Genomic DNA, 72,089 nt, shown 5'->3' on the forward strand with positions numbered 1-72,089 from the left:
AGAGTGTCCGGGAGGACCTCCTGCCACCGTGAAACTGGGAGGTCCCTGGACCGTAGGGCCAGTAGGACGGTCTTCCAGACCGTGCCGTTCTCCCTCTCTACTTGCCCGTTCCCCCGGGGGTTGTAGCTGGTCGTTCTGCTCGAGGCTATACCGTTGCTGAGCAGGAACTGGTGCAGCTCGTCACTCATAAAGGAGGACCCCCTGTCGCTGTGGACGTATGCGGGGCAACCGAACAGTGTGAATATGGTGTTAAGGGCTTTAATGACTGTGGCCGCTGTCATGTCAGGGCAGGGGATGGCGAAGTGGAAACGGGAGTACTCGTCCACCACGTTCAGGAAGTATATGTTGCGGTCGGTGGAGGGGAGGGGCCCTTTGTAATCCAGACTAAGGCGTTCAAAGGGACGGGAATTTGTCGCGACGGGGGTCCACGGAGCCCAAGGGGCTGCCGCGCGGTCGGGGCCGTAGGCGCGGGCGTTTCGCGCGGCCACATCTAGTGAGGCTGCAAGGGCCCGTGCCTCTGAGAGTCCTAGCGACTCTTTTTCTAAAAGTCTTTGGCGGATTTGGGAAGAGTTCATACCAGCCACAAAAGCATCAGGCATCAACATGTCCGTGTGTTCCATCGCGTTTACCGGCGGGCAGCTGCAGGCCCGTCCCAAAATTAGTAGCGCGGCGTAGAAATCATCTATCGATTCTCCGGGACTTTGCCGTCTCGTTGCGAGTTGGTAGCGTGCGTAGATCTGGTTCACTGGGTGAACATAGATGCTTTTTAGTGCTGCGAACGCCGTCTAGTAATCCTCTGTGTCTTCGATGAGAGGGAAAATTTCCGGACTTGCCCTCGAGTGTAGGACCTGTAGTTTCTGGTCTTCTGTGACCCGGCCGGGGGCCGTTCTGAGGTAGGCCTCGAAACAAGTCTGCCAGTGTTTGAAAACTGCTGCTGAGTTCACTGCTTTGGGGCTGATCCTCAGGCATTCCGGGATGATCCTGAGCTCCATAGTTCTTTTAAGCACGCTTAATAAATTGTAGCGCACAAAGACTCACGAGAGACGAATAGAGATGAAGTCGATGAGGCTTTATTAAGCGTGACTTGTTCCCCGCAGTTCAGTAGCAGACTGGCCTGCGGGGGAGAACTCCTGGTTCTTATACTCCGCCTTCAGGGCGGAGCTAGAGGTCAACAGCCAACCAGGACCCGGGATCTGTTAGCCAATGACATCACGGCTTCACAGTCCCACATGACCCCTAATGCATACTACCACACTAAGCAGCTACGCTTCCCACAGATTACTTCACCTCTTGGTTCCCTGACGTTCCCTTCCGCCCCAATCTTTAGTTTAAAGTCCTATTGACCACCCTATTTACTCTTTTCGCCAGAACAGTGGTCCCAGCTCGGTTCAGGTGGAGACCATCCCAACGGTATAGGTCTCCCCTGTCCCAAAACTGATGCCAATGTCCCATGAAAAGGAACCCCTCTTTCCCACACCACTCTTTCAGCCACGTGTTAACTTCCCCTATTCTTGCCTCCCTATGCCAATTTGCACGTGGCTCGGGCAGTAATCCAGAGATTATGACCCTTGAGGACCTGTTTTTTAATTTGAATCCTAGCTCTTTATAATCTCTAAACAGGTCCTCTTTCCTAGACTTGCCTATGTTGTTGACACCGACATGGACCACAACAACTGGATCCTCCCCCTCCCTCTCTAGTATCCTTTCAAGCTGGTCAGAGATGTCCCGCAACCTAGCACCGGGCAGGCAACATACCATGCGGGACTCTTTATCCTGCTCACAAAGGATACTATCTATCCCCCTGATAATAGAAACCCCTACAACTACAACTTGCCTATTTACTCCCTCCCCTTGAATGGCCTGCTGAACCATGGTGCCTTGGTCAGCTGACTCATCCTTCCTGCAGCCCTGTTCGCCATCCACACAGGGAGCAAGTGCCTCATACCTGTTGGACAGGGTCAAGGGCTGAGGCTCCTGAGTTCCTGACTGCTGGTTCCCTTTACCTGCCTGACTTTCAGTCACACCCTGCTGTCCCTGGCCACTGGCAGGATTTAAACTACTTACTCTGATAGGTGTGACTGCCTCCTGAAACACAGTGTCCAGGTAAGTCTCCCCCTCCCGGATGTGCCTCAGTGTTTGAAGCTCAGACTCCAGCTCATCAACTCTGAGCCGGAGCTCTTCGAGCAACCAACACTTACTGCAGATGTGGTCGCTGCAGCTCGCAATGGGATCTGCCAGCTCCCACATCAAGCAGTTCAAGCACATCACCTGACCAGCCATCACTAATTAATTAATTAGTTTAATTTAAGTTTACGAGTTTAGCTGTGTTTTTTTTTTAAATTTGGGGCAGATTTGCTATCAACCAATCAGATCACAGCTTCCCCTCAGACGTCACTTTTGGGGAAAAAAACTGGAAAACAGGAAGTTACCGTTAGGTTTTTATACTCACAGAGACTGCTCCTCCTCCTCCGAACGGCTCCCGAAATTAGGCCCGAAGAAAGAGAGAGAACAAAACAGTAGGGAAAAAGCACCTTCTCCCACTCTTCACCGAATTACCTCACTGCACCAAATTACCAAATTCTCACTCTGTGTCTCACTCACTCACTCAGGCTGTGTCTCCTTGACCTGCGCAATGCTTACTAATGTGCGCTTTCTGTCTGTCTTTTATACAGACTTTAGGATGACTCACACTAAAACTTCAAAGAGAAGAATACAATGTGTACCTTTGTGCCCCTTAACAGGCCTCAGGTGACTGCCAGATAACTGCCTCTCAGCAATTAGGGTGGGGGCAGCTTCAGCCAATCAGACACTAATCTACACTGCACTTTTAACTGAAAAACAGCAAAATTAGATTAACCACTTACCTTTCCTGGTTACCTCACTGCACCAAATTACCAAATTCTCACTCTGTCTGTGTCTCACTCACTCAGGCTGCGTCTCCTTGACCTGCGCAGAACCGCTTGATCTCCACTGAATGAGACCCGGAGGCCAGGGAGATTTTTTGGTTAACTAGGTGAACAGGGAGAGAACAGCGCCTTACCGTGTTGGGGTGTATGAAGCTCTCTGTGCTCCCAGCGTCGATCAGACAGGATGTTTCATGCCCATTGATGAGCACAGTCGTCGTTGCAGTAGAGAGTGTTCAGGGCCGAGACTGGTCCAGGGTCACCGAGGCTAGTCGTGGCAGAAGTTGGATATTCTCCTTGGGCGGTGTGTGGTCATCCGAGTCGGAGTCCTGAGTGTCCAGCCAAGATGGCGGCGCCCATTGGTCGCACATGGCTGGGGGTGCACAAGATGGCGGCGCCCATCCATCACACATGGTGTCCGAGAGACAAGATGGCGGCGCCCGGAGGCCACACGTGGCCCTGAAGGAGGAAGATGGTGGCGCCCGCTGGCCGCACGTGGCCCGTGGAGAGGGTTGTGGTGGCGGTCCCGATTCTCTCCGGAGACCGCAGCGACCATCCGGGCCTGGCATACCGCCACCAAGTGGCCCTTTTTGTTTGGCAACAAATGCGTCCCGGATCAAAAGTTCTATGTGGTCGTTGGCCGAAACTTGCGGGCAGTTACAGTTCCTCCCCAACACCAGGAGCACACGGTAGAACTCCTCCAGCGATTCCCCAGGGATTTGTCGCCTCATCGCTAGTAGATGTCGGGCGTAGACCTGGTTTACAGGGCGAATATAGTGTCCTTTCAGCAGATTCATTGCGGCCTCGAAATCGTCTGCGTCCTCGATGAGAGTGTAGATTTCTGGGCTCACCCTCGAGTGCAGAACTTGCATTTCTGGTCCTCCGTGGGTGTAATTGTGGCCGTCCTGAGATATCCCTTGAAACACGCCAGTCAGTGCTTGAAAGTTGCCGCTGAGTTTGCCGCGTGGGGGCTGAGTTGCAGACACTCCGGCTTGATTCGGAGATCCATTGTTTAAAATCTAGTGTAATAAATTGATGCTCGATCAATAACTCCAGAAGCGAGATTGGAGACAATTGAAGGCTTTATTACACTAGATGTTTCCCCCAGCAGCGCAGGTACAGAAGGCAGCTGCTGGGGAGACGCGGGCTTATACTCCGCCTTACTGGGCGGAACCAGCAGGCAGGCTGAACCAATGAAAACAATACCTCCTACACCAATGGTCTTACAGCATTACAAGGTACTGTAATACCTCTAATACCGACTACCACATTGTAACAACAACAAAATAAACAAGTTACATGAAACTATAAACATAGTGCAAAAGCTGTCTCCCTTCCTTACAGGTTCCACCTTTATTAACTCCCTACTCTAAGCTACACTAACCGCCCCCCCCCCCCCCCCCCCCCCCCCCCACTTCTGCTGACGATTAATTTTCCGCAAAGAAGCCGACAAACAGTTGCCACCTCCAGGCGAACCCTAACAGTGACCCTCTCAAGGCGAACTTGATTTTCTCCAAACAGAGAAAGCTAGCCATGCCGATAGCCAGGTGCCGACTTCGGGGGCTTTGAGTCCCTCCAAGCCAATAGTATCCGTCTCCGGGCTGCCAGGGAAGCAAAGGCCAGAACGTCTGCCTTTTTCTCCTCCTGGATTCCTGGGTCTTCCAACACCCTGAAAATCGCCACCTCTGGACTCGGTGCCACCCTTGTTTTTAACACCGTGGACATGACATCTGAAACCCCTGCCAGAATCCCCTAAGCTTCGGACATGCCCAGAACATGTGGACATGGTTCGCTGGTCCTCCTGCACATTTTCCACACCTGTCTTCCACCCCAAAGAATCTGCTCATCCGGGCCACTGTTATGTGAGCCCGGTGAACGACCTTGAATTGTATCAGGCTGAGCCTGGCACATGTTGCGGACGCGTTGACTCGACTCAACGCGTCCGCCCATAGACCATCCTCTATCTCTCCTCCCAGCTCCTCCTCCCACTTGCGCTTCAGCTCCTCGACCTGCGCGTCCTCTGACCCCATAAGTTCCTTGTAAATGCCAGGGACGCTCCCTTCTCCTACCCACCCTCTGGAAACTACCCTGTCCTGAATCGGCTGCCCAAATCACCATGGATCCCCCCCCCCCATCTGCTCCATGAACCCTTTTAGATCCTTTGGCATTGCTGGCACCCTGCCCATTTTCGAGCTTGACCGGTCCAAACCAGGGTCAATAACTGTGTTGAAGTACCCTCCCATGACCAACCTGTGCGAGTCCAGGTGCGGTATATTCCCCAGCATCCTCTTTATAAACTCCACACATCCCAATTTGGCGCATACAAATTCACTAATACCACCTGCACCCCCTCCAGTTTCCCACTGACCATAATGGACCGACCTCCCACATCCGAGGCTATTCTACCCGCCTCAAACACCACCCGCTTATTGATCAGGATCGCGATGCCTCTAGTCTTGAGTCTAGACCCGAGTGAAAGACCTGACTGACCCAGCCTTTCCTCAATCTAATCTGGTCAGCTACTCTAAGGTGCATCTCCTGCAACATTACCACGTCTGCCTTCAGTCCCCTAAGATGCGCGAACACACATGCCCTCTTGACCGGCCCATTTAACCCTCAAACATTCCAGGTGATCAGCCTAATTGGGGGGCTCATTGCCCCCCCTTGCCGATCAGCCATCCCCTTTTTTGAGCCCACCTCCAGCCCATGCTCCGTGCCTCCACCGGTCCGCCCCCAGGCAGCCTCCGCCCCCCAACCTCCTCTCTGTCCCTTAGCCCAAGTCTCTCGCTCGTCAGCAGAACATTTACCCCCCCTCTAGTAATAACACTCTGTAACCCAACTCCTGTAATAAACCGAACATATGCACACACCCCACTGCGCTTCCATGAGCTAGCCCGCCCAGCTAACTTGGTGGCCCCCATCCCTGGCGCCACATGAACATGAACGTTGCAGCAAAGTTCAAAAGTTCTCAGTCCACCACCAGTCCTTTCCTTTTCGCGAAGTGCAGCGCTTCCTCAGGCGACTTGGTGGCCCCCATCCCTGGCGCCGGATAGTCTCCCACTTATTGTTCCCTCCACAACACCCCTCCCCCCCCCCCGCTCTTACAAACATACACCAACATCAAACAATCCCCACACAATTGCCCAACAGAAAAACACCAAGATCTAAACAAGCACACCTCCATCCCCCAACAGTGCAAATGAAAACCTTAACTCATTCAGCTCTACCGCTGGTCCCAAATCAATGCAAAAGGCATTACAAACAGCTCCCACAAAATGAAAAACGAGAAACTTTTTTTAAAAGAACGGGGAAAAAAAACATGAACGTTGCAGCAAAGTTCAAAAGTTCTCAGTCCACCACCAGTCCTTTCCTTTTCGCGAAGTGCAGCGCTTCCTCAGGCGACTCAAAATAAAAGTCCTGTTCCTTGTAAGTGACCCAGAGATGGGCCCGATACAACAGTCCGAACTTCACTTTTTTCTTAAAAAGGATCGACCTAATCTGGTTGAAGCCTACTCTTCTCCTGGCCACCTCCACACTCAGGTCTTGGTAAACCCGCAGGATACTGTTGTCCCATTTACAGCTCCGTGTCTGCTTGGCCCACTGTAGAATACGCTCCTTATCCAAGTACCTGTGGAATCTCACCACCATTGCCCTCGGGGGGCCTCCCATTCGCAGCCTCCTCACGAGTGCTCTGTGAGCCCTGTACACCTCCAAGGTCTGGGAGAATGCCCCATCCCCCAGCAGCTTCTCAAACATGTCTGCGGTGTATGCCCCAGCGTTCGCTCCTTCGGACCCCTCCGGGAGCCCAACGATTCTCAAGTTCTGCCAGCGGGACCTATTCTCTAGGTCTTCCACCTTCTCCAGGAGCTTCTTCTGCTGGTCTCTCAGCATTCCCACCTCCAACTCCACAGCCATTTGATGTTCCTCCTGCTCAGCCAGCGCTTTCTCTACTTTCTGGATCGCCCGATCTTGGGCGTCCAATCTAAGCTCCAGCTGCTTAATTGACCCTTTTATCGGGTCCGAGCAGACCCGTTTCTGCTTAGCAAAGCCGTCCTGAATAACTTGCATCAGCTGCTCCGTTGACCGCTGGGTCGACAAACCAGAGGTCCAGTCCTCCGCCATTCTGTCTCCCGCTGCAGCTCCAGCCCAAGTCTTCTCTGTCTTTCTGTTTCTGCCTTTACGAGCACTTCTAGTCCTTCTCTCCATGCACCGATGTGGGAATTCAGTACATAATTGCCTCTGTCATCAGTTTTACAATTCAAGTCCGGTAAAAAATCAGGGGAAAAGGTCCAAAAGTCCGACCAGAGCGGGAGCCACCAAATGTGCGACTTACTCCTTCATAGCCGCCACCGGAAGTCTGCTTTCTGTTCTTAGTATTTGATTTTTACTCTAGTTTATTTTCTTTTGCCCAGTGCGCAAGTGATTTCTGGGAGGTAAGTTTCTCCTTTAAAAACACTTACGTTTGCAGGAGCAGGCCAGTCGATTTCAGCGGGAGCGGTGCGTTAGTGATTTCTGGGAGACCTTCACAGGAGCAGGCTAGTCAATTTCAGCGGGAGCAGTGCGCAAGTGATTTCTGGGAGGAGCAGATCTTGGAGTTTCAGCGGGAGCGGAACGCAGAGGCAGCTGGTGGGTGAGTATTTAGGTAAACACTTACCTGGTCCCGTTTTCGGTCCCTCTTTGCTGTTTTTAAAAAAGATTTTAGTGTTTAAGGCGGGAACAGGAAGTTGGACCCGCGGACTTCTGGGAAGTCCCTCACCAATAAATTCTGGTGGAGAGGAAACCCGAGACACTACACGTGTAGTGTCTCCCACCCGCCCTCCTCCTCTAACCTAATAATAAAACCCATTGGTGTGAGGTAAGTACCATATTTTATTATTATTATTTTTAAAAAAAATTTAATTTAGTTGTTAGCCAGATCTTGGTAGAAAGTTCCTCCTGCAGGATGTTTGAGGTGAGGGATGCCGTTAGTGTCCCTGCTGATTTTACCTGCAGGAAGTGCTGCCATCTCCAGCTCCTCCAAGACCGAGTTAGGGAACTGGAGTTGGAAGAACTTCGGATCATTCGGGAGGCAGAGGGGGTCATAGATAACAGCTTTAGGGAATTAGTTACACCAAAAATTGGAGATAGATGGGTAACTGTAAGAGGGACTGGGAAGAAGCAGTCAGTGCAGGGATCCCCTGCGGCCGTTCCCCTGAGAAACAAGTATACCGCTTTGGATATTTGTGGGGGGGGGGGACTTACCAGGGGTAAGCCATGGGGTACGGGCCTCTGGCACGGAGTCTGTCCCTGTTGCTCAGAAGGGAAGGGGGGAGAGGAGCAGAGCATTAGTAATTGGGGACTCGATAGTCAGGGGCAAAGATAGGAGATTTTGTGGGAGCGTGAGAGACTCACGTTTGGTATGTTGCCTCCCAGGTGCAAGGGTACGTGATGTCTCGGATCGTGTTTTCCGGGTCCTTAAGGGGGAGGGGGAGCAGCCCCAAGTCATGGTCCACATTGGCACTAACGACATAGGTAGGAAAGGGGACAAGGATGTCAGGCAGGCTTTCAGGGAGCTAGGATGGAAGTTCAGAACTAGAACAAACAGAGTGGTTATCTCTGGGTTGTTGCCCGTGCCACGTGATAGTGAGATGAGGAATAGGGAGAGAGAGCAATTAAACACGTGGCTACAGGGATGGTGCAGGCGGGAGGGATTCAGAATTCTGGATAACTGGGGCTCTTTCTGGGGAAGGTGGGACCTCTACAGACAGGATGGTCTACATCTGAACCTGAAGGGCACAAATATCCTGGGGGGGAGATTTGTTAGTGCTCTTTGGGGGGGTTTAAACTAATGCAGCAGGGGCATGGGAACCTGGATTGTAGCTTTATGGTAAGGGAGAATGAGAGTATCGAGGTCAGGAGCACAGATTTGACGTCGCAGGAGGGGGCCAGTGTTCAGGTAGGTGGTTTGAAGTGTGTCTACTTCAATGCCAGGAGTATACGAAATAAGGTAGGGGAACTGGCAGCATGGGTTGGTACCTGGGACTTCGATGTTGTGGCCATTTCGGAGACATGGATAGAGCAGGGACAGGAATGGATGTTGCAGGTTCCGGGGTTTAGGTGTTTTAGTAAGCTCAGAGAAGGAGGCAAAAGAGGGGGGGGTGTGGCGCTGCTAGTCAAGAGCAGTATTACGGTGGCGGAGAGGATGCTAGATGGGGACTCATCTTCCGAGGTAGTATGGGCTGAGGTTAGAAACAGGAAAGGAGAGGTCACCCTGTTGGGAGTTTTCTATAGGCCTCCAAATAGTTCTAGGGATGTAGAGGAAAGGATGGCGAGGATGATCCTGGATAAGAGCGAAAGTAACAGGGTAGTTATTATGGGAGACTTTAACTTTCCAAATATTGACTGGAAAAGATATAGTTCGAGTACATTAGATGGGTCGTTTTTTGTACAGTGCGTGCAGGAGGGTTTCCTGACACAATATGTTGACAGGCCAACAAGAGGCGAGGCCACGTTGGATTTGGTTTTGGGTAATGAACCAGGCCAGGTGTTGGATTTGGAGGTAGGAGAGCACTTTGGGGACAGTGACCACAATTCGGTGACCACAATTAATGATGGAAATAAGTATACACCGCAGGGCAAGAGTTATAGCTGGGGGAAGGGCAATTATGATGCCATTAGACGTGACTTGGGGGGGATAAGGTGGAGAAGTAGGCTGCAAGTGTTGGGCACACTGGATAAGTGGAGCTTGTTCAAGGATCAGCTACTGCGTGTTCTTGATAAGTATGTACCGGTCAGGCAGGGAGGAAGGTGTAGAGCGAGGGAACCGTGGTTTACCAAAGAAGTGGAATCTCTTGTTAAGAGGAAGAAGGAGGCCTATGTGAAGATGAGGTGTGAAGTTTCAGTTGGGGCGATGGATAGTTACAAGGTAGCGAGGAAGGATCTAAAGAGAGAGCTAAGACGAGCAAGGAGGGGACATGAGAAGTATTTGGCAGGTAGGATCAAGGAAAACCCAAAAGCTTTCTATAGGTATGTCAGGAATAAGCGAATGACTAGGGAAAGAGTAGGACCAGTCAAGAACAGGGATGGGAAGTTGTGTGTGGAGTCTGAAGAGATAGGCGAGATACTAAATGAATATTTTTTGTCAGTATTCACTCAGGAAAAAGATAATGTTGTGGAGGAGAATGCTGAGACCCAGGCTATTAGAATAGATGGCATTGAGGTACGTAGGGAAGAGGTGTTGGCAATTCTGGACAGGCTGAAAATAGATAAGTCCCCGGGGCCTGATGGGATTTATCCTAGGATTCTCTGGGAGGCCAGGGAAGAGATTGCTGGACCTTTGGCTTTGATTTTTTTTGTCATCATTGGCTACAGGAATAGTGCCAGAGGACTGGAGGACAGCAAATGTGGTCCCTTTGTTCAAAAAGGGGAGTAGAGACAACCCCGGCAACTATAGACCGGTGAGCCTCACGTCTGTTGTGGGTAAAGTCTTGGAGGGGATTATAAGAGACAAGATTTATAATCATCTAGATAGGAATAATATGATCAGGGATAGTCAGCATGGCTTTGTGAAGGGTAGGTCATGCCTCACAAACCTTATCGAGTTCTTTGAGAAGGTGACTGAACAGGTAGACGAGGGTAGAGCAGTTGATGTGGTGTATATGGATTTCAGCAAAGCGTTTGATAAGGTTCCCCACGGTAGGCTATTGCAGAAAATACGGAGGCTGGGGATTGAGGGTGATTTAGAGATGTGGATCAGAAATTGGCTAGCTGAAAGAAGACAGAGGGTGGTGGTTGATGGGAAATGTTCAGAATGGAGTTCAGTTACAAGTGGAGTACCACAAGGATCTGTTCTGGGGCCGTTGCTGTTTGTCATTTTTATCAATGACCTAGAGGAAGGCGCAGAAGGGTGGGTGAGTAAATTTGCAGACGATACTAAAGTCGGTGGTGTTGTCGACAGTGTGGAAGGATGTAGCAGGTTACAGAGGGATATAGATAAGCTGCAGAGCTGGGCTGAGAGGTGGCAAATGGAGTTTAATGTAGAGAAGTGTGAGGTGATTCACTTTGGAAGGAATAACAGGAATGCGGAATATTTGGCTAATGGTAAAGTTCTTGAAAGTGTGGATGAGCAGAGGGATCTAGGTGTCCATGTACATAGATCCCTGAAAGTTGCCACCCAGGTTGATAGGGTTGTGAAGAAGGCCTATGGAGTGTTGGCCTTTATTGGTAGAGGGATTGAGTTCCGGAGTCAGGAGGTCATGTTGCAGCTGTACAAAACTCTGGTACGGCCGCATTTGGATTATTGTATACAGTTCTGGTCACCGCATTATAGGAAGGACGTGGAGGCTTTGGAGCGGGTGCTGAGGAGATTTACCAGGATGTTGCCTGGTATGGAGGGAAAATCTTATGAGGAAAGGCTGATGGACTTGAGGTTGTTTTCGTTAGAGAGAAGAAGGTTAAGAGGAGACTTAATAGAGGCATACAAAATGATCAGGGGGTTCGATAGGGTGGACAGTGAGAGCCTTCTCCCGCGGATGGAAATGGCTGGCACGAGGGGACATAGCTTTAAACTGAGGGGTAATAGATATAGGACAGAGGTCAGAGGTAGGTTCTTTACGCAAAGAGTAGTGAGGCCATGGAATGCCCTACCTGCAACAGTAGTGAACTCGCCAACATTGAGGGCATTTAAAAGTTTATTGGATAAACATATGGATGATAATGGCATAGTGTAGGTTAGATGGCTTTTGTTTCGGTGCAACATCGTGGGCCGAAGGGCCTGTACTGCGCTGTATCGTTCTATGTTCTATGTTCTATGGCTTTGGTGAGGAAAAACAGTCCGATTGATTTTGGAGAAGGTGTTATTTACCCGCATAAAAAATATGCAGTCAAATATTTGTGTACATTTGTACAGATTCAGCATCACAAACATACCAGTTGTCCCTATCTAATTGACTAAGCAGTTAAAAGCTTGAGTTACAACAAGGGGATGCAGAGTTGCAGGGTAGTGCTTGTAGGCAAGATCATTCAATTTACATCCATCGATCTGAACTGAAATCCAGCCTGGACTAATGGATGGAATTCCCCTACACAGAATGCACATCACAGAAACAGGCCAAATGGTCCAACTGATCCCTGCCTTATTTAATAGTCTATTCATGCCTCATTCCACCTCACTTCATTCTAATTTAGAAATGCTTGAAACACTCAATGGCTAGGCAGTATATGTGGCGAGACAAACAGAAGCAAAACTCGATAGCCCTCAGAAACAGGCACATTACATCATTAACATGTGCCTGTTAGCACTTTGTACTGCCTGCCGATTAGGCTGAATGCAGTGTGCAACCAGCATGGACCACACTGTTGAATGACTGCATGCCTCAGCAGGCTGCCCAAAAACCATAAGAGTCTAACCACCACTTCAAGCTAGTCTGCACTATCTAAAGCCAGTCAGAGAAGGAAGATTCAGTATGAGGATATCGTCATTTTTAATGGAGCCTCCACTGGCTACAGCCTCAGGTGTTGGCAACACAGTAATGACCAGCACTGCCTCCTCTATCAGCCAGGATATGCAAATGCACTTGTCCCTATCCGGTTAGCTCTTGCTGCCTCTGCTTGTGTGAAAATATGGAATGATTTGAGTTATGAATTTCGTTTGGAAGGTTCATTTATTGTTAGATTTTATTTTTGCATTGTGGCCAAGAGGATACTCTCCTGGTACTGTGCTGTAATGTTCTATGTTCTGTGGTCAGTGACAGAGGTAAGATTAGGTGTTGAATGAGGAATTGGGGTTGTGGTTACAATATCTGTGGAGAGAGAAATGAATGCAATCCCATGAGTTTAACTTAACCAGATCAGGCAGAAAAAGCTGTCTAGGTAGTCTCTCCGCTTCATTTCCTTTTTCTTCTTCTTTCTCCTCTTCATGCACCTGATCCTGAGCTCCTCACCAGATAGCTGCTGGGACAGTGTTGGTTGCAGAACATGTCTGTTGAATAAATCTTTGCAGTCGTCAGTATGTCAACAGCAAGTCTTTATTTTTTTTAATAAATGTTTTTATTGGGTTTTTGAACAAAGTATATTTACCGTTATGTACACAGAATAAGAAATATATATATATATATATATGGAAGAGAAGGGCACACCGAAACATACCAAAAAAAAAAGTAATACGAGAAAATAAAATAAAAAATAAAATAGAATAACTGGTAGGGTATTGTGCTCAACAGCAACAACTCTGTACAACTGGCAAAATTATTTACAACACATACGTAGGCGACTGTTTGTGGGGGGGAGGGAGGGGGGGTGGAGACTGGGAGGTAAATATACATTTGGGTGCCGGAGAAACAATTACAGTCGGCAATACTCGAATGGGTCTGGTGTTAGTGTTGTCACTTGCTTCTCCCGGACGGATCTCGCTGCCGTTGACGCCTCGCGCTCACCATCGCTTCAGCCGTTCGTCCCGTCTTTCGCCTGCATTCTCCTTGTTCTCTGTTCCTGGAGATGCCAAGTTTGTTATCGTATCCCGTGCCCTCCTTCCGGCTGTCATGTCCCTGTCGCCCCCCCCCCCCCCCCCCCCCCACCTCCCTGGTACTCCTCGCTTGTTCCCTGTCCCTTCCCTCTTCCCCCTCCCACTCCTGTGGTTCACCTTTCTTTCCTCTTAGATTTAGCTGTCCCCCCCGCACCCCCCCCCCCCCCCTCCCCCATCCCGGGCTATCTCTCCCTCTCATGCTGTGGCTACTTTCCCCTGATTCCTGGCTATTCTTCTGCTTGTTCGTTGGCTACAAACAGGTCCCGGAACAATTGGGTGAATGGCTCCCACGTTCTGTGGAAGCCGTCGTCTGACCCTCGGATGGCGAATTTGATTTTCTCCATTTGGAGAGTTTCTGAGAGGTCGTACAGCCAGTCTGCAGCTTTGGGCGGTGCTGCTGACCGCCAGCCGAACAGGATTCTACAGCGGGCGATCATGGAGGCAAAGGCCCTCCTCCCAAGGAATAGATCTGGCTGGTCTGAAACCCTGAAGACCGCCACTTTCGGGCATGGCTCCACCCTCATCCCCACCACTTTGGACATTGCCTCGAAGAAGGCTGTCCAGTACCCAGCAAGTCTGGGGCAAGACCAGAACATGTGGGCGTGGTTGGCCGGTCCTCCTTGGCACCGTTCACATCTATCCTCCACCTCCGGGAAGAACCTACTCATACGGATTCTTGTTAAGTGGGCTCTATGTGCCACTTTTAGCTGCGTCAGGCTGAACCTTGCGCACGTGGAGGTGGAGTTGACCCTATGCAGTGCTTCGTTCCAGAGTCCCCATCCTATCTCAATCCCCAGGTCCTCCTCCCATTTCTTTCTTGTTGCGTCCAGTATGGTATCGGCCCTCTCTACCAGTCGGTCATACATGTCGCTACAGTTTCCTTTATCTAGTATGCTTGCGTCCAGTAACTCTTCCAGTAATGTCTGTTGTGGCGGTTGTGGGCACGTCATTGTCTCCTTTCGTAGAAAGATTTTGAGTTGCAGGTACCTTAGCTCGTTCCCCCTGGCTAGCTGGAATTTCTCTGTCAGTTCGTCCAGTGTTGCCCCCCCCCCCCCCCATACAAACATCATGATTAGTTTGTCTAGTGCTTTGAAAATGGCCTTGGGGATGTAGATCGGAATGGATCTAAGTAGGAAGAGGTACCTGGGCAGCACGTTCATTTTGATCGCCTGGACTCTCTCCGCGAAGGAAAGTGGGAGTGAGTTCCATCTGTGCAGGTCCTTTTTTACTTCCTCTGTCAGACTGGTGAGGTTCCATTTGTGGACCCTTTCCAGTCATGGGCTATTTGGAGCCCCAGGTAGCGGAATTTGTGTCGGGCTTGTTTAAACGGCAGTCCCGTTAGGGCTGCCCCACCTACTTGTGGGTGTACCAGGAAGATCTTGTTTTTGCTCATGTTAAGTTTGTAGCCCGAGAAGGCGCCAAACTCTTTCAGGAGCGCAATGATTCCGTCCTCAATGTAGAGGAGCAGGTCACTGCATCGTGTGAGACTCTGTGCTCCCTGCTGCCCCTTTGGATCCCCCTCCAGCATTTTGCTGCTCTGAGCGCAATTGCTAGTGGCTCGATCTCTAGAGCGAACAGCAGCGGGGTCAGTGGGCATCCTTGTCTGGTGCCCCTGTGCAGCTGGAAATATCGGGAGTTCGTATTGTTGGTCCGTAAGCTCACCATGGGAGCGTTGTATAGGAGCTTTATCCAGGAGGTGAATCCTGTTCCAAGCCCGAACCGCTCCAGTACCTCTATGAGGTATTTCCATTCGACTCTGTCGAAGGCCTTTTCTGCGCCTAGGGAGATGATCACCTCTGGTGTTCTCTCCCCGGAGGGAGTCATTATCATGTTCAGCAGGCGCCTGATGTTCAAGGTAAGCTGTATACCTTTGACAAAGCCGGCTGGTCCTCTACGACCACCTCAGGTACACAGTCTTCTAGCCATTTGGCTATGATTTTGGCCAGTATTTTGGCATCTGCGTTCAGCAGTGAGATGGGTCTGTGTGACCCACATTCCGTTGGGTCTTTGTCTTTCTTAACTATCAGCGAGATTGAGGCCTGTGCTAGCGTGGGCGGCAGTGTGCCCCTAGCTAGCGAGTCTGTGAACATCTCCCGCAGGTGTGGGGCCAGTGCTGTCGCAAATCTTTTGTAGAAGTCCGCCAGGAACCCGTCTGGTCCCGGTGCCTTCCCCGCCTGCATGGAGCTAATGCTGTCCATGATCTCTCCCAGTGTTAGTGGTGCTTCCAGGCCCCGTTTTCTGCCCTCCCCCACGACTGGAATTTCCAGTCCATCAAGGAACCATTTCATCCCGGACTCCCCCATTGGGGGCTCTGAGGTTACAGCCCTTGGTAGAAGGCCTTGAAGATTTTGTTAATCTTTTCTGGTTCAGTTTCTAATGTGCCTCTGGTATCCCTGATTTGTGCAATTTCTCTGGTGGCTGCCTGCTTTCACAGCTGGTGTGCCAACAGGCAGCTGGCTTTGTCTCCGTGTTCGTATAGGGTCGCACGTGCCTGGCGGAGTTGGTGCACTGCTTTCCTGATGGAGAGCAGATCAAAGTTCTTTTGTAGGTCTTTCCTCTCCGCCAGGAGCTCTACGGTCGGGGCCTCGGAGTATTTACGGTCTACCTCCAGTATGGAGTGGACTTACTGCTGCCTAGCTGCCCTTTCCTTGCTGTCTCTTCGCGCTTTGAAAGCAATGATTTCCCCTCTTAGTACGGCCTTTAGCTCTTCCCAGAACGTGGAAGGTGAGACCTCCCCGTTCTGGTTGTTCTCTGTGTACTCTGCTATGGCCCGCGATATCTTTTCATTGAAGGCCTTGTCAGCTGGTACGGCAATGTCCAATCTCCATGTGGGGCGTTGGGCCCTGCCCGTCTCCAGCCTCACGTCCATGTAATGTGGAGCGTGGTCTGATATCACAATTGCGGAGTATTCCACTTTGTCTATCCCCGGAAGCGCCGTTTTCCCACCACAAAGAAGTCAATTCTGGTGTATACGTTGTGTACTGGGGAGAAGAAGGAGAACTCCTTCTCCCCTGGGTGTGCGAACCTCCAGGGGTCCACCGCTCCCATCTGTTCCATAAAGTGACTGAGTTCCCTTGCCATGCTTGAGGTTTTCCCCGTTTTGGGGTTTGATCTGTCTGTCGTTGGATCCTGTACACAGTTGAAGTCCCCCCCCCCCCCCCCCCCTCCATGTCAGGGATTTCTGCCATGGCCTTCATGATGAAGCTCGTGTCGTCCCAGTTGGGTGCGTACACGTTAACTAGTACTACCGGTGCCCCATCCAGGGCCCCGCTGACCATGACATACCGTCCCCCTGGGTCCGTAACCGTCTTTGTTGTCATCTTGCTGATCAGTATTGCCACCCCCCTGGCCCTTGTCCCATAGCAGGAATGGTAGGTTTGTCCCACCCAGCCCTTTCTTACCCGCAATCGGTCCTGCTCTCTCAGGTGTGTCTCTTGGAGGAAGACTATGTTGGCCCTCATATTTCTTAGGTGGGTGAGGACTCTGGATCTTTTCACTGGGCCATTGAGTCCCCTTACATTCCAGGTGACTATCCTGGTGGGGGGGGCTTCTGTCCCTTCGCTTCTGTGGGACTAACCATACTTACCTGGTGGACGCGCCCCTGCTCTCTGGGGTTTCCCTTTGTTAGGGGGCCGTCCAGGATGGCCGCTGTCACTGCTCTCTCCATGCGGTCTGGTCCTTGCGCTCCGGGGTTTCCCTTTGTCCAGGGGCACCCGACATGGCCCCCACTGTGCATCCGCCACGCGGGTAGTCCCCTGCACTTTGGGGTCTCCCTTCGCCCAGAGACCGTACTGGGTGGGTGCTTGCAGCGATTCCTTGTTTCGAGCCCTTGGTTGTGGCACTTTGTAGCCCTATTGCTATTCCTTTTCTAGCCTTGTTTGTCTCTCCTTACCTGTGCCCCCGATCTCTCCCTCCCTGTGTCTCCCCCCTGGTCTCTCCGTTTCCCCCCCTTTTTCCCCCCTCTCCTGTATACCCCTCCTTTGTCCCTCTTTCCCCTGTTCCTATCCCCGTTTGCTCTCCTGCCTCTGTTAAGTCGTCCCCCCCCCCCCCTACCTGGTCCCTTCCCCCCTGTTGGGGGCGTGCTGCGGCCCTGCTTTTTTGCATATCCCCGGTGCTAGCTTTCCTGCTAGTGCAGTGGCCCCCCTCTCGGGAGTTACTGTCTTGCTTCTCCCTGCCCGGCCTCTGCGGTTTTCTGCCCGCTCTTCCCCCGCCCTACCCTGCACTCCTCTTGCTTGCTCTCCTTTTTCCGCTACTCTCGTTCCCTCGTGCTGGGGCCTGGTCTCCCACCTGAAGCGGTCCCTCGGGCAGTGCTTTGCTTTTTGTTCAGGGTGCGCTCACCGTGGCAGGGGTGGGGGCGGGCGGGCCTGTCGATGCCTCCCCCCCCCCCCAACCCCCTCGTCGGCGCGTTGTTGCCCCTTACCAGGGGCCCCTTATTTCTACCCTCTATGCTGGTTTTCCAGCCCGTGTTCCTCGACAAACTTGTTTGCTTCGGCGGGGGCTGTGGAGAAGTATTCTCTTTCTTGGTATGTGACCCAGAGTTTCGCTGGGTACAGCAGATCAAAACGCACTTCGTTCTTGTGAAGAGCTGCTTTTGCTCTATTGAATTTGGCCCGTCTCCTGGCTAGGTCTGCCCCAATGTCCTCGTAAATTCTAATGAAGTGTCCTTCCCATTTGCAGGTTCTGTTTTTCCTGGCCCAGCTCAGGATTGTTTCCCTGTCTTGGTACCGGTGCAGTTTAGCTATAACTGCTCTCGGGTGGTCCCCACTTTGGTCCGGGCCGCCTCTCATCCTGCCCAGCACTCTGGTACCGTGCGTGGGGGTGGGGAGGGTGCCGCCGGATCACTCCGCTCCCGAGCGCCCAGTTCTCCCGCTCTAATGACCTTTGGAGTCCGGGTTTTTCTTCGTCCCCACTCTCTTGTTGCGGGGTGTGTGTGTGTGTGTGTGTGTGTGTGTGTGTGTGTGTGAATTTGCGCGCTTGGCTGCAAGTTTTCGGCGAGGGGCGGGACACAACTTTGTTCCCCCCCAGGAGCTCCTCTGCCCGCGACCGCTCTCTTCCCCCACCGGAAGCTGAATCAGCAAGTCTTTATTAACCACATTGACTATACAGCAAATAGTACAGGTATGGAGCTATCTCCATCTGAGGTCTTGTCATGTCTGGCGAATACCACACTTAGCCTAAGTATAGTTCTTGTTCCTTTTTACATCACTGTGTGGGTGGTACTGTACTCAGTCTCATAATAATCCTGCATGAACCAGACCCTTAGACTACACCACCCCTCCCTAATCTTTAACCCATGGTTATAGAGTTACTTTAGTATTGCTGAAAAAGAGAAATTTCAATGCTATTTGTCTTTCAGACATCAGGATACTTCACAAGAATACCAGTATAAGGGGAAAACAACAATTTATACCGTATGAGAAGAGAGTGGAACATGGGCTCTGATTGGTACAGATTTTGCCATGGAGAATGCATTAGTTGATGGTGACTGACAGTTAACTGCCAAGCATTGTTTGACATTTAAACCAGGATGGTTGGCCCTGACTGGTCAAGACTCTGCCCTGTGGAATGAATCAGCAAATGTCTGTTACTTATTCTGTTTAGCTTAAAGAGGCACAATCTGTGTACATGTTCTTTCTGTTTGCAAAGAACAGGGCCCCGTGTATTATCTTTTACAGCAATACTCAATTTCTGTACTACCAAACGACTGAGAGTGAATGTAGTTTACTTCAAGTCTTACATGTTTTAAGTCTTATGCATTTACTTTATTGTTACAACCTTACTGTTATTCCAATATTATTGTTATTATGGTATGAACATTGACAACATTCTCGTTAGTCCATCTCTCCCCTTCAAGACCTTGAGGTTTGAGATTCAGGCAGTCTGGAGGCCTTAAAACCCTTCTACATCTCGCTCACCATTCTGTCGGGTGAGTGGTAAGTTCTCTTGGTGTGGGCACAGGTTCTTTTTGTTGGCTTGGAAGTTGGACTGGCATTTGGGTATGCTGTCATTCTTTTCTTCCATTGCTTTATGTTGACCCACACCTGTTTGGGCTAGCTTTGCATTGATCCTTGGTTGCTGTTATTCTTGATTGTTTCTTATGGGGTGGATGAAGGTTGTTTCTGTCTCCTTAGTGCTGCGTTATCTTTTCCTTTTCCATGTGGGATATCTGGAAACCGTCGAACACTGAGGAAGAGCATTTCTTTTTCTTAAATTCATTTACTGGATTTGGGCATCGCTGGTTAGGCCAGCATTTATTGCCCATCCCTAGTTGCCCTTCAGAAGGTGGTGGTGAGTTGCCTTTTTGCACCACAGCAGTCCTTGAGGTGTAGGTATACCACTGTGCTGTAAGGGAGGGAATTCCAGGATTTTGCCCGAAAGACAGTGAAGGAACGGCGATATATTTCCAAGTCAGGGTGGTGAGTGACTTGGATGAGAAACTCCAAATAGTGGGGTTCCCAGGTATCTGCTACTCTAGATGGTAGTGGTGGATTTGGAAGGTGCTGTCTAAGGAACCTTGGCGTGCTACTGCAGTGCATCTTTTAGATGATACACACGGCTGCCACTGTTCATCGGTGGTGTAGGGTTTGAATGTTTGTGGAAGGGGGAGCAATCAAGCGGGCTGCTTTGTCCTGGGTGGTGTTCAGCTTCTTTTGTTTTAAATTTAGAGTACCCAATTCATTTTTTCCAATTTAGGGGCAATTTAGCCTGGCCAATCCACCTAGCCCGCACAACTTTGGGTCGTGGGGGTGAAACCCACACAAATACGGGGAGAATGTACAAACTCCTCATGGACAGTAACCCAGTCGGGATCAAACTTGGAACCTCGGCGCTGTGAGGCAGCAGGGCTAACCCACTGCGCCACCGTGCTGCCCCCTGGTGTTGAGCTTCTTGAGTGTTGTTGGAGCTGTCACTCATCCAGGCAAGTGGAGAGTATTCCATTACACTCCTGACTTGTGCCTTTTAGGTGGTGGACAGGTTCTGGGAGTCACGAGGTGAGTTACTCGCCATCGGATTCCGAGCCTTTGACCTGCCCTGGTAGCCACAGTATTAATGTGGCTAGTCTAGTTCAGTTTCTGATTAATGGTAACCCCCAGGATGTTGATTGTGGTGGATTCAGCGATGGTACTCTTGGAATCATAGAATATACAGTGTAGAAGGAGGCCACTCGGCCCTTCGAAACGACACACTACTTAATGCCATTTAATGTCATGGGGCAATGATCAGATTCCCTCTTGTAGGAGATGGTCATTGCCTGGTAGTTCTGTGGCACGAATATGACTTGCCATTTGTCAGCCCAAGCCTGGATATTGTCCATGACTTGCTGCATTTGGACATGGACTGTTTCATTATCTGAGGAGTCGCTGATGGTGCTGATCATAGATCCTAGATCGTAGATCATAGAATTTACAGTGCTGAAGGAGGCCATTCGGCCATCAAGTCTGCACCGGCCCTTGCAAAGAGGTACCCACTCAAGCCCACGTCTCTACCCTATCCCCGTAACACAGTAACCCCCACTTAACCATTTTTTGGGAGGACATTAAGGGCAATTTAGCATGGCCAATCCACCTTACCCGCACATCTTTGGACTGTGGGAGGAAACTGGAGCACCCGGAAGAAACCAACGCAAACACGGGGAGAACGTACAGACTCCGCACAGACAGTGACCCAAGCCGGGAATCGCACCTGGGACCCTGGAGCTGTGAAGCAACTGTGCTAACCACTATCATTGTGCAGTCATCTGCAAACATCCCCACTTCTGACATTATGATGGAAGGAAGGTCATTGATGAAGCAGCTGAAGATGGTTGGGCCTAGGACACTACCCTGAGGAACTCCTGCAGTGATGTCCTGGAGCTGAGATGACTGACCTCCAACCACCACAACCATCTTCCTTTCTGCCAGGTATAACTCCAAAACAGCAGTTTTCCCCCTGATTCCCATTGATTCCAGGTTAGCTAGGGCTCCTTGATGCTTATCCGGTCAAATGCTGCCTTGATGTCAAGGGCAGTCACTCTCACCTGACCTCTGATATTCAGCTCTTTTGACAATGTTTGAACCAAGGCTGTAATAAGGTCAGGAGCTGAGTGACACTGGCGGAACCCAAACTGAGCGTCCGTGAGCGGGTTATTTCTGAGTAAGTGCCGCTTGATAGCACTGTTGATGACTCCTTCCATCATTTGGCTGATGATGGAGTGTTGACTGATAGGGCGGTAATTGGCTGGGTTGGATTTGTCCTGTTTCTTGTGTACAAGACACACTTGGGCAATTTTCTACATTGCCGGGTAGATACCAGTGTTGTAGCTGTATTGGAACAGCTTGACTAGGGATGCGGCACGTTCTGGAGCACAAGTCTTCAGTTCTATTGCTGGAATATTGTCAGGCCCATAGCCTTTGCAGTATCCAGTGCCTTCAACTGTTTCTTGGTGCCATGTCGAGTGAATCGTATTGGCTGAAGATTGACATCTGTGATGCTGGGGCTCTCCGGAGGAGACCGAGATGGATCATCCACTCTGCACTTCTGGCTGAAGATTGTTGCAAGTGCCTCAGCCTTGTCTTTTGCACATATGTGCTGGGCTCCTCCACCATTGGGATATTTGTGGAGTCTCCTCCTCCAGTGAATTGTTTAATTGTCCACCACCATTCACAGCTGGATGTGGCAGGACTGCAGAGCTTAAATCTGAAGCGTTTGTTGTGCAGTCACTTAGCTCTGTCTATTGCTTGTTGCTTCTGCTCTTTGGTACACAAGTAGTCCTGTGTTGTAGCTTGACCAGGTTGACATTTCATTATTTGGTATGCCTGGTGTTGCTCTTGGCATGCTCTCTTCATTGAACCAGGGTTGATCCCCTGATTTGGTGGTATCGGTAGAGTGGGGGATATGCCGGGCCATGAGGTTGCTGATTGTGGTGGAACCCAATTCTGCTGCTGCTGATGGCCCATAGCGCCTCATGGCTGCCCAGTCTTGAGTTTGCGGCTGGAAGACTGGTGTGCTCACATCTGCTTTTCAATGTTGATGGTGATACACTGCTACCCGGTTGCATCATCCCTTGTGGTTGGGGTGTGCTGGCCGAAGGTTGCATTGTGTGCCCAGTGGTTGATGCATCAACCAACTGTACCACCATTGTAGTTGTAGTTTAGCACAGTTGGCTAAACAGCTGGCTTGTAATGCAGAACAAGGCATCAGCGCGGGTTCAATTCCCGTACCGGCCTCCCCGAACAGGCGCCGGAATGTGGCGCCTAGGGGCTTTTCACAGTAACTTCATTGAAGCCTACTTGTGACAAGAAGCGATTATTATTATTATTATCCGTTGCCGTAGAAACACTGGGCAGTGCTTGCAGGACACTGTTGTTTCCTGTGAGGGCGCTTGACGCCACAACGGTCACAATGTTCCTCTGCTGGGCAGTTGGGGAGTTGCTTTCCGTGACTTGGATTACCCCTGCATCTTCGTGACCTGAGGTTTGGCTTCCATCCCATGTTTTATTCCCTCCCCTTAAGATTTTCCTGTGCTGCTCACATAGGTCTAACAGTTTAAGTAGCTGGATTGCCTTGACTGGCGTAAGACCATATTTAGCTTGTAGGAGGTCAGACAGGTAATCTGCAACACCCACCACAATTCTATTGCGGGTGAGCTCAGACTTTACATCTCCATCTTTTCATCCCTCTGCGATCCTGTCGAGATCAGTTATGAGGGAATTGACAGATTTCTCAGGCAGACTCTCTTCTGGAATTTAGCTCTTTCCAATATTTTTTTGGGATGTTCAGTTGAAATAAACATCAAAGGATTTTAAAACCTCCTCAAATTTGGTGGATGACTCGTCAATATTTTGTCATGCAATAATGTAATCTGAAATTGGCCCAATTGAATAAAAAAGCGTATTTATTTGTTCTGCTTCTATTTTCTTTACTTAGACCTGAAGCAATGCTGCATCTTAAACATCTTTCCATCCAAAGACTCCAATTTTATGATTGATCTGGGCCTTGGGTGAGTCCCCAGTGAAGTAAGTTGGAAGTGTGGAATCGTGATCTACAATTGAAGTGTCGGTCCAGCTTTAAGAGTTTGCAGTTTTCCAAGATGGTGTTGCCGTTCACTGCAGAACAATGGATTTCCCGCACTTGCTGGTTTTGGTGGCCTTCGCCAAATGGCAGCAGTGCACTTCAGGAAGAAGAATTTTCAGCAAAGGCTGGGTGGGTGGGCTGAATGCTGACTTTGTTTAATCAGCGATGTAGCGTTGTGAATAATAAAATGTTGAAAAGAACCACAGGCTTGCCGTTTATGAATCAGACAGTTGCAAATTTCCCAAGAGTTGAGTAAATTAATTGTTAATTAGATTTTTTCTGTTTAAATCTGAGGCCATGCGCTGAGGCTAAGAGTCAGGGAATTGGGCTTCGCTACAGGTTTTGTTCAAACAGCACTTCTGACTGCATTAGTAAAAGGGGCTCCTCAGGACTGGCTGCAGCCGTTGTGCAGTTCACCCTTGCGGGCTATGAACTCTGCTTGTTGAAGCTGGACTTCCAAGGAAGATTGTATATAATCTTCTGCTGCAGTAAACATCTGCCTTTTAACTTCCAGGCTCTTCTCTCTGCAATTTTTCTGATCAATTTTCTCAGCATGTATATCTTCAGGTGGGAGCTTCTTTCAGTTCAGAATCCATTGAAGATGTCCTTTTTCACAGCCTTTCAGCATTTCTGTGAGGGCTTTTGATTCTGGAGGTTCCACCATGTTGGGATGGTGTTGGTTGCAGAATGTGTCAGTTAAATAAGTCTTTATAGTTTTCAGTATGTTAACAGCAAGTCTTTCATATCTACATATAACGATATACAACCATCTTGTAAAGGGTACAGGGATGGTGCTATCTCTGTCCTAGGTCTTATCACGTCTCTAGGCATCATCGCTCTCACCCTAGGTCTGGATCATGTGCCTTCCGACATGACTGTGTGGGTGGTACTATACTAAATCCCACATTAACCCTACATGTACGAGAGTAGGGCCCATTAAGGACCACAGTGGTAATTGTGTGTGGAGCTAGAGGGCATAGTTAGGGTTCTAAATGAATACTTTGTGTCAGTGTTCACTCGTGAGAGGGACAGTGTGGGTATAGAAATCAGGGAGATAAAATTCTCATAAAATTAAAGAGATTAACATCCACAGAAAGGAGGTCATAGGTGGTCTGACAGGCTTAAAAGTAGACAAGTCTCCAGGGCCAGAAAGATAGGGTCCATATGATACAAGAAAGAAGGAGGAGATTCTTCACAGAAGTAGAAGATAAATGTGAGAGGTGTAAAGGAGGACCAGCCAACCACGTCCAAATGTGGCAGGGGGATGGGAACCAATGTAGGAAGTCGGAAGGTAGTAAAACAGGGACAGAAACAAAAGGTAGTAAGGGGGAAGGTGTAAGGCAGAGGAGCCATAGTCAAAAATCAAAAAGGGCGACAGTACAAGGTACAGTGACTGAGGGGAGCTCAGTGAATAGGCCCAGTAATACTAAAAGGAATAAAATGGGAAGTAAAACATAAATGGTAAGCGACGCGGCAGGTTGTTACATGAAGATATGGAAAATTCGGAGAAAAGTTAAGAGGAAATATAACTTAGGAGAGGTTACTGATCGAGGTGTTAAGATTCAAAACAGAGGTATAAAAGCCAACATAAGTGTACTTTCGTAGTATTCAGAATAAGGTAAATGAGTTGATGGCGCAAATCATCGTGAATGACTATGATTTAGTGGCCATGACTGAAATATGGTTAAAGGATGGTCACGACTGGGAGTTAAATATCCAAGGGTATCAAAGTATTCGGAAGGACAGAGTGGATGGTCAGGGAGGTGGTGTAGCTCTGTTATTTAAGGATGATATCCGGGCAAAGGTAAGGGGTGACATCGGTGCTATGGAGGATAAGGTTGAATCCATTTGGGTGGAAATCAGGAATAGTAAGGTGAAAAAGTCACTGATAGGAGTAGTCTATAGGCCACCAAATAGTAACATTATGGTGGGGCATGCAATAAACAAAGAAATAACTGATGCATGTAGAAATGGTACAGCAGTTATCATGGGGTATTTTAATCTACATGTTGATTGGTTTAACCAGGTCGGTCAAGGCAGCCTTGAGGAGGAGTTTATAGAATGTATCCGCGATAGTTTCCTAGAACAGTATGTAATGGAACCTACGAGGGAACAAGCGGTCCTAGATCTGGTCCTGTGTAATGAGACAGGATTGATTCATGATCTCATAGTTAGGGATCCTCTCGGAAGGAGCGATCACAATATGGTGGAATTTAAAATACAGATGGAGGGTGAGAAGCTAAAATCAAACACTAGTGTTTTGTGCTTAAACAAAGGAGATTACAATGGGATGAGAGAAGAGCTAGCTAAGGTAGACTGGGAGCAAAGACTTTATGGTGAAACAGTTGAGGACCAGTGGAGAACCTTCCAAGCGATTTTTCACAGTGCTCAGCAAAGGTTTATACCAACAAAAAGGAAGGACGGTAGAAAGAGGGAAAATCGACCGTGGATATCTAAGGAAATAAGGGAGAGTATCACTTTGAAAGAAAAAGCATACAAAGTGGCAAAGATTAGAGGGAGACTAGAGGACTGGGAAATCTTTAGGGGGCAACAGAAAGCTACTAAAAAAGCTATAAAGAAGAGTAAGATAGATTATGAGAGTAAACTTGCTCAGAATATCAAAACAGATAGTAAAAGTTTCTACAAATATATAAAACAAAAAAGAGTGGCTAAGGTAAATATTGGTCCTTTAGAGGATGAGAAGGGAGATTTAATAATGGGAGATGAGAAAATGGCTGAGGAACTGAACAGATTTTTTGAGTCGGTCTTCACAGTGGAAGACACAAATAACATGCCAATGACTGATAGAAATGAGGCTGTGACAGGTGAGGACCTTGAGAGGATTGTTATCACTAAGGAGGTAGTGATGGGAAAGCTAATGGGACTAAAGGTAGACAAGTCTCCTGGCCTTGATGGAATGCATCCCAGAGTGCTAAAAGAGATGGCTAGGGAAATTGCAAATGCACTAGTGATAATTTACCAAAATTCACTAGACTCTGGGGTGGTCCCGGCGGACTGGAAATTAGCAAACGTGACACCACTGTTTAAAAAAGGAAGTAGGCAGAAAGTGGGTAATTATAGGCCAGTGAGCATAACTTCGGTAGGGAAGATGCTGGAATCTATCATCAAGGAAGAAATAGCGAGGCATCTGGATGGAAATTGTCCCATTGGACAGATGCAGCATGGGTTCATAAAGGGCAGGTCGTGCCTAACTAATTTAGTGGAATTTTTTGAGGACATTACCAGAGCGGTAGATAATGGGGAGCCAATGGATGTGGTATATCTGGTTTTCCAGAAAGCCTTTGACAAGGTGCCACACAAAAGGTTGCTGCATAAGATAAAGATGCATGGCATTAAGGGTAAAGTAGTAGCATGGATAGAGAATTGGTTAATTAATATAAAGCAAAGAGTGGGGATTAATGGGTGTTTCTCTGGTTGGCAATTAGTAGTTAGTGGTGTCCCTCAGGGATCAGTGTTGAGCCCACAATTGTTCACAATTTACATAGATGATTTGGAGTTGGGGACCAAGGGCAATGGTTCCAAGTTTGCAGACGACACTAAGATGAGTGGTAAAGCAAAAAGTGCAGAGGATACCGGAAGTCTGTAGAGGGATTTGGAAAGGTTAAGTGAATGGGCTAGGGTCTGGCAGATGGAATACAATGTTGACAAATGTGAGGTTATCCATTTTGGTAGGAATAACAGCAAAAGGGATTATTATTTAAATGATAAAATGTTAAAACATGCTGCTGTGCTGAGAGACCTGGGTGTGCTCGTGCATGAGTCGCAAAACGTTGATTTACAGGTGCAACAGGATAATTAAGAAGGCAAATGGAATTATGTCCTTCATTGCTCGAGGGATGGAGTTTAAGACTAGGGAGGTTATGCTGCAATTGTATAAGGTGTTAGTGAGGCCACACCTGGAGTATTGTGTTCAGTTTTGGTCCCCTTACCTGAGAAAGGACGTACTGGCGCTGGAGGGTGTGCAGAGGAGATCCACTAGGTTAATCCCAGAGTTGAGGGAGTTGGATTACGAGGAGAGGTTGAGTAGACTGGGACTGTACTCGTTGGAATTTAGAAGGATGAGGGGGGATCTTATAGAAACATATAAAATTATGAAGGGAATAGATAGGATAGATGCGGGCAGGTTATTTCCACTGGCGGGTAAAAGCAGAACTAGGGGGCATAGCCTCAAAATAAGGGGAAGTAGATTTAGGACTGAGCTTTGGAGGAACTTCTTCACCCAAAGAGTTGTGAATCTATGGAATTCCTTGCCCAGTGAAGCAGTTGAGGCTCCTTCATTAAATGTTTTTAAGATAAAGATAGATAGTTTTTTGAAGAATAAAAGGATTAAGGGTTATGGTGTCCGGGCCGGAAAGTAGAGCTGAGTTCACAAAAGGTCAGCCATGATCTCATTGAATGGTGGAGCAGGCTCGAGGCGCCAGATGGCCTACTCCTGCTCCTAGTTCTTATGTTCTTATGTTCTGGTCATGTCTGCGATTAGCAGGGTTTTTCTCCTTGGTGTTTAAAACATTATCAAAAATTGTGGAGGTTATTACCTGGACCTCGTGAGGTAATGTTTGGAGTGACAAAAAGACCAGGCCTAATAGAAGGGAAAAGAGCTGATTTGGCAGCTCTTCTGGACGAGATGGAAACTATTCTTGTCTCTATTTACAGATCTGTTTATTGCCAGCGGGTTAAGTCAGGGGATAGGGGAGATGGGATAAGGGGGGGGAGGAAAAAAGGGAATGTTTTAATAGAAATAAGACAAAAATATCTCAAATTAGGAGGATTGTATTTTGTTTATTTTCTTATTGACTGATTGTTTATATGTCGTTATGTATATTCCTTATTTGAATAAAAATATTTTTTAAAAGAAGGCATATGGTACACTTGCCTTTATTAGCTGAGGCATGGAGTTTAAGAGCAGGGAGGTTGTGCTGGAACTGTATAAAACGTTGGTTAGGCCCCAGCTAGAGTATTGTGTGCAGTTCTGAAATCCACATTACAGGAGGGATGTGATTAAAAAGGTGCAGAGCAGATTTATCAGGATGTTGCCGGGGCTGGAGAGTTTTAGCTATGGAGAGAGATCCGATAGACTGGGGCTGTTTTCCTTGGAGTAGAGGAGACTGAGAGGGGCCATGACTGAGATGTACAAAATTATGAGGGGCATAGGTAAAGTGGACAGGAAGAAACTTTTCCCCTTGGTGGAGGTATCAATGACAAGGGGGGATAAATTTAAGGTAAGGGGCAGGAGGTTTAGAGGGGATGTGAGGAAAAACTTTTCACTCAGAGGGTGGTGGAAGTCTGTAATTCAGTGCCCAAAACGGAGATGGAGGCAGAGACCCTCATAACATTTAAGAAGTATTTAGATGTGCACTTGTGATGCCAAGGCATACAAGGCTATGGGCCACGTGATGTAAAATGGGATTAGAACATCAGGTGGTTAGATAGAGGTGAACTGTTCTTGCAAAGAGACATGACAGGCTGTTTCTGTGCTGAAACTACTCCATGAATTTAGGATTCGAGGATGTTTTTCCCCAGCTGCACTAATGTATGTTATTCCCATTGAGATTTGTTTAGTTTCACTGCCTTACCACAGCTGACAAGTTCAATTTTAAAAGACTGAAAAACAAGTATTTCTTACATCAACATTGTTTCCAGCTTCTGAAGGCAGGTTGGTTGATTGCCAGACCTCTCAGCAACAGCTAATTCATTGCATAACAGTTGGTTCTGCTGCAGGGAGGAGGAGTAAATAGTGTCAGAATGCATTAGTTATAGGGGATTCAATTGTAAGGGGAATGGATAGACTTTTATGTGGCCACAAATGAGACTCCAGGATGGTACATTGTCTCTGGTGCTCGGGTCAAGGATGTCTCGGAGCTGCTACAGGGCCCTCCCAGAGGGAGGGTGAACAGCCAATGGTCGTGTTCCACATTGGTACAAATGACATAGGTAAAAAAATGGATGAGGTCCTAAAAGCAGAATATAGGTAGTTAGGAAGAAAGTTGAGAAGTCGGACCTCAAAGGTAGTGATACCAGTGCCACGTGCTAGTCAGAGTAGAAATAGCAGGATATATCAGATAAATATGTGGCTGAAGAGAGGGTGAGGGGAAGGTTTCAGATTTCTGGGGCATTGGGACCAGTTCTGGAGGACGTGGCACCAATACAAACCTCATGGGTTGCATCTGGGCAGGAACGGGGCTGATGTCCTAAGGGGGTACTTGCTATAGGGGGTGGGGAGGGTTTAAACTAGAAAGGCAGGGGATGTGAACCGATGCAGAGTCAGAGGAGGGGGAAATCAAGGACAAAAACAAAAGACAGAAAGGAGAATAAGAAATGTAATAGGCAGAGGAACCAAGGAGCAGGTTCAAACACCTCCAGGGTCCCAGTTTTGATTCCTGATTTGGGTCACTGTCTGTGCAGAGTTTGCATGTTCTCCCGTGTGTGTGTGGGTTTCCTCCGGGTGCTCCGGTTTCCTCCCACAGTCCAAAGATGTGCAGGTTAGGTGGATTGGCCATGCTAAATTGCCCTTAGGTTAGATGGGGTTGCTGGATTACGGGGATAGGATGGAGGTGTGGGCTTAAGTAGGGTGCTCTTTCCAAGAGCTGGTGCAGATTCGATGGGCCGAATGGCCTCCTGCTGCACTGTAAATTCTATGATTCTATGATTCAAACAGGACCACATTGAAAAACGTTGGGAGCGGGCCAAGTAATGTTAAAAATACAAGCATAAAGGCTTTGTGCCTTAATGCGTGGAACATTTGCAATAAAGCGGATGAACTAGTCGCGTAAATAGATGTAAACAGCTATGATATAGTCAGGATCATGGAGTCATGGCTGCAGGGCGACCGGGGAACTGAACACCCAGCGGTGCTCAACATTTAGGAAGGACAGACAAAAAGCAAAAGGTGGTGGAGTTGCGTTGCTGGTTAAAGAGGAGATTAACCCAATAGTGAGGAAGGATATTAGCTCCGACAATGTGGAATCTGTATGGTTCAATCTGAGAAACACCAAGGGGCAAAAAACATTAGTGGGCATTGTATGCAAATCCACAAACTGTAGTGGTGATGTTGGAAATGTCATTAAACAGGAACTTAGAGACGCATGCGATGAAGGAACATCTATAATTATGGCTGATTTAAATCTGCATATAGATGGGCAAATCAAATTAGTCACGATGCCATAGAGGAGGCATTTCTGGAGTATGTACGTTATGGTTTTCTGGACCAATATGTTGAGGAACCAACTCAATAAGAGGCCATCCTAGATTGGGTATTGTGTAATGAGAACAGAATCATTTGCAATCTAGTTGTGAGAGACCCCTTGAGGATGAGCACCCATAATATGATAACATTTTTCATCGAAGTGAAGGGTGATGTAGTTGATTCTGAGATTAGGGTCCTGAATCTTAATAAAGGAAACTATGATGATATGAGGCACGATTTGGCTATGATCGATTGAGGACCATCACTTAAAAAGATGAAACCAAAGAGAAAATGCTGGAAAATCTCAGCAGAACTGGCAGCATCTGTTGGGAGAGAAAAGAGCTAATGTTTTGAATCCAGATGACCCTTTGTCAAAGCTAAAGACAGAGAAAGTGGGAAATATTTATACTGTGGAATGAGAATAGAAGATGAGTCATAGCCATGGAAACCCAGGTAAACGGGGTGCCAATAGCCACTGAAAGCAAGGGGAAAGAATGCTAATGGCAGTCTCCTAAGAGAACAAAAGATATGAAAGGCCAAACTGCAGAGAAACTAACATCAGATGGTAAACTGTGGCAGATGTGGATGTGGAGGGAGGGGAAGGGAGAAACAAAGGGGAGAAAGGGTAAGGAAAGGTGGATAAGATTGGGGGGGGGTAAATATATATAAAGAAAGACAAGAGAGAAAGAAATGGCAAAAGACAGTTAAAATGAAATGGGATGAAAATAAATGGGTCGAGGTGGGATAGGTGTAATCATCTGAAGTTGTTGAATTCGATGTTGAGACCGGAAGGCTGTAGCGTGCCTAACCGGAAGACGAGATGTTGGTCCTCCAGTTTGCGTTGAACTTTGCTGGAACATTGCAGCAGGCCAAGGACAGACATGTGGGCATGGGAGCAGGGTCTTGTGTTAAAATGGCAAGCAACGGGAAAGTCAGGGTCCTGACTTTCCTGACAGGGTCCTGACTTTTGGGCAGCATGGTAGCACAAGTGGATAGCACTGTTACTTCACAGTGCCAGGGTCCCAGGTTCGATTCCCCGCTGGATCATTGTCTGTGTGGAGTCTGCACGTTCTACCCGTGTCTGCGTGGGTTTCCTCCGGGTGCTCCAGTTTCCTCCCACAGTCCAAAGACGTGCAGGTTAGGTGGATTGGCCATAATAAATTGCCCTTAGTGACCAAAAAAGGTGAGGAAGGGTTATTGGGTTACGGGGATAGGGTGGAAGTGAGGGCTTAATTGGATCGGTGCAGACTCGATGGGCAGAATGGCCTCCTTCTGAACTGTATGTTCTATGTTCTATGAATGCGCACAGACTGAAGGTGCTCAGCAAAGCGATCACCCAGTCTGCGTTTGATTTCTCCGATATAGAGGAGACCACATTGGGAGCAGCGAATGCAACAGACCAAATTGGAAGAGGTGCAAGTGAAACGCTGCTTAACCTGGAATGAGTGTTTTGGGCCTGGGATGTTAAGCATGGAAGAGGTAAAGGGGCAGGTGTTACACCTTCTGCGATTGCATGGGAATGTGCCATGGGTGATGGGAGAGGTACTGGGTATGGTGGAGGAGTGGACTAGAGTATCTCGGAGGGAACAATCTCTGTGGAATGCTGACATAGGGAGTGAAGAGAAGATGTGGTTGGTGGTGGCATCATGCTGGAGTTGGCGAAAATGGCGGAGGATTCTGCTTTGCATACGGAGGCTGGTGGGATGAAATGTGAGAACGAGGGGTACTCTATCCTTGTTCTGGGAGGGAGAGGAGGAGGCCAGGGTAGTGGCGCAGGAGCTGGACCGCACACTGTTGAGGGCCCTGTCAACAACTGTAGGTGGGAAATCACAGTTGTGGAAGAAGGAACACATTTTCAAAGCACCATTTTGGAAAGTGGCATCATCGGAACAAACACGACGGAGGCGAAGGAGCTGAGAGAAAGCGATGGAGTCCTTACAGGGTGTAGGGTGCGAAGAGCTGTAGTCCAGTTGCTGTGGGAGTCAGTGGGCTTGTAGTGGATATTAGTAAAGCTGTGGGAGTCAAAAAGTGCCCTCAACAGTGTGCAGTCCACCTCCCGCACCACTACCCTCACCCCTCCCCTCCCTCCCAGAACAATTTCACCCACAAAGCAGAATCCTCCGCCATTTTCCCAACTCCAGCCTGATGCCACCAACAGCGCATTTAGGACCCTGACCTTCGCATTGCTTGCCATTTTAACACAAGACCCTGCTCCCATGCCCACATGTCTGTCCTTGGCCTGCTGCAATGTTCCAGTGAAGCTCAATGCAAACTGGAGGACCAACATCTCATCTTCTGGTTAGGCACGCTAGAGCCTTCCGGTCTCAACATCGAATTCAACATCTTCAGATGATTACCCCTACTCCACCTCTACCCCTTTGTTTTCATCCCAATTCATTTTAACTGTTTTTGCCATTTCCTTCTCTCTAGTCTTTCTTTATATATATTTACACCCCCCCCCCCCCCCCGAATCGTATCCACCTTTCCTTACCCTTTCTCCCCTTTGTTTCCCCCTTCCCTTCCCTCCACATCTACATCTGCCACAGTTTACCCTCTGATGTTAGTTTCTCTGCAGTTTGGCCTTTCACACCTTTTGTTCTCTCTGGGGACTGCCATTCTTTCCCCTTGCTTTCAGTGGCTATTAGCACCCCATTTCCCTGGGTATCTGTGGCTATGACTCAACTTCCATTCTCACTCCACGGTATAAATATTTCCCACTTTCTTTGTCTTTAGCTTTGACAGTCAGAAACAGGGGAATTTATACTGGGGAACGAAGAAATGACTGAGCAATTAAATGCATATTTTGGTTCTGTCTTCACAAAGGAGGACACAAATAAGATACCAGAAATGTTGGGGATCACAGGGTTTAGTGAGAGGGAGGAACTGAAAGATTAATAGAGAAATTATATTGGGGAAATTGATGGGATTGGAGGCTGATAAATCCCCAGGAACTGATAATCTACATCTCCGAATACTTCAGGAAGTGACTCTAGAAATACTTGGTGATTATTTTCCAAGATTCTACAGATTCTGGAACAGTTCCTACAGATTGGAGGGTAGCTAATTTAACCCCACTATTTAAAAAGGGGGTAAAGAAAAAACAGGCAACTATGGACCAGTAAGCCTGACGTTAGCTCTTTCCTCTCCCTACAGATGCTACCAGACCTGGTGAGATTTTCCAGCATTTTCTCTTTGGTTTCAGATTCCAGCATCCGGAGTAATTTTCTTTTACTTAAAAAGATGACTGTGGCTAGGCAATGGCAAACATTCAAGAAGCGTGTGAGGAACTGCAACAATTGATTTTCCTGTCTGGCACAAAAGTAAAATGGGAAAGGTGGCCAACCCACAGCTTACAAGGGAAATTAGAGATAGTATTCAAGCTAAGGAAGAAACATACAAATCAGCCACAAAAAACAACAACAGGTCTGAGGATTGGGAGCAGTTTAGAATTCAACAAAGGAGGACCAAGGGATTGATTAAGCAGGAAAACATTGAGTAAGGTTGCAGAGACCACACAAACCGACTGTATAGGTTTCTATAGGTATGTGAAGAGAAAAGGTTTGGTGAAGACAAATGTCGGTCCTTAACAGTCAGAAACAGGGGAATTTATAATGGGGAACGAAGAAATGACTGAGCAATTAAATGCATATTTTGGTTCTGTCTTCACAAAGGAGGACACAAATAAGATACCAGAAATGTTGGGGATCACAGGGTTTAGTGAGAGGGAGGAACTGAAAGATTAATAGAGAAATTATATTGGGGAAATTGATGGGATTGGAGGCTGATAAATCCCCAGGAACTGATAATCTACATCTCCGAATACTTCAGGAAGTGACTCTAGAAATACTTGGTGATTATCTTCCAAGATTCTACAGATTCTGGAACAGTTCCTACAGATTGGAGGGTAGCTAATTTAACTCCACTATTTAAAAAGGGGGTAAAGAAAAAACAGGCAACTATGGACCAGTAAGCCTGACGTCGGTAGTGGGAAAATTTTAGAATCCATTATCAACGATTTTATAGCAGTGCACTTAGAAAACAGTGGTAGGATTAGACAGAGTCAGCATGGTTTTATGAAGGGGGAATCGTGCTTGACAAATCTACAGGAATTCTTTGAGTATGTAACAAGTAAAGTTGATGAGGGAGAGCCAGAGGATGTGGTTTATTTGGAGTTTCAGAAGGCTTTCGGCACATAAGAGATTGGCATGCAAAATTAAAGCAAATGGGAATGGGCTAGTGTACTGAGATGGATGGAAAACTGATTGGCTGACAGGAAACCAAGACTAGGAATTAACGGGTCTTTTTCCAAATGGCAGGCAGTGACTAGTGGGTCACCATGAGGATCAGTGCCAAGACCCCAGCTATTCACAATATATATTGATGTAGGTGAGCGAACCAAACTTAAAACCTCCAAATTTGCCGGTGTGATTGGGACAAGTTGAATGAGTGGGCAAATGAATGGCAGATGCAGTATAATTTGGATAAATGGTAGGTTATCCATTTTGGTAGCAAGCATGAGTAGGCAGACTATTGTCTGAATGGCTATAAATTAGGAAAGGAGAATGTGTGACGAGACCTTGGTGTCCTCAGCCACAGTCGCTGAAGGTAAGCATGCAGGTGCAGCAGGTGGTAAAGAAGGCAAATGGTATCTTGCCCTTCATAGAATCATAGAATTTACAGTGTGGAAGGGGGCCATTCAGCCCAACGAGTCCACACCGGCCCATACAAAGAGCACCCTATACTGAAGCCCACGTATCCACTCTATCCCCGCAACACCCACTTAACATTTTTTGGACACTAAGGGCAATTTAGCATAGCCAATCCACCTAACCTCACATCTTTGGACTGTGGGAGGAAACCGGAGCACCCGGAAGAAATCCACGCAGACACGGGGAGAACGTGCAGACTCTGCACAGACAGTGACCCAGCCGGGAATCGAACCTGGGACCCTGGAGCTGTGAAGCAACTTTGCTAACCACTATGCTACCGTGCTGCCCTTCATAGTGAAAGGATTAGAGTACAGGAGCAGGGATGTCTTGCTGCAATTATACAGGGATTGGTGAGGCCACACCTGGAATACTGTGTGCAGTTTTTGTCTCCTTATCTGAGGAAGGATGTTCTTGCTCTGGAGGGAGTGCAGCGAAGCTTTACCAGACCGATTCCTGGGATGGCAGAACAGGCATATGAGGAGAGATTGAGTCGGTTAGGATTGTGTTTGTGGAGTTCTGAAGAATGATGGGGGATCTCATAGAAACCTATAAAGGACTATACAGGGCAGATGCAAGAAGGATGTTCCTGATAGTAGGGTTATCCAGAACCAGGGGTCACAGTTTGAGGATTAAGGATAGGCCACTTAGGACAGAGAGGAGGAGAAATTTCTTCACTCAGAGAGTGGTGAGCCTGTGGAATTCGTTATTGCAAGAAGTAGTTGAGGCCAAAACATTTTGGGCGGGATTCTCAATTCTGCCACACCCGTTTTCTGGTGCGTCGTGCCCCTGCTGGCAGCGGGATTCTCCGTCCCGGCAGCAGGCCAATGCGGCTTCCCATTCTGGGCACCTCCATGCAGTCAGGAAATCTGCAGGCGTGAGTGCGTTGCTGACGAAACGGAGGATCTTGCCGATGGAGAATCCATCCCTTCATGTTTTCAAGAAGCAGTTAGATACAGCACTTGGGGCGAAAGAGATCAAATGATATCATAATAATAATTGCTTATTGTCACAAGTACGCTTCAGTGAAGTTACTGAGAAACGCCGCAAGTCGTCACATTCCAGCACCTGTTCGGGGAGGCCGGTACGGGAATGATATGGGGGGAAGGCTATTGCTATGGGGGGAAGGATTAGACTATTGAGTTAGATTACCAGCCATGATCACCGAACGGGCCTTCTCCTGCTCCTATTTTCTATGTTTTTGCTACTGGAACAAACATCCACGACACTGCCCCACCACCCCACCAAGCAACACCAACTTTTGATGTTTGTGGACTGTGCTGTGTGTAATTTTGTTCCTGTGTTTATCTACATAAAAACCCCACTTCAAAAGTAATCCATTTAAAAGATATATTCTTTCATGGGGTGTGGGTGTAGTTGGCTAGGCCAGCATTTGTTGCCCATCCAAAATTGCCCTTGAGAATTTGTTGCAATGTTCTTCGTGAGGTCCTGAGGTGTGAGAATCACATTTATTCTTTCTTTACGTGGCCCTGCTGCCTGTTAGATATTGTAATCAATGAGGAGCCCCAGAAAGGTGAGTCAAAAGTTATTTATTTCCTACTCACAACTAGGAAATACAGCAACTAAGCAACAGTCTAAGTCCCAGCCGGGACCATCCTGAGTTCACGGCTCCTTCCTGGACTGGCTTTTATCTCGAGGAATTAACAAGCCAGCTGTTGGGACTCCGCCCCTCAGCAGGAGAGTTCGTACTCCATGGGCCCCATGGGGAAATCAATCGGGTCATCCCCGCATGTCTCGTGGGGGTTATAACATTAAATAAAATGCATTGAGCTATCAGAGCATCTGTTCCATTCTTGTACTATACTTAACAGAAATACCAGCCCTGAAGTATTTAAAAAGATGTGCTGTAAGAGAACACCTCTTTAGCCTCATGAAGTTAAGTTTTCATATTTTCCGATAGGATCTCTTTGTTTTCCCTTCCTACCTATTATTTGACTATGACTAATGAGTAATCTATTACAAAATATGAATTTTTTTAACACTCCTATTATCTAAACATCTTACTGAATTTTAAAAACTTATGGCAGCCTGTGCAGGGTGCATTGCTGTTGAAGCTGTATTTAGACTTAAAATGTTAGCTGGAAGTACGCTAATTTATCACCAAAGATAATGAATAATTTTATTAGCAGGAAAACTATTGAACACTAATCTTGTTCGTGAAGATAAAATAGTTCTTTCTTATAGCACATTATTAATTTGTTCACTATTTTACATTTTGCGGAGAAACTCATTTTGCAGTAAATAATAATCATTGTAATTAATAGAGTAGCTATTTTATCTCTCTAAATCTGGTAAGGACAATTAATCAGAACTATGTTAATAGATGCTTTGGCAAGCAGTTCATGACTGCTTTGTTTTAAAGTGCTGAGCATGCTTAGAGTCAGAATGCACTAAGCTTTTTGTTCAGCAATTAAGACCACGCTTAATAAATAAAACCCAGACATTCATCTACTCGAATTTGGGTCCTGCGAAAGGTTTTACTAATGTTGCCTGAAACTCTCTGTGCAAAAGAGCACTTTTAGTCATATAATGGACTGTTCTGGGAATTGCTGTCTGTAATGGGTTGCAGTGGGGAATAATTAATAGATGCTGTGAATTAAGTTTTACAGGTGACCCGATAGGAATATTTCATCGTTTTTACTCCCTTCATCTTATTTTTAAACATTTAATTAAAAGTTGTTCTCTACTGTCTCCTTTCCTGCCTCTGAAATATTTTTAAATGGAAGCTTAGAAAGTAACACACCGTGCGTAACTGAGTTAATTAAATGTGTTAGATTCAGATCCTCTAATGGAGAATAGGCTCCGAATGTAAAATTCTTCCATTCAGTCTCTGCACAATTCAATAATAAATTTTGGATGATTTCCAGAGAGCCCAAATAGAAAAGCGAGGAGAATGGGAGCATGTATTTTAATCTGAAGCTAAGTAGAGCCCAAGGAGCTGGCAATTATGTTTATTTTTTTAGTTCTCTTTTTCAGACTATTTCTTTTAGCTTTGTCCTGATGTCAAAACATCACCATGGTTAATGGCAACATGAATCAATCAATGTCTATGGTCAGCAGGCAGAGTTTCTAAAAACATATAAGCAAAAACCTAAAATAAAATTTGATTTGGTTAGGAACAGATATATATATATATATATATATATATATAAATTGGCAAATCAATTGGTTGCATCTTAATTCATAAATGTAGTTACATTTTTCTCCGTTGATATCCAAATAAGCAAAAATTCTGGTTTCAGTAGATATATGAGCATTTTCATGAGTAGGCTGATTCCATTAATCTTTCTTAGCTGCTAGATAAAAAGATAGATATGCCCAGATAATTTTGGACAATACTTGGGTCACAGAATTGATTCAGCCTCAACGTTATAATCTGACAGGATGCTTTCTCCCCTTTCCTAATCTATGAATTCTGCGGTCAGTTTTGGTTCCTCAATTACTACACTCAGCTCAGTAAAGATAGCAGAGGCAGGCCTGGATAACTCAGTAACATGCCGCATTTGACATCTTCCCACCAAATCATCTGCGGAACTCTGTGAATGTTTGTGTTGTTCAGTGTAATGGATTAATCTCTTTGTGTTCTCCTGACCCTTGGAGGAGCTCATTGCTCTTCTGTATTACAACGCCTTGTTTGCCTCCCAAATTGTTTTCAATTTCTTTGAACCCTTGGATTAAGATGTTGATTCGAATGATTCTTCCCTGCGCCTCTGGCCCTCTGGTCACACCTTGACCACTATTCTGCACTGGCTCTTGGAGAACTTCCAGTGTGGATAAGAATAGCAGTGGGCCATTTAGCCCCCTTAAACCCATTCTTCCAGTCAATGATTTGCAACCTAACTTTGCCCTTTGCCCCATATTACTTAATACTTTGGATTAATTAAAATCTAGCAATCTCAGATGTAAAAATGGATCCGCAATCAATTGACATTTGCAGAAGAGGTCCAAACGTCTACCCATGTGGCAGTCGTGTGTACCAGCTACATTCATGTGTAGAACGACTGAGAGGCCTGGCTCTAATTTTTAGACTATGTCCCCGAGTCCTAGATTTCCCAGCGTGTGAAATAGTTTCACCCTATTTACTCCATCTGTTCCCCATAATATGCTGAAAACTTCAATCAAATCCTCTTTTAACCTTGCAAATTCCAAGGAATATAAATCCCATGTTTATGTAATCACTCCATATAATTTAACCCTTGGATTCCAGATATCCTTCTGGTAAACCTTTGCTGCCCTCCTGGCAAGGCCAATATATCCGTCTGAAAGCGTGATGTCCAAAACTGCTCCAAAAGCGCCACAGGTGTGGTCTCAGCAGCGTCGAAGCAATAACTTCAACCCTCTTGTATTCTGGATCTCTCAATATAAAGGCCAGCATACCATTAATCATTTGATTACTTTACACATTGCCAGTACCCAAAAAGAATTGCATATTTCCATGGATGGCCAGAGACTAAATGATTCCAAACCAACAAACTTGGAAGTGACCCTTGTTAGGACTCTGTCTTTCCAGGGACATTTGAATAAATCAGCTGCAAAGTTTGAAACCAGAAACAAACTACTAATCAAACCAACTAACCAACTAACTAACCTCATTTATAAATGTTGGTGGATTACCATGTTAGCCCGTGATGCCGAAGCAAAGGTTAATGAAATCTTCTGCATAAAAATATTTAGCCTAGGTGATCTTGTCATAGCGATACTCCATACCAACTTCGGCACGGTGGCACACTCGTTAGCACTAATGCTTCACAGCTCCAAGGTCCCAGGTTCAATTCCACCCTTCAGTTACTGTCTGGAGTGTGGAGTTTGCACTTTCTCCCCGTGTCTGCGTTGGTTTCCTCCGGGTGCTCCGGTTTGCTCCCACTGTCCAAAGAAGTGCAGGTTAGGTGGATTGGCCATGCTAAATTGCCCTTAATGACCAAATGGATAGGTGGGGTTACTGGGTTATGGGGATAGGGTGGTGGAAAAGACTTAAGTAGGGAGCTCTTTTCAAGGGCTGGTGCAGACTCAATGGGCCGAATGGCCTCCTTCTGCACTGTAAATTCTATGATTCCTCTTGCTCCAATTATTTCCTTCTATATCCACTTTCTTTCTGAGAATTTCTTGACAACAGATAGTTAATATAATTCCCTGGTTTTAGATTTCTTTCAAATTCATTTACGGGATGTGGGCATCGCTGGTTTGGCCACCATTTATTGCCCATCCCTAGTTGCCCTTCAGAAGGTAGTGGTGAGTTGCCTTCTTTAATCTCTGTAGTCCCTGACGCCTAAGTACAACCACAGTACTATTAGAGAGGGTGTTCCAGGATTTTGACCCAACCACAGTGATATATTTCCAAGTCGGGGTGGTTAGTGACTTGGAGGGGAACCTCAGGGGGTGGGGTTTCCAGGTTTCTGCTGCTCTTGTCCTTCTAGAGGTCGTGGGTTTGGAAGGTGCTGCCTATGGGACCTTGGTGAGTTCCTGCAGTACCATCTTGTAGATGGTACACACGGCTGCAACTGTTCATCAGTGGCGGAGGGCTAGAATGTTTATGGAAGGGGGTGCAATTGAGTGGACTGCTTTGTCCAGGATGGTGTCGAGCTTCTTGAATGTTGTTGGAGCTGCACTCATCCAGGCAAGTGGAAAGTATCCATTACACATTTGACATGTGCCTTGTCGATGGTGGACAGGTTTTCGCGGATCAGGAGGTGAGTTACTTGCCGTAGGATTCCTAGCCTTTGACCTGCTCTGGTAGCCAAAGTATAATATGGCTAGTCCAGTTCAATTTTTGATCAATAGTAACCCCACAGGGTGTTGATTATGGCGGATGACCTCCCTGCTTTTGTAATCTATGCCTCGATTGTAAAGGCAAGTATCCCATATGCAATTTTAACTATCCTATTAACCTGCCCTTCTGCCTTCAGAGACCTATAGACAAACACTCCAAGGTCCCTTTGTTCCTCGGAACTTCCCAGTGTCAGGCCATTTATTGAATACTTCCTTGTCAAATTATTCCTTTCAAAGTGTATCACCTCACACTGTTCAGGGTAAAATTCCATCTGCCACTTTTCTGCCTATTTCACCATCCCGTCTATATCTTCCTGTAACCCATTTTTGTCTTCTTTATAAGTCTCCCATGTGGGACCTTGTCAAAGACTTTGCGGAAATCCATGTAAACTACATCAACTGCACAGTCACAGTTTAAAAATAAGGGATCACCGTTTAACATGGAGATGTGGAAATATTTTTTCTCTCAGAGGGTCATGAGTCTTCAGCATTCTCCTCTTCAAAAGGCGATGAAAGCAGAGTCATTGAATATTTTTAACCATAGAAATATTCGAGTGAAGAAAGAGGCAATTCAGCCCATCATGTCTGCATCAGCCATAAAAGAGAAAAAAGAAACTCTCTGCTCATTTCCAGCATCCAGCAGCTGGTCCGTAGCCCTGCAGGTCCCAACAGATCCAGGTGCTTTTTAAATGAGTTAAGACTTTCAGCCTCAATCAACAATTTGGGCAGTGAATTCCAGATGCCCACCACCCTCTGGGTGAAAACATTTTTCCTCATGTCCCCTCTAATTTTTCTACCAATCACCTTAAATCTATGCTCTCTGGTAATTGACTCTGCCACAAAAGGAAACAAGCCTTTCCTGTCTAGGCCCCCCATTTTATATATCTCAATTAGGTCACCCCTTAGAATCACAGAATCACACAGTGCAGAACAGGCCCTCCAGCCCATCGAATCTGCACCGACACATCTAAAACACTTGACCTAGCTACCTAATCCCATTTACCAGCAGTTTGCCCATAACTTTGAATGTTATGATGTGCCAAGTGCTCATCTATGTACTTTTTAAGGAATATGAGGTAATCCACCTCTACCACACTCTCAGGCAGTTCATTCCAGATCGTCACTACCTTCTGGGTAAAAATGTTTTTCCTCAAATACCCCCCGAAACCTCCTGTTCCTCACCTTGAACCTGTGTCCCCTCGTGACTGACCCTTCAACTAAGGGGATCAGCTGTTCCCTACCCACCCTGTCCATGCCCCCATGATCTTGTACACCTCAATCAGGTCACCCCTCAGTCTTCTCTGCTCCAGCAAAAACAATCCAAGCCTATCCAACCTTTCTTCATAACTTAAATGTTCCATCCTAGGCAACATCCTGGTGCATCCCCTATGCACCCCCTCCAGTGCAATCACATCTTTCCTATAATATGGTGACCAGAATTGCACAGAGTACTCCAGCTGTGGCTTCACCAATGTTCTATACAACTCCAACATGACCTTCCTGCTTTTGTAATATATGCCTCAATTGATAATGACAAGTGTCCCAATGTCTTTTTTACCACCCTATTAATCTGCCCTTCTGCCTTTACAGACCTATGGACAAACATGCCAAGGTCTCATTGTTCCTCAGAACTTCCTAGTGTTCAAAGATGTGCAGGTTAGGTGGATCGGCCATGCTAAGTTTCCCCATAGTATCCAATGATGTGCACGTTAGGTGGGGCTATGGGGTTACAGGGATAGGGGGGGAGTAGGCCTAGAAAGGATGCTTGTTCAGAGGGTTAGTACAGAATTAATGGGCCAAATGGCCTCATTCTGCACTGTAAGAATTCTATGGTTCTATGGTCATGCCGTTCCATGAATACTTCCTTGTCAAATTATTTCATCCAAAGTGTATCACCTCACACTTTTTAGGGTTAAATTCCATCTGCCACTAATCTGCCCAATTGACCAGTGTAGCCACCTGAGTTGGTGGCCACTTCCCGACTTAAAATGGAGAACCGCAAAGGCTGAAGGGAAATTCAGCCAACACAGGCAAAAACTAGCAGGTGCAAGTTTACTGTGTATTAGACTCTGCAGAAACCCAGACAGCATTGATACAAGCAGCCATCTGCATAGTAATGTAGCAGCCATCTACATAGTAATAAGCGATCCCCAGGAACAATCAAAATATTTTAAGGTAAACAAAGCCAAGCCAGACTCCTCGGCGCCAGCAGGAGCCAACACAAAAGAGGTTAATGGACACTTAAAGACCGCCCAACGATCAGGGAACCGCTCCAGCATTGGAGAAATCGAACCAAGCGATTGGAACGAAGTCCAATCACTTGGAATCAGGTACGGGGTCCGCCCCGAAAGGCGGGAAGCCCCTGGGGACTATAAAGTGAAGCCCCCAAGTTCAAATCGTCCTTCTTGACAGGGTCACTCAGCAGCGCAAAGCAACCCCTGAGAGTGAACTGTCCGGCGGCCTCCAAGAAAGTAAGTCTAAAGTCAACGCTCGCTACGAGATAGGCGCTCCTAGCTACCAGTTCATACCAGCTTTTGAATCCTGAGACTCAGAACCTGAACGAAAGGCCATTTGTTCCCCTGACCTGGTGGGCCAGTCCGAAGCTAAGTATAGGCCTGTTAGTTATAGAAATAGCTTAGAAAGTAGAGTTTATGCATGAGTAGCGATTTACTGTGTATAATAAACGTGCTTTGATTTGAATCTTACTAATTGGTGTGTTGAGTTATTGATCATTACTTGAACTTGAACCTCGTGGCGGTATCATAAAGATACCTGGCGACTCCAGAGCAAAGGTTATAAAACAGAGCCAATTGAACCAACCAAAAGTTAGCAACATATTACTGGCGACATCCTGATCGGACCCAATCTAGAAGTGGCTAAACCACTCCGGGAGAACCCAAAATTTGAATTAGAAATCCAATTGGGAACAGAAAAAACCACAAGTGTTCAAGCAGTTCTGATCAATCCTCATAATTCGGAAGTGTGTTAATGCATGCGTAACTAACAGGGCGATAAGGTAAACTGATAGATTTTTTGTTGCGACAAAACTGTCAGGAGTTTGTATTCCGGAAAATAGCGAAAGCCGTACCCGTAATTACAGCACCGCCTTAGTCCCCCTGTTCCAAATTTTAAGAGAAGTATTCAGAGAGGAAAGATGGCAATGCAACACCTCATGAACGCCGAAGAATTCGTGGTCGCAGCGAGCAGCAGTAGAGCAGGGCAGTGTCGCGTTTGGGAAGAGGAAATCAGAAAGTACCTCAAAGGGAAAGGATGGCCCCTTTGGAACGAATTCTGTGAAAATGAGGAAACAGGTTCCGGGAGTATAGGACATACTTGGTGGGAGAACCTGAGCGAGATTCACAAAAAGAGGTTAGGAAAAGCTCGCAAGTCGATGGCAATCGTATCCTGTTTGGCACAATTGCGAGGCACAGAGGAGGTCGTTGGGACGCTCCGAAAAGAGATAGAGGAGGCACATCGAATGAGTAAGGTCGATGTGAGCGAGATAGAGAAAGAGAACCTAGAATTAAGAAGGAAGTTAGCTGCAAAGGACGGAGAGGTGGATGATGCCAAGTGGGCACACCAGTCTTGTCTGGCGCACTTAATCAGCTTCCAATCCCAGTACGAAAAGGCCTATCAGGACACGCAACGTGCAGTCCTGGTACGAGAGGAAGCTGAGAAGCAGGTAGAGGCATTGCAGAGGCAGTGTAGTGACCTGAAGGCAGCGTTAAGAGCACTCCATACTGCCACCACGGAGCAAAGACAAAGCTCATTAGACCACGCAAAGTGCCGGAAGCAGATTGCAGAACTGCAATCTCTGCTTTCAGTTCAAAAAGGATTCCAGGAAACCTTTGGATCACAGCTAGATGAGGAAGACGGCCCTGATTGGGAAGAATTGAGTGAGACAGCACAGAGATATGTTCAGGGAACATGTGCTCAGGGAAAGCCCCAGAAGAGAAAAGCACCCCAACCCCCCCACAGAGCAGATAGTGCAGGCTCCAATGAACCCAGTCACCACCCACCACACAGCCACATCGGACGGCACGGAATTTCTGTACACCACCCCCTTAACAGTGACCCAATTACGGGATGCATGCGATAAAATCAAACCGTTCCTCCCCACCTCAGACCCCCACCACTTCTTTGCCAGAGTAAAACAGCAGGCTACCATGTACGACCTGGATGAGCAAGAGCAAATAAAGCTCACAGTTTTGAGTTTAGACCCTTCGGTCGTAGCAGCCCTTCCCGACCCACAGAATGTAGGAGGAGGCACCCTTGCAGAAATGCGATCTTAGACGCGATCGGGTATAACAGGGGTGACCCCATAGATGGCCTCAATAAGTGCAGGCAAAAGAAAACCGAGCACCCCACAGCGTTTGCTGGACGCTTGTGGATCCATTTCGCAGCAGTTTCCGGAGACTTAGACCGCGCCCATTTGTCCCCAGACAACATGGCCAAATGGACCCGCACCCTTATCTCCCACGCCACAGAAACAGGACAAAAAGCTTGTGCCAATTGTGATCCCTCAGAGGAGGCTCATAATGAGAAATGGGTTGTAAAAAGATTGTCCCGCACCTGGGAGCAGTCTGTTCAAAGCAAACCCACAAACAAAAATCCCAAAGAACAGCAGGCAGAAGCTGACATACACACAGTTAAGGCACACCAGAACCCCGCATGGGTAAATGAAGGCATGAACAGCCCCCCACAAAAGTCACAGGAGTGTTACAACTGTGGACAGCTGGGACACTTTGCAAGAGAATGCAATGCCCCACAAAAGCAGCAGAGAGCCCAGCAGACAGGCATTCTAAATAAAACCAGGACAAAGCCAATACATAGCGTTAGCACTCATTCAGATCAGGCGGACCTGACCGGAACGGACTGACGGTGTTCGGGCTCCCCCAGTTGGGTCTGCGACACCCTTTGGGATAGGTCCGGCTGACCAGTAGTTGCAGCAAAGATACGGGGGCAGCCCATCAAATTTCCCAGGGACACAGGAGGGTCCCGCACCACAGTCAGTTCCTCCACCATATTCCACAAAGACACGTGGCCCACTACAGCTACCATCACCCTCAGCGGCTTTACAGGCAACTCACAGCAGGGACACATCACAGCCCCTGCACCCATTCAAATCGGCAACATCACCACCAAGTACCCCATAGTTTTATTCGATCGACCCCACACAGCAGAACACATTTTAGGCATAGATTTTATGAATTCCCACAACCTATCCTTTGATCCGGTCAACCAATGTGTTTGGAAAATGGCAAAACCCGCAAGAGCCCCCGCAACGCTCACCATAGGAGAATATGCATCAAGATTAGCGCAGTCGGCGAATTTTGGTTTGACCCGACCACGATTAGCACAGACAAGCAGGTTAGGGCAGTTCTGCAGAAGCACAGGACAGCATTCGCGACCCACAAACACGACTGTGGCCGGATGACTGGTTCCGTCCAAATCACAGGACCTGACCCTAGACACCAAAAGCAATACGGATTTCCCCAAGAGGTAGAGGGAGAAATCGCAAAAGTTATCGACAGCTTATTAGAGCAGGGCGTACTCAGATCAGTAGCCTCCACTAATAATGCCCCGATTTGGCCAGTGAGAAAGCCCGATGGATCATGGCGACTGACCATCGATTACCGGGAACTCAACAAAGTCATCCCTGCAGCAGCCCCCACGGTAGCCACAAGTCCTGAGACCATGCTCAAATAGGGACTCAACTCACGATACTTTACGGTTTTGGATGTCAGTAATGGATTCTGGTCCATTCCATTGGCAAAAGCGTGCCAATACAAATTTGCCTTCACTTTTAAAAATCAGCAGTACAAGTGGACATGCCTTCCACAAGGATTCCACAACTCCCCCTCCATTTTCCACCGACAGTTGGCAAATGGTTTGTCAAAATTTTCTCGCCCTGAATGTCTGGTCCAGTATGTGGACGACCTATTACTGCAGACAGACACCAAGGAAGAGCACATCGAGCATCTGGCCAAACTCCTGGAACTCCTACAGAAAATTGGTTGTAAAGTAAACCCCAAAAAGGCCCATATTTTGGAAAACAAAGTGATATATTTGGGTACAATTATCCCGCACGGTAAACGCGAGATCGAGCACAAAAGTATTGACTTGATTGCCAAATTGCCCCTTCCCCAGAATGTTTCAGCCCTCCGGTCATTTGTAGGACTGGTTGGCTACTGCCGAAACCACATTGACGGTTTCGCCAGCAAGGCAGCACCCCTCTCAGACCTCCTAAAGAAAGGAGCCCCCTGGGAATGGCTTCCGCAGCGTACGGATACTGTGGACTCGTTGAATAAAGCACTCATTGCAGCCCCGCACTACAAGTTCCAGACCCGCTTTCCCCCTATGCGATAGAGGTAGCAAGCACAGACTGCATCCTTTCGGCCGTGCTCCTCCAGGAACGGCACGAACAGTTAAGGCCCGTGGCTTACGCCTCCAGAGTTTTAGATGTGGTGGAGCAGGGATTTTCAGCCTGTGAAAGGCACCTGCTCGCAGTATTTTGGGCAGTACAATATTTTTCATACATAACCGGACTAAACCCCATCACAATCCTGACGGAACACACCACACCCAACTTTTACTGGACGGACGACTTAAGGACGGTACAGTTAGTCAAATAAGAGCAGCCAGATGGACCCTTCTTTTGCAGGGACGGGACATCACTGTTAAAAGGACCAAGACCCACACTTTATCAGCAGATAACCTACAGTACCCAGGCACCCCCCACGAATGTGAAATAATCTCACCACACCACAACACAGGCCCCTTTATTGCAAAAACACCCCCCAGAAAGATAGGTAGTCCAACCCAGAGCCCAAGCACACAGACACGTGCAACCCCATAAGAATACATGTGGATGGATCTTCCACAATATTAGAAGGGAAGCGCATAACAGGATGCGGCATTTATGTCGAGGACGTGCAGGGACACGCCGTAGAAGAAATCGCAATAAAACTTCCAGGACACTTAGGCGCGCAGGTGGCAGAACTAGCAGCCGTGGCGTACATTGTAGATCACCCAGATTCCTTACCCAGCCCAGTAGCCATATACTCGGACAGCCTCTATGTCTGCAACAGCCTTACAGAGTTCCTAACCCTGTGGAAAGCAAGAGGATTTGTTTCCGCAGACAGAAAACCCCTCCCCTCAGCCCCATTGCTCCGCCACATTTTAGAAAAAGCCCAGGGCAGGACTTTTGGAATAGTTAAAGTTCGTAGTCACCATCGTTGCTCCCCCCCTGGAAATGTGAAAGCCGACGCATTGGCAAAAACAGGTTCCAGGCACGGATATTTTTGGACCCCCCCCCCCCCCCCCCCCGAGAGCGCAACAGTGAATGCAGTTCAGGTCTCGCAGACTAATATCGAGGATTTAGTGCAGGCCCAGAAGCAAGACAGCAATCTCAGGGAGATTTTGAAAGGAAAATTTACGGCACCTTACGATAGGTTTAAAAATGCTCTAACCACACATGATGGTGTGGTGTTAAAAGACACCCTTTATGTGGTTCCTGAACAGGACAGGAATCAACTTATTTGTTTATTCCATGACGGTCATGGACATCAGGGAATCGATCCCACTACAGCCCACCTCAGGCAGCTCTGTTGGTGGCCCAGTTTAAAAGAAGACGTAACGCACTACATTGAGAATTGCCTTGTCTGTGCCCAGAACAATCCGGACAGATACGCCAAGAAAGCTCAACTTAGTCACACCCGCCCCGTTAATGGCCCCTGGACTAACCTCCAGATCGATTTTATAGGACCATTGCCCCCTTGCAGGAGTTGTTATAAGTATGTACTCGTTGTGATAGACACGTTTACAAAATGGGTAGAGGCATTCCCATCCAGAACGAACACGGCAAAGACCACCGCAAAGATCTTAACCCACCACATCTTTGCGAGATGGGGACTCCCCCGCAGCATTGAATCCGACCAAGGTTCCCATTTTACGGGACGTGTCATGAAGAACGTCCTCACGATATTTGGCATTACCCAAAAATTCCACATCGCATACCACCCCCAGTCAAGTGGTATCGTGGAGTGCATGAATTGGGCCCTAAAAGCTACCCTCCGAAAAATGGTCCAGCAAAACAACACCACTTGGGATTCAGTCCTCCCTTTTGTGCTGATGTTTTTGCGAAATACGGTTTCAACATCTACAGGTTGCACCCCACACACTCTCATGACCGGACGCCCCATGAAAGGCACAGAATTTTTATTGGGATTAGATTTGACCAGCCCCGAAGTGATGGCCCTCACACACGAGAAAGCAGTAGAACAACTGGTAGACAATGTTAAAACAGCTCAGCTAGCAGCTGCGGTACGATTAGACAGTTTCGATAAGACAGTACATGCGACTGAGTTCAGTGTAGGACAGCAAGTCATGCTCTCCATATACAACCCCAGCACATTCCTGTCACCTAAAGATTCGGGTCCATACTCCATCGCGGACAAAGTAAGCCCCTCCGTGTACAAAATTAAGTACCCCAACGGAAAGACTGCGTGGTTCCATATTAACCAGCTTAAGGCATATGGACCAGTCGAACCACACACACCACGTCATGCTCGACACAGTAGACCACGTCCCACCCACAGCCAACGTAACCCTACCCTCCCCCAACACGTCCAGCCCAGCCATGGACTCAACCCCGACTCCACCTCCGAGCTCTACACTCTGCCCCGGAACACCCACAGACTGCAGCAGCAGTGACAGCGACTGTGACACAGACAATAGCCACAGCACGCCACCCTACTATCCCCATACATCAGACCCCACACCCAGCGAATCTGAGCACGATTTGAGTGATCCCTTCATGATCGCTTTCCTAAACAAACCCTGCCACCGACCACCGACCTACAATGACGACCCCGACTCCAACAGAATTGGACACATCCTTTTGGCACCGGGACAATTCATTCAGACTCGTCCAGAATGACGAGATGGATCCCAAATCACACCATGCAGCCCTATTTGCCCTTATATATTCGAGAGTTTGGCACCTGGGAGAAGATGACGACTTTGAGTCTGACTCCCAAAACGAGAACCCCTTTGCGACCCTGTTCGCAACCGATAACAGGTGTCCAGATGATGTTTTAAAAAGGAACCGCTTGGGAGAAAACGGTGTCCTTTCTGATGGAACCTGCAGTATGTTTAATGTTGTTTGTAATGGTATTGTTAAATGTTGTACGTAAGATCGGAAATGTTTTTCCACGGCCACACACCTTATTTTTCGGCCGAAACCTCTGAGAACTTGTCAGCACGCTCATCAGCAGAAACCTCTGAGAGCTTGCCATACCCCCGTCATAACTGCTCTTCTGGTTCGAAGGTAAAACCAATACGGCAACACCCCACGATGACTACATTTTTGCCCGTTCTTGTTGGTTGCTCAGGCAGTGGAGACAAGGCATTGGGACCCGCCCAACCTGAGGACCCCCCTCTGGTCAACTACACTCGGGTAGAGAACACACGGCATTGGTCGCCGTCCGACCCGGGGATTCCATCCAAATCTTACCCGGCGCGGCCCATACGCACCTCATTTCGGCAATTTTCGTTCAAAAATTTTCTTTTGTTTCAGGTGACCCTTAGGTTGCCAACCCTATGCTATTTACATCCTCAAACATTTGGATGGTAAATCGCACAGCCTGCGAGACGGCTCACACAGTTTCAGTATTTTTAAGTGTGTCTTGTCCTGAATATTTGTTTTTTTTGAAATGAGAGAGTTACACATGGTGACAAATTGTAAAGGGAGAATTGGCACAAAAGGGCAGACATACTAACAGACGAGATATTAAACCAAGATAGTAACAGACAACTATGCTTGATCCCACAGAACTTCAGAAGCTCCAGCGAAGAGAAGAGAAGAGAGAGAAGACGAACCATGAGGACATCCTCCGTGTTGCTCATCACCCTAATGAACATTTGGTTGCGCGCGAACGCCAACCCCCTGACGCCAACCCCCCCCCCCCCACCCCCCCACCCCCCAGCCGTTAATGATTCACTTCCCCATAGCACCCAGAGCCCAGTCACAAGCGACACCACACCACCTTGGTGTGACAGGTTTATAACCTGGTATTCCCTGTCCTACTTAATAGAATCTCTACCAGTATTGGCGATACTCTGCTGCATCGTGCAGACTATTCGTCTGAGGAAATGGCGAAGGAGAGCCTACCGCGCTCGCACCCCGGTATATAGGATAAGTTCCCCTATTTTCGGTTATGACCAGACCCCCGACCCCCGTGATCTATAATAAAGAACATTCGTTTGCATTCTTTTTATGAATAAAGAAATGTGTTTCATGAGCGACTGGACAATCCTGAGCTTGACTGCCAAGCCAGGAAAAATGTGAATAATGCTGCTATGATTTTGTTTGTATCATGAAGGAAGTTAGTATGATTGAATGTTTGAATGAGTGTAGTTTATTAAGGACAGTTAGAGGTACCGTTTTTCTTATTTTGGAATGCATGTCCCTGTTTTGACATAGCGCCACTTAGAATTGTTAGTTAAAATTTTCTTGCATAGTTATGGTCAGTGTAGAGGCCATAGAAGAGTGCTCGCCGAGTCAGGGAATGAAGACAACGCAGTTATGTGATCCTTCACGCTTCGCGTTAGGATCACAAGTAGGGAGTGTAGCCACCTGAGTTGGCCACTTCCCGACTTAAAATGGAGAACCGCAAAGGCTGAAGGGAAATTCAGCCAACACAGGCAAAAACTAGCAGGTGCAAATTTACTGTGTGTTAGACTCTGCAGGAACCCAGACAGCATCGATACAAGCAGCCATCTGCATAGTAATAAGAGATCCCCAGGCACAATCAAAATATTTTAAGGTAAACAAAGCCAAGCCAGACTCCTCAGCGCCAGCAGGAGCCAACACAAAAGAGGTTAACGGACACTTAAAGACCGCCCAACGATCAGGGAACCACTCCAGCATTGGAGAAATCGAACCAAGCGATTGGAACGAAGTCCAATCACTTGGAACCAGGTACGGGGTCCGCCCCGAAAGGCGGGAAGCCCCTGAGGACTATAAAGTAAAGCCCCCAAGTTCAAATCGTCCTACTTGACAGGGTCACTCAGCAACGTGAAGCAACCCCTGAGAGTGAACTGTCCGGCGGCCTCCAAGAAAGTAAGTCTCAAGTCAACGCTCACTACGAGATAGGCGCTCCTAGCTACCAGTCCATACCAGCTTTTGAATCCCGAGACTCAGAACCTGAACTAAAGGCCATTTGGCCCCCTGACCTGTGGGACAGTCCGAAGCTAAGTATAGGCCTGTTAGTTATAGAAATAGCATAGAAAGTAGAGTTTATGCATGAGTAGTGATTTACTGTGTATAATAAATGTGCTTTGATTTGAATCTTACTAATTGGTGTGTTGAGTTATTGATCATTACTTGAACTTGAACCTTGTGGCGGTATCATAAAGATACCTGGCGACTCTAGAGCAAAGGTTATAAAACAGAGCCAATTGAACCAACCAAACGTTAGCAACACCATCCCTTCTATATCTTCCTGTAACCCAAGACTCTCAACCTCACTGGTAACTACCTGGCCAATCTTAGTGTCATCAGCAAACTTACTCCCCTTCTCTGTTCTAAGGAAAACAACCCCAGCCTATCCAATCTCTGCTCATAACTTCAATTTTCCTGCATGCCAACAACTACTGCAATGATCAGGTGAGAAAAGATAGTATAATTCCCCTCTTTTCTCACTCCTCGGGGGTGATTCTCCAAAATGGAGACGAAGTGTTCACGTCGTCGTGAACACGGTTGCGTTTCGCGACGGCGTGAAGCAGGTGCGGAGACGACCGATTCTGTCCCACACATGGGGCCAGAACGGCGCTGGAGCAGTTCACGCCACTCCAGCCTCCCTTCCCGGCGCCAAATGGGCGCCGCACCAACCTGCGCACGCGCGGGGGATTTCTTCAGCGCGCCGGCCCCGACTCAACATGGCGTCGGTGTTCAGGGGCCGGCCGCGCAGGAAAGTAGGCCCGGGTGGGCCCCGATCGCAGGCCAGACCCCATCAGAGGCCCCACCCTGTGCAGGATCGCTTTTCCCCGCCCCACAGGCCGCCCCTCGACCCTTCGCGCAGTGTTCCCGCCTGCAGCAACCAGGGGTGAACGGCACCGGCGGGACTCTGTCGTATCTGCGCGGCCACTCGGCCAATCAGGGCCAGAGAATTGGCGGCCCTGCCGATTGCAGCGGCCGGCACTGCATCAAACGCGCTGGCGGAAATGGTGCCGATTCTCCGCACCTCGCGTCGGGGCATCGTTGCATGGTTGCGGCGATTCTCTGGCCCGGCGCGGGGCTCAGAGAATCGCCCCCCTCATCTGTAGAAAAGGGTTTTTTGTAAGAAATGATATGCTTGTCAATTCAGTGACTTTTAACTGTTTATGTGCTGTGACTATTAAAGTTACCATCAGACAGGTCTCCTTGAATTTTTTACAAGTTGGAAAAGAAGATAGTTTTTATTGCACTTAACTTGGTCCAAGTAAAAAAATAAACATTTTTGATTTGATTTGAGTTATTGTCACATGTATTCGTATACAGTGAAAAGTATTGTTTCTTGCATGCTATATAGACAACGCATACCGTTCATAGGGAAGGAGAGACTGCAGGATATAATGTTACAGTTATAGCTAGGTGTAGAGAAAAGATCTACTTAATACGAGGTAAGTCCATTTCTCCCAACTTTCATGCACACATACCAACCACTTCCGCTGGAAATTCAATGGTATTATCATCACCGAATCTCACATTATCAATATCCTAGGAGATGTTGACCAGAAACTGAACTGGACTAGTCGTGTAAGTGTAACCAATCACTGTTTGTCGATGTACCATTTGTCAATGTACTCTGTCGATTATTCTTTTTTTGTCTACTATGTACATACTGTGTACGTTCCATTGGCCGCAGAAAAACACTTCTCACTGTACTTTGGTACATGTGCCAATAAATCAAATCAAATTAAATACTGGAGCTACAGAAACTGGGTAGTCAGAAGCAAGTAACTCACCTCCTGACTCCCCAAAGCCTGCCCACCATCCAAAAGGCACAAGCCAGAAGTGTGTTGGAACACTTTTCACTTTCCAGGATGAGTGCAGCTCCAACAACACTCGACACCATCAAGGGGAAAGCAGCGCTTGATTGGCACCCGATCCACCATCTTCGATATTCATTCCCTCCACCACTGATGTACAGTGGCAGCAGTGTGTATCGTCAATGCAGCCACTCACCAAGGCTCCTATGGTAGCAAACCTGCAGCCTTTACCACCTAAAAGGACAAGAGCAGCAAATGCCTGGAAACATCACCACCTGAAAGCTCCCCTCTAAGCCACTCACCTCCTGACTTGGAACTATATCACTGTTCTTTCACTGTCGCTGAATCAAAATCGTGGAACTCCCTCCCTAACAGCACTGTGGGTGTTCCCACCCCACATGGACTACAGCGGTTTAAGAAGGTGTCTCACCACCACCCTCTCAATGATAATTAGGAATAGACAATAAAGATTCAGGCATTGCCAGCGAAGCATATCTCTTGTGAAATAATTTTGAAAAAGAAGTTACAGTCAGAGGATCGATTAGATACGCTTTTCAGGGGCGGCATGAGGCGCAGTGGTTAGCACTGGGACTGCAGCCCTGAGGATCCGGGTTTGAATCCCGGCCCTGGGTCACTGCCTGAGTGGCGTTTGCACATTCTCCTCATGTCTGTGTGGGTTTCACCCCCACAACCCAAAGATGTGCAGGTTAGGTGGATTGGCCATGCTAAATTGCCTCTTAATTGGAAAAAAAAAGATTGGTTACTCTAAATTTATATATATTTTTTTTAAATATATTTTATTCAAGATTTTTTGGCCAAACATAACAATACGTAGTGTTTCTTTTACACAACAATAAAGCAATATAAATAACAGTGGCCAGTTTTAAACAAATAAATAAATAATATATAAACAAAAACAAAAACAAAACTAAATGGCAACTGCCTTGTCCAAAATAAATACTCTCCAAAAATACAATCCAACAATCCAATATACAATTACCTAAACAAATACCTATACATATACAATAACATCCCTGAGAGTCCGTCCGATTCCTCCCCCCTCCCTTCCCCCCCCCCCCCGGCCGGGTTGCTGCTGTGTCTACTTCTTTTCCATTCCCTCTATCTTTCTGTGAGGTAATCGACGAACGGTTGCCACCGCCTGGTGAACCCCTGAGCCGAACCCCTTAACATGAACTTAATCCGTTCTAACTTTATAAACCCTGCCATGTCGTTTATCCAGGTCTCCACACCCGGGGGTTTGGCTTCCTTCCACATTAACAATATCCTGCGCCGGGCTACAAGGGACGCAAAGGCCAACACGTCAGCCTCTCTCGCCTCCTGCACTCCCGGCTCTTCTGCAACCCCAAATATAGCCAACTCCCAGCTTGGTTCGGCCTGGACCCCCACCACCTTCGAAAGCACCTTTGCCACCCCCACCCAGAACCCCTGTAGTGCCGGGCATGACCAGAACATGTGGGCGTGATTTGCTGGGCCTCTCGAGCCTCTCGCACACCTATCCTCTACCCCCAAAAATTTACTAAGCCGTGCTCCAGTCATATGGGCCCTGTGTAGCACCTTAAATTGTATCAGGCTTAGCCTGGCACACGAGGACGATGAGTTTACCCTACGTAGGGCATCAGCCCACTGCGCTCCTCAATCTCCTCCCCCAGTTCTTCTTCCCATTTCCCTTTCAGCTCATCTACCATGATCTCCCCCTCGTCCCTCATTTCCCTGTATATGTCCGCCACCTTACCGTCCCCCACCCATGTCTCTGAGATCACTCTATTCTGCACCTCCTGCGTCGGGAGCTGCGGGAATTCCCTCACCTGTTGCCTCGCAAAAGCCCTCAATTGCATGTACCGAAATGCATTCCCTTGGGGCAACCCATATTTTTCCGTCAGCACTCCCAGACTCGCAAACGTCCCATCTACAAACAGATCTCTCAGTTGTACTACCCCAGCTCTTTGCCATGCTCCAAATCCCCCATCCATTCTCCCCGGAACGAACCTATGATTGTTTCTTATCGGGGACCGCACCGAAGCTCCCGTCCTTCCCCTATGCCGTCTCCACTGCCCCCAAATTTTCAATGTAGCCACCACCACCGGGCTTGTGGTGTATTTCTTTGGTGAGAACGGCAACAGCGCCGTCACCATTGCTTGTAGGCTAGTCCCCCTGCAGGACGCCCTCTCCAATCTCTTCCACGCCGCTCCCTCCCCTTCTCCCATCCACTTACACACCATTGAAACATTGGCGGCCCAGTAGTACTCACTTAGGCTCGGTAGTGCCAGCCCCCCCCTGTCCCTACTACGCTGCAAGAATCCCCTCCTCACTCTCGGGGTCTTCCCAGCCCACACAAAACTCATAATACTCTTCTCAATTCTTTTGAAAAAAGCCTTCGTGATCACCACCGGAAGGCACTGAAACACAAAAAGGAATCTCGGGAGGACCACCATTTTAACCGCCTGCACCCTACCTGCCAATGACAGGGACACCATGTCCCATCTCTTAAAATCCTCCTCCATCTGTTCCACCAACCGCGTTAAATTAAGCCTGTGTAATGTACCCCAATTCTTGGCTATCTGGATCCCCAGGTACCGGAAGTCCCTTGTTACCTTCCTCAACGGTAAATCCTCTATCTCTCTGCTCTGCTCCCCTGGATGCACCACAAACAACTCACTTTTCCCCATGTTCAGTTGATACCCTGAAAAATCCCCAAACTCCCCAAGTATCCGCATTATCTCTGGCATCCCCTCCGCCGGGTCCGCCACATATAGCAACAAATCATCCGCATACAGAGATACCCGGTGTTCTTCTCCCCCCCTGAGTACTCCCCTCCACTTCCTGGAACCCCTCAGTGCTATGGCCAGGGGCTCAATCGCCAGTGCAAACAATAACGGGGACAGAGGACATCCCTGCCTCGTCCCTCTATGGAGTCGAAAATAGTCAGACCCCCGTCCATTCGTGACCACACTCGCCATCGGGGCCCTATACAGCAACTGCACCCACCTGATATACCCGTCCCCAAAGCCAAATCTCCTCAGCACCTCCCACAAATAATCCCACTCCACTCTATCAAATGCTTTCTCGGCATCCATCGCCACCACTATCTCCCCTTCCCCCTCTGGTGGGGGCATCATCATTACCCCTAGCAGCCTCCGTATATTTGTATTCAGCTGTCTCCCCTTCACAAACCCAGTTTGGTCCTCATGAACCACCCCCGGGACACAATCCTCTATCCTCATTGCCATTACCTTGGCCAGAATCTTAGCATCCACATTCAGGAGGGAAATGGGCCTGTATGACCCGCATTGCAGCGGGTCTTTTTCCTTCTTTAGGAGGAGCAATATCGTTGCCTCTGACATAGTCGGGGGCAGCTGCCCCCTTTCCCTAGCCTCATTAAAGGTTCTCATCAGTAGCCGGGCCAGCAAGTCCATATATTTCTTATAGAATTCAACTGGGAATCCGTCTGGTCCCGGGGCCTTCCCCGCCTGCATGCTCCCAATCCCTTTCACTACTTCCTCCGTCTCAATCTGTGCTCCCAGTCCCACCCTCTCCTGCTTCTCCACCTTAGGGAATTCCAGAAAGCACATCATTCTCTCCTTCCCATCCGGGGGCTGCGCTTCATATAATCTTTCGTAAAATGCCTTGAACACTCCATTCACTCTCTCCGCTCCCCGCTCCATCTCTCCCTCTTCATCTCTCACCCCCCCTATCTCCCTCGCTGCTCCCCTTTTCCTCAGTTGGTGGGCCAGCAACCTACTCGCCTTCTCCCCATATTCGTACTGTACACCCTGTGCCTTCCTCCATTGTGCCTCTGCATTACCCGTAGTCAACAAGTCAAATTCTACATGTAGCCTTTGCCTTTCCCTGTACAGTCCCTCCTCTGGTGCCTCCGCATATTGTCTGTCCACCCTCAGAAGTTCTTTCAACAACCGCTCCCTTTCCCTACCCTCCTGCTTTCCTTTATGTGCCCTAATAGATATCAGCTCCCCTCTAACCACTGCCTTCAGCGCCTCCCAGACCACTCCCACCTGTACCTCCCCATTATCATTGAGTTCCAAGTACCTTTCAATACACCCCCTCACCCTTAAACACACACCCTCATCTGCCAATAATCCCATGTCCATTCTCCAGGGTGGACGCTGTTGTTTTTCTTCCCCTATCTCCAGGTCCACCCAGTATGGAGCATGGTCCGAAATGGCTATAGCCGTGTACTCCGTCCCCGTCACCTTTGGGATCAGTGCCCTTCCCAAAACAAAAAAATCTATTCGTGAATAAACTTTGTGGACATAGGAGAAAAACGAAAACCCCTTACTCCTAGGTCTACTAAATCTCCAGGGGTCTACTCCTCCCATCTGCTCCATAAAGTCCTTAAGCACCCTAGCTGCAGCCGGCCTCCTTCCGGTCCTGGACCTCGATCTGTCCAGCCCTGGGTCCAGCACCGTATTAAAGTCTCCACCCATTACCAACTTCCCCACTTCTAGGTCCGGGATTCGTCCTAACATACGCCTCATAAAATTGGCATCATCCCAGTTCGGGGCATACACGTTCACTAATACCACCGCCTCCCCTTGCAATTTGCCACTCACCATCACGTATCTGCCCCCACTATCCGCCACTATAGTCTTTGCCTCAAACATTACCCGCTTCCCCATTAGTATGGCCACCCCCCTGTTTTTTGCGTCTAGCCCCGAATGAAACACCTGCCCCACCCATCCTTTGCGTAGTCTGACCTGGTCTATCAGCTTCAGATGCGTCTCCTGAAGCATAACCACATCTGCCTTAAGTTTCTTTAGGTGTGTGGGTACCCGTGCCCTCTTAATCAGCCCGTTCAGCCCTCTCACATTCCACGTGATCAACCGGGTTGGGGGGGCTCTTTACCCCCCCCCCCCTTAACGACTAGCCATCTCCTTTTTCAATCCAGCTCCTCACCCGGTTCCCACGGAGCCGTATCTCCCCCAGGCGGCGCCCCCCCGCCCCGACCCCCCCCCCCATACCAGCTCCCCCTTCTCCCCAGCAGCAGCAACCTAGTTAACCCCCCCCCCCGCTAGATCCCAAACTAGCGTAATTGTACCCCCATGTTGCTCCCAGAAGTCAGCAAACTCTGGCCGGCCTCGGCTTCCCCCCGTGACCTCGGCTCACACTGTGCAAGGCCCCCTCCTTCCTGCTTCCCTGTTCCCGCCGTGGTTACCATAGCGCGGGAACAAAGCCCGCGCTTCCCTTTTGGCCCCGCCCCCAATGGCCGGCGCCCTCAGCTCCTCATCCTCCCTCCCCCACGACATGGGGAAGAGTGAAAAGTTACAGGGTCGCAGGATTAGCAACTTGGTAAGTCATCTCTTCCCCCTTTTCCCCCCTTCATCCCACATATTCACCCCCCCACTTTGTCCCAAACATTCTTTTTCTGGCCCGCTCACTCCAGTTTCTCCTCGACAATAAATGTCCACGCCTCTTCTGCCGTTTCAAAGTAGTGGTGTTTCCCTTGATGTGTGACCCACAGTCTTGCCGGTTGCAGCATTCCAAATTTAATCTTCCTTTTGTGCAGCACCGCCTTGGCCCGATTAAAGCTTGCCCTCCTTCTCGCCACCTCCGCACTCCAATCTTGATATACGCGGATCACCGCGTTCTCCCACCTACTGCTCCGAGTTTTCTTTGCCCATCTGAGGACCATCTCTCTGTCCTTATATCGGAGAAATCTCACCACTATTGCTTGAGGAATTTCTCCAGTCCTCGGTCTTCGTGCCATAACCCGATAGGCTCCCTCCACCTCCAGCGGACCCGTCGGGGCCTCCGATCCCATTAACGAGTGCAGCATCGTGCTCACATATGCCCCGACGTCCGCCCCTTCTACACCTTCGGGAAGACCAAGAATCCTTAAATTCTTCCTCCTCGCATTATTCTCCAGCACCTCCAGCCTTTCCACACATCTTTTGTGTTGTGCCTCGTGCATCTCCGTTTTCACCACCAGGCCCTGTATGTCGTCCTCATTCTCAGCAGCCTTTGCCTTCACGATCCGAAGCTCCTGTTCCTGGGTCTTTTGCTCCTCCTTTAGCCCCTCAATCGCTTGTAATATCGGGGCCAACAGCTCCTTCTTCATCTCCTTTTTGAGTTCTTCCACGCAACGCCGCAGGAACTCTTGTTGGTCAGGGCCCCATATTAAACTGCCTCCTTCCGACGCCATCTTGCTTTGTGCCTGCCTTCCTGGCCGCTGCTCTAGAGGATCCACCGCAATCCGGCCACTTTTCTCCCTTTTTTCCATCCATGTCCAGGGGGGATTCCCTTCTGGATTACCGCACAGTGTTTTTTGCCTTTAAAATTGCCGTAGGGGCTCCTATTAAGAGCCCAAAAGTCCGTTCCACTGGGAGCTGCCGAAACGTGCGACTTAGCTGGTCATCGCCGCACCCGGAAGTCCTCTGAATTTATATTAAGGAAATACGACATGGGGTCTTCCAGGCATCGAGTGTGGACCTGTCTGGGATCTCACAGACCTTGGTGCACAGGTGCAACTGCGCCATCATAGAGGCCTTATATGCCCAGGCGGCACAATACATCTATTTCAATGTGGACCGAGCCCACCAGGGTGCCCGGGCAGCAGGGTTCGCTGCCATTGACGGGATTTTCCGTGTCCAGGGGGTGATCGACTGGATGCATGTCCCCTATGAGCACCTGCAGATGACAGGCCACTCTACACAAACCAAAAGGGGTTCCACTCAATGAACATGCAACTGGTATGTAACCATCAGATGCGCATCATACATGTCTGAGCCCGATGCTCAGGCAGTGTGCATGATGCCTTCAATATGGCACACTCGCCGTTCCTGACATTTTCTAGATGTCCCCCCGACTGGGGGGTTGGCCTGGGCAAGGTTATCCGCTGCGGCCGTGGCTGATGACACCTATCCAAGGCCACAGACCGACACGGAGATCGTTACAACAGCGCACATACAGTGACCAGGAACATGATCGAGTGCCACTTTGGCCTCCTGAAGATGCATTTCAGATGCCTGGACTGCTTAGGAAGGGCCCTCCAGTATGATGCTGAGTGGGTCGCCCGCGTCATGGCGGCCTGCTGCACACTCCACAACATTGCGCAGCAGTGGGGCAATGTGCGGGTGAGTGGGGGGACGGTGGGGTGCGGGAAGGAGGGAGTCCAGGCCACCCACAATATTCACCCATTCACCCCCCCCCACGCTCTGATCAGCCCACACCCAGCCCACCCCTCACACACATCTGACAGAGCCCCGAGACACGTTGTAATGGTGGCAACAGGTGTTTAATGTGACAACATACATATAGATTTGTGCCCTAGCCCCTATAACTAAACTGTGCCCTGCATCCGTGCCAACTTAACTAGTGTCTACCTTTCTGGCCTAACAGGCCCTAATGATCTGTCTTGGTGGTTCTCCAGATGGTACAGCAGGAGTGGAGGCGGCCTGCTGTGATTCCTGCCCTGCGACATGTGTCCCCGTTGGTGGCCATCTTCTGGGGCGACTGGACCTGGACCGTTTCTCATTGGAATCCCGCACCATATCTCATTGGATTCAATTGTGTTCCACGTGGCACCAGTGCTAGCCGCTTAACAGTAGCAGAATCGGTCCAGGCGTGATGCCAGTTTTGCTGTCGTGGAACTCCACGAATTCTATGCCGACGTCAACACTTAGTTCCAGCAACAGAGAATCCCACCCGTTATCTTTCTTCCAGAGGCAGTAGCTACTGGGTTGATTTGTTAAAAAAAAGCTCTGCCTACAGCACATTGATTTTAAACAACAGACAGGTCTTAAACTTGCAAATTGGATCGGCAGAGAGAGAGGGATGGTGGCCCACAAAGGGGACTTGCCATTTTGGCATCTTTTCTGCTCCTGTCTATGGAGAAAACTGTTTCTTAAAACACAAAAGAGGATTAATTAGATCATTACTCGACCCTCTCTCTCCAACTGACCAGTGACCCAAATATGGTTATGTCTAGTAGAACCCGGGTATATCTTGATTCGATATCTATATCTAAATTCTATATCAGCCAGGGCCCTTTGTCTGAAGTCAGTACATCTAATGCTTATTTCCCACAGATTTTCATCTGGATGTCCTGCAAATGGCTCAGGAGATGAGGTTCATTCATATTCCTTGCAATTTGTCATACTGATACAAATATTCAGCCATCTTAGAAACTGTTGGTTTTAAGTCACTTGATTATTGCCGCAGTCTTTTTAAAATTCAATACTGCTTTTCAGCCAGTAAATACATAAAGTCATTTTTGATATAAAGCGTGGTTGCAAAACACTTTGGGGCAACAGGTGAGAGCCGAGTAAAGGTGAAGACTATGGCAGATAACCTACTCCAAAGAGTGCAATGAGCCTGCCCCTAAGGGATGCTGTCCCTTACACCCCATCTGGAGACATGGTAGAACTTATGATTGAGATGGATTCCTCCACTCTTCATGCAAGGCTGCACATATCCTCGGGCACCTTCAACAGATGTTCCCCTGCCTCTCTCTCTACATCTCCAGCAGGTTTCTTGTGGCCATTCCAAGCGGCCTGTCATCAGTATGGGCCTCATCATTGGCACTCATCTTCAGCAACCCTCCTGCTACCAGGGACCTCAGCTGTCATATCCTGCATCAGCTGCCATGACATGTCTGCAAAGTTCTTACTAGATTGTGCCCCCAAGCCTAATCACAAATGCATTCCCACCAAAGTGATTGAGCACTGGTGGAGGGTGCAGGGGAATGATGTGCATCCTCTGAGAGTTTCATATCATTACCTTAAGAGGTGAAGTGCTATATTGTTACTGACTATGGTTAATATTCCTATTGAAGACTTCCGGGTGCGGCTATGCAGAGCTAGGTCGCATATTCGGCAGCTCCTGCTTGGAACGGACTTTTGGGCTCTTTTACAGGGCCCCCACAGCATTTGTTTGACATTTCCCGGTGTGGGAAGAAGGCTGCAATATTCCCCCGACAGTGTCCCCCAGGAAGGGTATGTCTCTGGGTTGCCAGACACGGCAGAAACAGTAAAATATTTGGCTGCAACTGCAGGATAAACAGGGCCTCTTCCAGCACGTAGGCGGGGGAAGGGCAAGCTTAAAGCTGCAAGCTGACCTGAGGGCCTGTATCAAAGGTGAATTCTAGCAGCAGAGGGAACAACTGTGAAAAGACCTCATCAAGGCCACTGAAGGGACTTCCGGTTGCGGTGATGCCTAGCTAGCCGCACATTTCGGCGGCTCCAGCTCCGACGGACCTTCGGGCTCTTTTAAGAGCCCCAACGGGGAATTTTTCGACGATGCAACCCGGTGTGGGGTGTGTGAGAAGGGAGTCCCCCCCAAACGAAGGAGGAAAAAACCGGCGGCGGCGGCTGCAGCGCGAGGAATCGTCGACCAAAGGGTCAGAAAGAGAGAAGTACAAGATGGGGGCGGAGAAAGCGCAGGTGACATGGGGGCCTGAGCAGGATGAAATTGTGAGACGGTGCGTGGAGCTGCTGAAGAAGGAGGTGCTGACCCCGTTGCTACAGGCAACTGAGGGGCTCAAGGAGACATTAAAGACCCAGGAGACAGAGCTCCGCGTGGTGGAGCAGAAGGTGACAGATATTGAGGACGAGATCCTGGGCCTGGCGGTTAAGACACAGACGCACGAGGCACTTCATAAAAAATGTACTGAAAGGATCGAAGCCCTAGAAAATGGAGCGTGAAGGAAGAACCTTCGGATACTGGGTCTCCCTGAGGGTGTGGAAGGAGTGGACTGTGGAGCGTACGCAAGTACGATGCTGAGCTCACTGATGGGTGCTGAGGCCCCTACGGGCCCCTTGGAGGTGGAGTGGGCAAATCGGATTCCGGCGAGAAGACCAAAAGCAGGAGAACCACCCAGGGCGATAATCGTGCGATTTTACCGCCTTAAGGATAGAGAAGAGGTCCTGAGATGGGCTAAAAAGGTGCGGAGTAGCAGATGGGAGAATGCAGTGGTACGGGTATATCAGGATTGGAGTGTGGAGGTGGCGAGAAGGAGGGCGAGCTTCAACCGAGCCAAAGAGGTGTTGCATAAAAGGAAGGTGAAGTTCGGGATGCTGCAGCCGGCAAGACTATGGGTCACGTATCAGGAGAGACACCATTATTTTGAGACGGCGGAGGAAGCATGGACCTTCATCAAAGAAGAGAAATTGGATCGGAACTGAGGGACTGATGCTGCAGGAAATGTTATTGTTAATGTTATGGTTGAAGTTAATTGAGAAGTAAATTGGGAAGGGGGGGAGACATTGGGGAAATGTGGGCGCCGGTGAGGGGGGAAAGACGGGACATAGTTGGAGAATAGGGAAGGGGAGGGGGAGGGGAAAGGGAGCTGCACCATAAGAGGCGGGTCAGGTAAAGGGATGTTCCCGCGCCAGAAAGAATAAGGCGGGAAGACAGGCGCAAGGCGGATGGGAGTTCCCCACACGGGGAGGTCGAGGAGTGAGCAGGAGTAGCCGGGGTCAGTTGAAGTCAGCTGACTTACGGAAGTAATATGGGGGGAACAATCATGCTAGAAAGAGATCTAGCGGGGAGGGGGGGAGAGAGGGGGAGGGAGGGGGACAAATGGGTTGCTGCTGCGGAAATCCAAAAGGAAATGGCAAAAGAGTGGGTGGGCGGGGATGGTGTGCGACGCTGGGGGAGCGAGCGGGAGCGCGGAGGCGGGATATGGGACTGGCTTAGAGAAGGTAATGGCTAGTCGACACGGGAGGGGGGCAGGTAGCCCCCTAGTGAGGCTGATCACGTGGAACGTGAGAGGCCTGAACGGACCGATAAAAAGGGCCCGAGTGCTCGCGCATTTGAAAGGACTAAGGGCAGACGTGGTTATGCTCCAAGAGACGCACCTAAAGGTGGCGGACCAAGTTAGGCTAAGGAAAGGATTGGTGGGACAGGTGTTCCACTCAGGACTGGACGCAAAGAATAGAGGGGTGGCCATTTTGGTGGGGAAACGGGTAGCATTTGAAGCAAAGAACATCGTAGCAGATAGCGGAGGTTGATATGTAATGGTGAGTGGCAGGCTGGAGGGAATGGAGGTCGTGTTGGTTAATGTGTATGCCCCAAACTGGGACGATGCGGGATTTATGAGACGGATGCTGGGGCGTATACCGGACCTGGAGGTAGGAAACTTGATTTTAGGAGGGGACTTTAATACGGTGCTGGACCCGGGGCTAGATAGATCCAGCTCAAGGACCGGAAGAAGGCCGGCAGCGGCCAAGGTACTTAAGGGGTTTATGGACCAAATGGGGGGAGTGGATTCATGGCGATTTCTTAGACCTAGGGCTAGGGAGTTTTCCTTCTTCTCCCATGTCCATAAAGTGTACTCACGGATAGATTTTTTTGTTTTGGGAAGGTCGTTGATCTCTAGGGTGGAAGAAGCTGAGTACTCAGCCATAGCGGTTTCGGATCATGCCCCACATCGGGTGGACCTGGAATTAGGAGAGGAAAGGGAGCAGAGAACACTCTGGCGATTAGATGTGGGACTGATGGCGGATGAGGGAGTGTGTGCAAGAGTGCGGGGGTGTATTGAGAGATACCTGGAGGTCAATGACGACGGCGAGGTCCCTGTGGGAGTGGTATGGGAAGCACTAAAAGCGGTGGTCAGAGGAGAGCTGATCTCCATTGGGGCCCACAAAAGGAAAACAGAGGCCAAGGAAAGGGAAAGATTACTGGGGGAGATTTTAAGGGTGGATAGGGAATTTGCAGAGACCCCGGAGGAGGAATTGTACAGGGAGAAGCGACGACTCCAGACGGAATTTGACCTTCTGACCACCAGAAAGGCGGAGGTACTGTGGAGGAAGGCACAGGGGAGGAGGTATGAATATGGGGAAAAGGCTAGTCGCCTGTTGGCTCATCAATTGCGAAAGAGGGCAGCAGCGAGGGAGATAGGAGGAATTAGAGACGAAAGGGGAGACACGGTGCGAAGGGCAGGAAAGATAAATGATGTGTTCAAGACCTTCTATGAGGAACTGTATAGGTCTCAACCCCCAGAGGGAGAGGAGGGGATGCGGCAGTTCCTGGACCAATTGAGGTTCCCGAAAGTGGAGGAGCGGGGGGTGGTAGGCCTGGGCGCACCGATTGGGGTGGACGAGGTTATTAAGGGACTGGGAAGCATGCAAGCAGGGAAGGCCCCAGGACCAGACGGGTTCCCGGTGGAGTATTACAGAAAACATGTGGACTTGTTGGCCCCGTTGATGGTGAGGACGTTCAATGAGGCCAGGAAAGGGGGGACTCTACCCCCGACGATGTCGGAGGCGACGATATCGTTAATTTTGAAGAGGGATAAAGATCCGTTGCAGTGCGGGTCCTATAGACCCATTTCATTATTGAACGTGGACGCCAAATTGTTGGCAAAGGTACTGGCATCGAGGATAGAGGACTGTGTCCCGGGGGTGGTGCACGAAGACCAGACAGGGTTCGTAAAAGGGAGACAACTGAATGTTAACGTGCAACGACTATTAGGGGTGATAATGATGCCCCCAGTGGAGGGGGAGGCAGAGATAGTGGCGGCAATAGACGCAGAGAAGGCATTTGATAGGGTGGAGTGGGAGTATTTATGGGAAGTGTTAAGGAGGTTTGGGTTTGGGAACGGGTTTATTAGCTGGGTTAGACTTCTTTATGGGGCTCCAACGGCAAGCGTAGTTACAGGTCGACATAGATCGGGGTATTTCCGACTATATAGGGGAACAAGACAGGGATGCCCGCTGTCTCCATTGTTGTTCGCGTTGGCAATTGAACCTCTGGCCATGGCATTGAGAGACTCCAGGAAATGGAGAGGGGTGATTAGAGGGGAAGAAGAACACCGAGTCTCGTTATACGCGGATGACTTATTGTTATACGTGTCGGACCCAGCGGGGGGGATGATAGAGGTTATGCGAATTTTGAGGGGGTTCGGGGATTTCTCGGGGTACAGGCTAAACATGGGGAAGAGTGAATTATTTGTGATACATCCAGGGGACCAGAGTAGAGAGATAGAAGGCTTGCCTCTAAGGAAAGTGGAAAGAAACTTCCGATACCTGGGGATTCAGATCGCTAGGAGCTGGGGAACCTTGCACAGACTTAATCTGACACGGTTGGTGGAACAAATGGAGGAGGACTTCAAGAGGTGGGACATGCAGCCTCTATCGCTGGCGGGCAGGGTGCAAGCAATTAAGATGATGGTCCTCCCGAGGTTCTTATTTGTATTTCAATGTCTCCCTATACTAATTACCAAGACCTTTTTTAATAAAATAGACAGGAGCATCGCGAGCTTCGTGTGGGCAGGGAGGGTTCCGAGAGTAAGGAGGGGGTTCCTTCAGCGTAGTAGGGACAGAGGAGGATTGGCACTACCGAACTTGGGCGATTACTATTGGGCCGCCAATGTGGCAATGATACGTAAATGGATGATGGAGGGTGAGGGAGCGGCGTGGGAAAGACTGGAGAGAAAGTCCTGTAAAGGGACGAGTTTAGAGGCGCTGGTGACGGCGCCGCTACCGATCTCACCTAAAAAGTTTACCACGAACCCGGTGGTGGCGGCAACATTGAATATCTGGGGACAGTGGAGGCGACAGAGAGGGGTGCGGGGAGCCCTGGTGGGGTCCCCAATCAGGAACAACCATAGGTTCTCCCCAGGAAGAATGGATGGAGGATTTCAGAGCTGGTACCAGTTGGGAATTAGGAGGGTGGGAGATTTATTTATAGATGGGACTTTTGCGAGCTTGGGAGCATTGGAGGAAAAGTATAAGTTGCCCCGGGGAAATTTCTTGAGATATATGCAGGTGAGGGCGTTTACTAGACAACAGGTGAGGGAATTTCCGTTGCTCCCGACACAGGGGATACAGGACAGGGTGTTTTCAGGGGTGTGGGTCGGAGAGGGCAAGGTGTCAGAGATTTACCGAGAGATGAGGGAAGAGGGGGAGGAGTCGGTGGGCGAACTAAAAGGAAAGTGGGAAGAAGAACTAGGGGAGGAGATAGAGGAGGGTATGTGGGCTGATGCCCTAAGCAGGGTAAATTCCTCTTCCTCATGCGCCAGGCTTAGCCTGATTCAATTTAAGGTGCTACATAGAGCACACATAACGGGGGCAAGATTGAGCAGGTTCTTTGGAGTGGAGGACAAATGTGGGAGGTGTGGCGGGAGCCCGGCAAACCACGCACATATGTTTTGGGCGTGCCCGGCACTGGAAGGGTATTGGAAGGGAGTGACGGGAGTGATTTCGCGGGTGGTGAAGACCCGGGTCAAACCAGGCTGGGGGTTAGCTCTATTTGGAGTTGCGGAAGAGCCGGGAGTGCAGGAGGCGAAAAAGGCCGACGTTGTGGCCTTTGCGTCCCTAGTAGCCCGGCGCAGGATCCTACTCATGTGGAAGGAGGCGAAAGCCCCCCGGACTGGAGGCCTGGGTAAATGATATGGCGGGGTTCATTAAACTGGAGCAGATAAAGTTTGCCCTGAGAGGATCGGCTCAAGGGTTCACCAGGCGGTGGCAGCCATTTCCCGACTACCTAGGGGAACGTTAGAGGGAAGACAGATGACCAGCAGCAGCAACCCAGGGGGAAGGGGGGGGGGGAGGGGGGGGGGGTTTAGTTTAGTTTAGGTCAAAGATAAAGGGGTTTTGTTACTTGTGTATTGTTAAAAATTTCTGTATTGTTATTGTTGCGTTTGCTTTGTAAGAGGGGAAAAATTGTTGTTTGGGAAAAAAATTTCAATAAAACATATTTTTAAAAAAAAATATTCCTATTGAATTCGAGGACCTGTAGTGGAGAACACGCAGAATCAGTTGTGGGAAAATAGCAACCCTGCTTCCCAGCTCTGTATCACACATGCCTCCTGGATGCCCAATCTCATTGACAAGTTGGGGACATCCTCATTCTGTGGGCAGAATTTTACCATCTGAGACTAAGTCCCAAATGGGGTCGGGGTGGGGAATGTTTCTCGCTGTGCTTCATCTCAATGGTCAGCAAAACTCTTTAAGAGCATGGAGGCCTATAACAGCTGATGCTACCTCCACAGTTAATGGTACAACTTTCACAGCACCCCCACATTTACTCCACATGTTCCATCTGGTGCTGAGGCCAAGAAAACAAATTCCTGCCTGGCATATCTCACCACTCACACATTTATACTACTTGATACCATCATGACTGCCATTTTGCATGACTACACTGTGCGACTTAACCTTGTGCAATACAGGAGATCGTTGACCCTTTTGCAGCATCAACCCACTTTTGCTTGTGGACACCACAGTTGTTAACCTCGACTGCGATCTCTTTCCAGGCCACCTTGGTCAGGCGAGAGGATCTCTTGCTGCTATCACTGGGAAATAGGACCATCTACCATTCCCAGAAGACCTGGAGGAGAACCTGCAGGGAGGCATCACTAAACCCTGGGCATCTCATTCTCTGTGCTGAGACATTGCTCAAAAACAGAGGTTGGTTGCAACAGCAACTTCAATTTTCTAGGACGGTCAGCCCAGCAGTTTGCAGCAGAATTTGCACTTTCAAAATGTCCACTCACACAGCCAGACAGATGCTGCTGGATTGCAAGTGGGTGTATGCCCTTTCCAACTGCCTTTTAAATACGGTACGGACCTCTGACCCCGTGAGGTAATGGCAGGGCTGTTGATCTGTCCACCCCTGCTGATTGGCCACGCCCCTATAGTGTGACTATCTAGTTGGCTGGCCACCCCGTGATTGCACAGGTAACTACCTCACCTCCTGCACACTTGCACTCCTGCCGTCAAAATACTCAATGCAACTATAAGATTCACCCTGGGTCTGCAGTAGCTAAGTAAAAAAATATTTGTTTTACTGAGTTAACTGTTGGATTGTTATCCCAAATGACTCATGCAATACTTTGTCCAACTTGTCAAAGATACCTGGCACTAAAGTGTCACTGTGATGCCTTGTGATGCAGTGGGTAGCGTCTCTACCTCCAAACCAGAAGCTCTTGGTTAAAGTCAAACTTGATGACCATGGAGGGGTCATTCGTAACGTGGCCAAATAGATAGATCATCAACCTGCAAATTTTTCCAATCTGCTATGACATGTGGTACGAGCGGGAGGGTCTCCTGATCTCCCAGAACCTACAAATGGCAGCTGTCTACCACTGCAGTATCTTGCCATGCATAATCAGAGACCAACTTACGGGACGTCCATGGTCGCCAGCAGCCTTCTTCAGGAATGGTACCTGAAGAAGAGAGGGGTCAGCATGCTGTTTATTGCAGAACCAAATGGTATGGACCAAAATAGTATTGGGCTAAATCATGATGCCTTCTTTAGACATAAAGATGCTGCTGACACTTTGACCAGGAATGTTTTTTTGATGGTATCACTGGAATCCTGGCATAGTTTATGTGGAAATGATTCTCTAACCACCCGCCGGGTTGGAGAATTCTTGGGAGGCGGCGCTAATCCCGCCCCGCCGCCCGACGCCGGCTGCCGTATTCTCCAGCTCCGTTTTTAGGGCGGGGTTCATGCCACGCTTGTCGGGGGCCATTCACAGCGGCCCCCTCGGCAATTCTCCGGGCCCCAATGGGCCGAGCGGCCGTCCGTTTTCAGCCAGTCCCGCCGGCGTGAATCACTCAACTCATGTACCGGCGGGACCTGGCAGGTAAGTCAGCGGGGGTGGTCCTCGGGGGGGGCACGGGGGGATCCGACCCCGGGGGGCCCCCACGGTGGTCTGGCCCCCGATCGGAGCCCACCGATCTGCGGGCGGGCCTGTGCCGTGGGGGCACTCCTTCCTTCCGCGCCGGCCCCTGTAGGCTCCACCATGGCCGGCGCGGAGAAGAGAACCCCCGCGCATGCGCCAAAACACGCCTTTGGCGCATGAGCGAACTCGCGCAGTCCCTTCGGCTGGAGCGGCGCCAACCCCTCCGGCATCCACCTAGCCCCCCGAGAAAGTGGAGGCAAGTGGAGAATTCCTCACCTTGGGGGCCGTTGATGCCGGAGTCGATGGCGCCAGTTTTCCCGCCGGCATGGGGGCTTAGTCCCCGGAAAGGAGAATCCCAGCCAGATTGTCTAACTCCAGGCGGTTTTCCATAGTCAAGCTATTTCAGTGTAGCTCAGGCTGATAAGTGATTTTTTAAAGTAAAAGCTTTAGCCTCTGTAATCTGTTGTCCCAGGAATTGGTAGGCCGCAAATAATAGGAAATACATTGAATGACATATGTACTGCCTAATTTGTGTGCAATTTTAATGGACCTGTCACTAATTGGGTGGGTATACAGCACATCTTTCATAACCTCTGGCACAACAGCTCCCAAAGAATATTTCACAGCATTCCACTGGAGTTAGGGGAACCATCACAACTCCACCAGAAAATCTCTCCCTCACTCACTCAACTCAGACATAAAGAAAATTGTTTTTAAGGGAGGGAAATCAGACAGCGAGAGAATTGTAACACAGCAGGAGTGAAGAGCAGAATAATTTTTTTTAAATGCGGTAGTTGCTTGTGGAAATTTTCATAAAATGTTTATATCTTGTAAAGAGTTTCTCATTTGGCTGCATTTTCAGAATTAGCTGCTGCAATGTCTGAGCCCAGAAAGAGGTTATTGGGGTGGCACGGTGGCGCAGTGGTTAGCACTGCTGCCTCACGGCACCGAAGACCCGGGTTCGATCCCGGCCCCGGATCACTGATCCTGTGGAGTTTGCACATTCTCCCTGTGTCTGTGTGGGTCTCACCTCCACAACCCAAAGATGTGCAGGGTAGATGAATTGGCCACGCTAAATTGCCCTTAATTGCGATAAAAAAGAATTGGGTACTCAAAATATTTTAAAAAAGAAAGAGACTATTGCAGTCAATGAGGAGCCCAGAAAGTTAAGTCAAAAGTAGTTTATTTCCCACACACAGTTAGGAAATACAGCAACTAAGCAACTGTTCAAATCCCAGCCGGGACCGTCCTGAGATGTCGGTTCCCTCTTGGGCCAGCTTTTATCTCGGGGAAT

The sequence above is a fragment of the Scyliorhinus torazame genome, chromosome 3 (genome assembly GCF_047496885.1).
Source record: "Scyliorhinus torazame isolate Kashiwa2021f chromosome 3, sScyTor2.1, whole genome shotgun sequence".
In the NCBI taxonomy this organism is placed as follows: Eukaryota; Metazoa; Chordata; class Chondrichthyes; order Carcharhiniformes; family Scyliorhinidae; genus Scyliorhinus; species Scyliorhinus torazame.